The sequence below is a fragment of the Teleopsis dalmanni genome, chromosome X (genome assembly GCF_002237135.1).
Source record: "Teleopsis dalmanni isolate 2A chromosome X, ASM223713v2, whole genome shotgun sequence".
NCBI classification, from domain to species: Eukaryota; Metazoa; Arthropoda; class Insecta; order Diptera; family Diopsidae; genus Teleopsis; species Teleopsis dalmanni.
In genome coordinates, this window is record NC_051848.1 from 46725045 (window position 1) to 46785992 (window position 60948).

The 60948-nt window shown below is 29.5% G+C and overlaps 4 protein-coding genes across 5 annotated transcripts; 3 read left to right on the forward strand and 1 right to left on the reverse strand.

Annotated features, from left to right (window-relative positions):
* The first annotated feature begins 466 nt into the window (after nt 1-466).
* Nucleotides 467-1537, forward strand: LOC119662148 (elongin-B-like). The gene is made up of 4 exons (XM_038071706.1): nt 467-633; nt 694-787; nt 846-990; nt 1389-1537. Exons 1-4 carry the CDS (start codon nt 610-612, stop codon nt 1510-1512), a joined length of 387 nt encoding a protein of 128 aa, XP_037927634.1. The 5' UTR covers nt 467-609; the 3' UTR covers nt 1513-1537.
* A 2555-nt stretch (nt 1538-4092) lies between these two features.
* LOC119689262 (ribokinase-like) lies at nt 4093-7000 on the forward strand. The gene is made up of 6 exons (XM_038104055.1): nt 4093-4315; nt 4372-4504; nt 5910-5999; nt 6056-6184; nt 6239-6435; nt 6493-7000. Exons 1-6 carry the CDS (start codon nt 4245-4247, stop codon nt 6848-6850), a joined length of 978 nt encoding a protein of 325 aa, XP_037959983.1. The 5' UTR covers nt 4093-4244; the 3' UTR covers nt 6851-7000.
* Nucleotides 7001-13638: 6638 nt separating this feature from the next.
* On the forward strand, nt 13639-16699 carry LOC119687319. The gene is made up of 3 exons (XM_038101597.1): nt 13639-13804; nt 14074-14196; nt 16502-16699. Exons 1-3 carry the CDS (start codon nt 13671-13673, stop codon nt 16641-16643), a joined length of 399 nt encoding a protein of 132 aa, XP_037957525.1. The 5' UTR covers nt 13639-13670; the 3' UTR covers nt 16644-16699.
* Nucleotides 16700-22425: 5726 nt separating this feature from the next.
* Nucleotides 22426-56706, reverse strand: LOC119688967 (dnaJ protein homolog 1). 2 transcript variants are annotated; one of them, XM_038103670.1, is made up of 7 exons: nt 56505-56706; nt 55307-55506; nt 30947-31034; nt 28212-28523; nt 27904-28132; nt 27473-27830; nt 22426-22799 (listed from the first exon to the last, which is right to left on the reverse strand). In XM_038103670.1, the coding sequence occupies exons 4-7, from the start codon at nt 28435-28437 to the stop codon at nt 22572-22574; spliced, it is 1041 nt and encodes a 346-aa protein (XP_037959598.1). In that variant the 5' UTR covers nt 28438-28523; nt 30947-31034; nt 55307-55506; nt 56505-56706; the 3' UTR covers nt 22426-22571. The 2 variants fall into 2 exon arrangements, with proteins under 2 accessions (XP_037959598.1, XP_037959597.1); XM_038103669.1 differs by having other exon boundaries at nt 22427-22799; nt 27473-27842.
* Between the last annotated feature and the right edge of the window lie 4242 nt (nt 56707-60948).

Consider the following 60948-nt stretch of genomic DNA (forward strand, 5'->3'; position numbering starts at 1 on the left):
TACTCCTCTCTGAGGGTTACCTCTGATCGCTCTTCTGTTAATGTAGTGTATTCATAAATTGTCGAGAGTACTTCCATATAACCGCTGCACTTTTGCCAAAGTTAACAAGCCTGGACACAATCGCTTTATGCCTTGTATCAAATGCGTTTTCATCACATGCCAAAATAAGACCCAAAGTCGATAAAGTAGTATCTCTAAAAAAAATGGCATTGAATTTTGAATTTACTTGATTGACAAACTGTTCTTATAACAGATGTCAAATAAAAATTTGACAGTTTTTTACAACAATTGCAAAAACAAAATAAAGAAATATTTAGTGAAGTTAATTCATCAAATTGTAGGGTAAGTTTACTTAAATTAAATTTAAAGATAGATAGTATATAAACCGACTGTATGAAAAAAAAATTAACTGAGTTTACATAAAAAAAAATTTTATAAACATTTTTAATGTAAGAAAAAAATTTATTCAACAACTTTTTCTATAAAATTAGTTTCTTCAAACAACTACTGGATAAGTTCCGCATCGTATTTACCGATATTTGCGATTACAACGAGTTCCAGTGTTGTTATTGAGTTGTTACAAAAATATCGCCAGCAGTAACTTCAATCATGCAGGCAACGGAGGGTTTAAAGGCAGGTTTAGTCGCAACTCATAAAACGATTTAAATTTAAAAAAAAAACTTTTATTCGTAGAATATTTTTCTGATTATTCGATGGAGGAAGACCAGCCTTTTCATTCAAGTTCCGGAAAGGGCACCAGTTAACGAAGTCAAGCTAATGATCGAAGGTACTTTTTAACTACCCTATTAGACATATTACAAAATTATAAAATTGTTTTCTTTCAGGTATAACTAAAGTTAGACCTGACGATCAGAAGTTATTCAATGAGGAGCTTGAGGAAATCGAAAGTGGTGGTACCTTGGACCAGTTCAATATTACTAAGCTAAATGCAAAAGCTGAAAAACCGTTTGAATTGGGCATGTCAACAAGGTAAGAAACCAAAATATGTTAACAAATTAGGAACCACCAAAAATATGTCAGGCATTGGTTAAAATTTAAACCTTCAAAGAAGTTTTCATAGTTTCTGGCATGAATTGTGCAATCATTTTGTGCTATGAATGCCAGAAGCGTGTACAAGGGGAGCTGGTTTTATGTTTAAGTTCCACTACCATTATATACTAGATCATTTAGGACCGTCTTACTTTAAATATAATTGATTCTTTACAATTAAATATTTTTGTCTTGACCTTAAACTATCAATCTCCAATTAAACTTACCTATTTATATAAATTTACTAAAAAAAACTTCACATTGCTTTTTAAAACGCATTCCACAAATGTACTTCATACTGATATCTATTTAATTTGTTATTTTATTTATCATTTTAGGAACTGGAATGGTGAATTTGATCCACTTGCAATTATTCCGTACTCCAAACCACAAAAGTTGTGTGAAATAGTTAACCCAAAGAATTTCAATGACACTGGTGGACCAAGCACCTCCAAGCGTTAATAATAAAATTCCTCGCGTATAAAATATTTAACACAAAAATGTTTTAAAATTTTTTTTTATAACTTTAGTTATTTATTTTCAAATAAAGTTTAAATTTTTAATGATATAACATATAATATTTTTCTTAATCAAGTTAAAGGGAGTACTGTCTAAAATCACAATTGAACTTTGAGATCATGAAACTTATATTACAAAAACAGTTTACTACACTTTACAGTAAAAATCAGGTCTACATTTTAATTATCTGTGGATCTACATTATTATTTAAACAAATGTGTTAAATATTTACCAAAGACGACGTCAAAGAACAAATTTAGTCGAAAAAACATTCAGTCAAAAAATCGCAAAATCTCAAAAACGACATATTCCAGCAGCTTATGATATAGTGTAGTACCCTTCAGTCCATTAAATATCCTTTAATTATTATGTTGAGACTAGTTGAGTAATTGCACTTGAACACTTTTACTCTCTATTAACTGCGAGGTTTCGTCATAACCCCCCATAACCGCCTTGACTGGATAATTGTTAATCACTACATCAACTTAAGCAATAACTGACCTCAGATCTGCATACCTCCCCGAGGAAATTGAAACCATTCTGAGATTCGATAACGCGGTGTTAGTAAGCCTGTCAGTTTTCGAGTCCTTATTTCAGGGCTCTATCCTTCATATATTTTTTGATCGGATCAATCTTGAGGTCTCTGAGGATGTCATTCGTCCTAATGTACCATGGTACCTTGAAAAGTCTTCTTAGAACCTGGCTTTGTGCAATTTCTAGCTGGCGAGTTTTCTGAACGGAACATATCCATATAGAAGTGATGGTCGAATTATTTGGTTATATATCAGCTTCCTGTTCTTAGCATTGAATAGCTTATTCTTTTCAGTTGAACATGTTTAAACCATGTGAATCATTTGTCCACCTTGATGCCTAGATATTTAATGCTAGTTTCTTATCGTATCTCCCACTCTCACTCTCTCCCACAATATTATATTACATTCAAAATTATGTTTTTTTTTTTTGTTTTATGATCTAAAGCTATTAAAATTGTTCCGTTTTCGATTGACAAATCTGCGGCAACTTTTTCATCTCAGATTTATTTTTAGTACAATTTTCGATTGGGTAATTTCAAGACTAATTTATAGTACTCTATATATTCTGCAAGATTAATAAAATTACCATCAAATTAACAGCTCTTTTAAATCATCTGATAATTAAAATTAATTCACATATTAGAATTACCACAAACATATTCAATTGAGACGCAAAATTCGACCAAAAAATAACAGATCAAGGGAAAATTTAGATTTACCAATCGAATTAACACATTAGATGAGAATCCCATTTCACTAGAAGTGATAAATTCAAAGAGAGCAATAAAGAAAACTAATGCTTTATTATTTAATTGCATAACTACTTATGGAATGTAATTTGCTTGATAGTACTGAACTCCGTATCTCTATTCAATGCTAAATACAATTTTGACTTCTGAGGTTATGTATTGTAAAAAGTTTTGTAAAGTTATTGCCGTTTTAAACACTTTTTGATAATAACCATGAAGGCATGGTACGCAAAGAGTCAAATCAAAATCTTCGATTTTGTACTGTTTTGATATATTCTGGTTGTATCTTAATTTGATTATTAATTATTTTTGTATGGATATGTAAGTATATCCTCATCACACATGTTTTTCTCACACACTTCTTATATTCATCTATATTCGCCACAGAAGTGATTCATAAGTATATTCATTAGCCAATGCCTTGAGTTAATGAATCACCTTCGCAAGAATGCGTAAACATTTCTAAGTAGAGTAACATACATAAATTGCAAATGATTCATGAATCATAACATACACTCAGGTGAGTATGAATACAAGTGTACTCATCGAAAATGAATGACTCGAATGACTTGTAGCATTCGTAAAAATTTTGTGAGTGCTGTTGTTTGCTAAGCAAAAAATTTGCGTATTTACTTTTATTCTTTTGTTGTGTGTGTTGTTGTTAGCATTTGTGATGCATTTATTTTATTTGTGTTCTTAAATATCATGCGTGCATTAAATTAGGGATTGTTTTAGTAGGAAATTATATGCACAGTAAACAACAACAAGTAAATTTTTGCTGACTGTAACATAATGCTCATGATTGATTCATAAATCATTTGCATCATTTTTGTGTCCAGCAACGGTGTTTATGAGTGTCATAAGAGGAGATTACAAATCATTATAAGTGCTGTCAGGTGTATGTATGAATCGGTTGGAGTCGAATATACGAAAAAGAGAGTGAGAATAAGAAACACAGTCAATGATTCAAGTATGATTCGAGTGTTGTATACTCATTGCAGTTCTCTGATTCACACAAAGATGTGAATCATGAAAACAATTTTACACTTGATGTGACCATGACTATCTGCATAACATATATAAATAGTATATTTTATATATTAATATATATGCATTATATTATATATTTTATAATATATTGACATGTTTAAAATTATAGTAAATTAAAATGAACTCAGCAATATTTAAGATACGTTTCAACTTTAAATATTTTTTTTAAAATTTTTTTTTCATTCTGATTGTGTCATTTCAAAATTTGTTTATTTGTGCTTGAAGTAAAACTAAAAGTGACTTATTAGTAATTGAGTATTTAAATCTGTTTTTACAAGGTTGTTGCAATAACTTGCAACATAATTGTTATGTAAAATAATTATATCTTAATGTATGGGAAGTAATGGCCAATGATGGAGTGGAAAACAATGTTGAAATCATTATTATTGGTAATCTCTCTATTGATTGCATTAGGTAAGAACAAATTTATAGCTGATAAACTTTCGGAAATAAAAGATGTTTTCTCAAAGTTTTGTGCCAGGGCTACCCAAACTGGGAGAGTCAGTACGAAGCTATAAGTTCCGAGCTGATTTTGGTGGAAAGGCAGGGAGTCAGTGCATTGTTGCAGCTAAACTCGGCGGCTGTTGTGGTTTTGTTGGGAATGTATGAACATTTGCATTTATAATGTTTATGTTCAGTTTTTTCTAAGATTCATTACTGTATATTATATTATGTATATTATGTCATGCGCAAATGATATGCAGAGTGTTTACTACATACCTAACGTGAATTTGCGATCTAATTATTAGATCTAACAAACAAAGTGAACGTATGAGAAGAAGTTGGATTTCATTTTCAAAATCAATCAATTTATAGATCGTCACAGAAAAGTCTATCCGGAAAAAACATGCGTGTCACAATAAGTTTATTATATCGAAATGATCTTATATCAGTTTTTAGTTCCTTAAATGTATTTTAATTTAAGGCAAGAACGTATTGTGTATAACTAATTGAGTTCAGAAGTTCTTAAGTTTAGGAGGTATATAGAAAATACTCTGCATAATTGTAATATGAATGAGTTATTTATAATTATAAAATTGAATCATTTTAATAGTTAAATTCTAACACATTTTCGATTTAAACTTTAAACTTAAACTTTGCGACAAACAAATAGTGAATGGACCCTTGCCGCCTCAACAGCTACATGGCCAAACTATTCCAAATGTAGAACCTCTAACTTAATACATACAAGCAAATGTATAATCAGAGGTATCTAGTTAAATATCTGTCTTTACAGCGCACTGGACCATAGGACGGCATGGAGCTAAACTTGGCGTACCCTGTAATATCTCCTGTAATGCGTGTGTACCAGCTCTCGAAGAAAGGACACCAGAACATCTGATGTGTCTATATCCAGGTTTGACCAGAACTAGGTTTAAGTTTCTGGCGGCTCCCTTTTTCAACACAATCAGCGATATCTCTAGCATTAGCATTGGCCAGATTCTTGCCTTTATAAATGCGTCTGGCTGGTTCTAGCTTGACCTTCTCTCTATTACCCATAATTACGAAGTTTTGTGGATTCAAAACGGCTTTTTTTAGCTAAATGAGGAAAACTCATTCCTCCCTGCATTACAACTAATTAACTAGCAATCTGTCCTAAATAATAAGTGAAGTTATATTATTATTTTTAGAACCACTTTGAATTTCCTTAGCTTTTCTGAAGACGTACACAGAAATACAATTAACACGACATTTGCTACTTCTAGATTTATCTTTTATTTTTTTAATGTTATATTATTAAATAAATTTAATTCGTGGTTTATGCGTTTTATATATATGTGGTACATTACCATAAAATCGAACAGTTATTATATGATCTAGGAGTGTTACGTGTGACAAGAGTTACTGTACCTTTTCTCTATTCAATCACTATATGTTAAGCCACATAAATGTATTTATTTGTATCATGACTATTTTTAACCTTTGTATGTTGTATATTATATTAAAGATATTTACAAGGAGTTATATGTGAGTACTTACCATACATACATAATAACATCTCTTACAGTTAGGTACTGGCATTTGGGGAGACAAGTATTTTAAGTCCCTGGAAGCTTTAAATGTTGATGCAACATTTTTGAGAATAAACAACAAACGGGTATGTTTCAAATATTTATTTTAAATTAAAAATATTACGTATATTCTTAATTATAGCCCACTGGAATGACGCAGACCCTTATCTCTGACGATGAGGACCGTGTAGCTTTACATGTGAATGGTGCTAATGATTTGCTTCATATAAATACCATTGAAGACGCCTTTGCAAAATTTAATGATGCCAAAGTATTTTTCATATACTCATTTTAGCACTTTTAAATATTTATTTTACATATACAGATCCTGCTTTGTCCACTTGACATGCCAAAAAAAATGATGCTAGACACCTTAACCTCATTCAAAGCAATATCCATAGTGAGTTCAGCTTCCGGATTACATACCGAATCTTCAGATATTATTAAATTAGCGTCAATATTTATTTGCAATGCAGACCAAGCTGGTCGTCTAATTGCAAAATTTGATATTTTTACATTGAAGTATGTTTGTAAATTAATCCATGATTTTCATATAATTATTAACTATTGATTCTTTAGCGATTGCAAGGTAGCCATTAGTAAACTTTTTGAAATGGGCGCCAAAATCGCTATAATAACAATGGGTGTACTTGGTTCCGTATATGCCAAAAATGAAACTCCGCTGGAGTATGTTGAGGTGCCTATACGCAGAGGAGTTATGTGTAGAACATCTTACGGTGCATTTGATGGGTTTGTTGGTGCATTGGCTTTTTTTATGGTTCGTTATCCAGATCATGAAATGCACCAACATGTTGGAGCTGCAAATGATGTCGCATCTTATACAATCAAATGTGCCCTTAACGAAGGAAAGTTCTACAGAGCAAAGGAAATTGATCTTAATAAAACCATTTATCCATATCAAAAATATCCTCACTAAAGAGGTTTGTTTAATTCAAAAACTAACCTTTGTGTTTTGAAGAAATACTTCATTTCAAATATATTTAAAAATTAAAAAAATGTTAAAAAATTTGGACTAAAAGAGGAAAAAAACAATGCGAAACTATTAAGCCTTCAGATCATTTAATTTATTTACATGTAGAACTTATGTATAACAAAATATTACTGAATTAAATAAAGGTAAAAAGAAATAATATAACGAAAGACTATATCTTTTCTTAATATTTACTGTTAAGTATAGTACATTTCACTATATATACATGCGTTAAAATTTCAGTATAACAAAGTTTTGTATATACTTATACTGTCATCATTACGCTTTACGGAATACGATTTATCATGTAGCTTTTATTTAACGATAGAAACTCTTCAAACGGCATATTTTTTCAATATAATGTCTTTACTACACAACCAGAAATACCAAAAATACGTTTACTATAGGGCATTTAAAAAGGTGATAGAGCAACACCTTATGAACGTTTTTATATTATGAAATATTATGAAGAGCCCATCATCCTATAAGCCCTCCATTAGTTACGCCCATGCGTTAAAATAGACGAAAGTAGAAAACATTGATGTCAATATAACCGAAAGTGATATGTTTACTTCCATAAACGCACAAACAAACATCAAGTTCAATGCGAACTTGATAGGCCAATCAGTCCAGGCAAGCACACTTAAAAACAAAAATAATAATAAAAGTAATGAATAAAAATAAAAAATTATTATTATTAAATAATAGGCTACGAATACATCACGACCTAAAAGATCTATTGTGCGCCTAAAGTCCCAACTAAAACAGTTCTAGAATATTTAAAAATCTAGTAATTGCTGTGGGCTTAATTTTATCTATTTGATTTGAAACTAAGATCCCGCTTCCAAGATAATCAAGTCTACATTTTGTCCCCGTTGGGCAGTTGCATAGAATATGGTCTGATGTTTCCTACTCCCCATGACAGAGTCAACAAGAATCACTTTCTACCGCACCTAAATACTTCATGTGGTTATTGAGTCTACAGTGTCGTGTAAGTAGTTCAGTGCAGAGTATGATATCGTTTCTGCTAAGGTTGAAGATAGCGTCAACTAGGATGTGTTCAGGATTAATGAATCTTTTTGATTGCCACATGCTTGTTTGGGCTCTCCAGTATTCAAGTAGATTTTGTTTCTCCCGTTCTCATAATAAGTTATTTGTAAAGTTATTTGTTACCCTGCAGAATGGCTGTGGATCAATGAAAGGAGTACATGCACCCTTCTTTGTTAGGGAGTTTGCTATTTCATTGCCCTCATACCCTTCATGTCCCGGTACTCACATAGGAGTAACATAGTTCCTCGATGCTAGTGTATTGAGAATTTAAAAACATTCCCAGACCAACTATAATTGGAATGAGGGGTTTGCTAAAGATTTTAGAGCTGCATGGCTGTCCGAAAGAATGCATATTTTGGTACCTTGGATACCCCAGGGATTACATTTAGACATCAATAAAGTTATGCAAATCAAGATTGTCAAGACAGTCAGATCCTTCCCAGTACTTTTGAGCATTCCACAGTTCAACAATTTACCTCATATCATTCAATAGAATCACAGAAGATAGCTAAATCTATTGACAACAATCACGTCATAACAACCGATAGATGTGGCGCCGCTATCGTTGTTCCCTCTCTAGATACTAATTGGAAACCATGTAATTGTCAACGACCGAAATTTTTGCGACCTAGTCTCTAAAGAAACTTCCAAAATAATTTCCCGATAATAACATTGATTTTAACACCAGGCTTGATGAAAACGATTGGAGACCGTCAATCGGCTGTCACAGCTGCCCAAACCATTACTTGAGACGGCAAATTATTTCGAGTGGTCATTCATAGTCTCAAATTTTCGGCAGTGCGATCAGTTAAATAAACATGATCATTTTAAAAGTTTATTAAATGCTCAATGTGTTCTCATCAGAGAACAATTCGCCTTGTTCATGCAAGCGTAACAACTCCTTTGTTAATTCGAGTCTAACTATTTGTTGCTTTGGTGTAAGATCTTGTGCATTTTGGAACTGCTAAGGTACAAGCTTGTTACTTTGAGCTCATTTAAGAACGTGCGGCCATTCAATTCTTTGGCCATTTGATTACGACTACGACATAGATTTCTTCAAGTTGAACCTTCCCTTTTCGTACCATTTCAGGTGATGTTGCTGTTTTTTTTCGTCCACCACCATAACGTTTGGGGTTCTGACTTTCCAACCAAATATAACATAATCACACTATTACGTTTGAATTCCATTTCGAATAAATTTTCTTCTATAAAACTTAGACGCAAATGCTCACTTAGTTGACAATATCAGTTTGACAGATATACCTGTATGTAGTTTGATTGAACTCTTTCTAGGGCTTGTATGTATCTTGAACCATAAACTTACGCCGAATATTGAAGTGTAGGTTTTGCCGTGATATCAAATAGTATAATTTTTCCATACTATTGGAATTACTAAATATTCTAAAAAAATATATATGACATATCAGCTTCATATATGTCTATATGCATTGCCATATCAATGCCACGATATGAATAACCCTTTACAGTAAGTGTTTAATTTTGATTCCATAGCTGAGCATTATAATAGGTTTAATAAAAATAATTGTACGATTATTTTTAAGCTTCCAACTTCCTTTAACCGAAAGTGCAAATTTCATTATTCGCCCATTTCTTAACATTGCTTTCAGATTTAGTGGATTAAAATGCTGTAGAAATGAGGTTAATTGGACTTGCATTATCGAAATCAAACTTGACGGAGACTATGGTTTTTTAAATGCTACACTAAAAGGGGCACAAGTGCTTCCTAATAGTTTTACTTATGACTTGTTGATACTCAAATTTGCATTCAAATTCTACTTAAATCACTATATCTCTATCTTAGTAGCTACCAATCTCCTTCTACTTCACGTGCAACATAAGCACCCAGTCCGTATAAGAAAAAATTAATAGTTAACAATGCTATCAATTTACAGAATTTAAAAAGCGCAAAAATTTTAACTGAAATAAGGAATTATGAAAGCGTAACGAGCAGTGATAGAGCACTTTGTATAGCATAAATAAAAGGAGCAAACATCTTACCATCCTGCACTGAGTTCAAAAGTGTCTTATTGCTATTATTACCATTTTACAATATTAACATATCCTTGCGGATAGCTTTTCCTTAAGAAGAGCAGCAAGGTTGTAACAAAATCATTCGAAGCATCTATACCATCAGCAGTCAAAGCATATACAGTAGCAACAGCTCTGCCGTTAAGATGATAACAACTCCTTCCCAACAAGAAGAAGAATGTTGGATACCATTTTTCACAGACATTGTATTTCTAGCATCTATTGTTTACAATATGTTTTCGTAAGTTGTCTTTACACTCTTTACTTTTTATCTGTTTTGAAAATTTTTTCGTCTTCAGTTTTTGAACTCCATTCTTATTTTATGGCCACATCATGCAAATTTTACTTAATTCACCTTACATTACCGGCCCAACGAGAAGTGCAAAATCGCACCCCAATTTCACTCACTCCTACGGGCCTCCATTACACTTGCATGCTTTGTATGCTTTCGTTGCTCCTGATGTTACTCCTCTTAAAAAATAACGAACATGGATTGTTCATACAAAATGTATCTAAAAGTATTCATTTTTTACAACAAGTGCGTTAAATATTCTTTTTATATTATTTTATACCACATTTATTGCATTCTTGATACGTTTCCCTCGTTTCTTCATTATTCAAATTTTGAAATTACGGCAATAAATTCACGAAAGGGAGGTCAGTACACATATAAGTCTGGAAGTTTCGTAAATACGAAGAAATAAAATAAAATTTTTTAAATTTCTTCAATATTAAAAATGTTTTCTATTTTTTGTTTTGTTTTTTTTTTTTTTATTAAAACTATTAAGTTTATCATTATTATTTTTATTAACAAAATTATATGTAAAGTTCTATAACAGCTATATGTTAACATAGTTATTAATTATTCTTATAATAATATCAAATACATAAGAAATTAAAAAATAAATAAAATTAAACAACAAAATAAAGACAAATTGTTATATTTGTACCCAGAAAATATTCGCACAGAATAAATAACTACAAAGACCGGATGTCTGAAGTTATCAGGTAAAAATGCACGACGGATGATGGATGGTTTTAAGTATATGATTGCGACAATGATTATGTTATGAAACAAATTAACAAACTACTATATAAAACCAACATAAAACCCCATATTAACGTAAATCTATATGAACGACAAGGATTTGAAAGACATATAGGATTCAACTGTGGGATTTAACTATTAAATCATACAAACTCATCATTCTAATCAAAAGTTCTAAGACTCATAACCAACTTGTCCTGGTATTTCACTAATGATGTACTCTACGGAATTTTATCATCAGTTTTTATATATGGAGATAAAAAAATAGGCTACTACGGTCTCACTCCTGTTCTTGAAGCACATACCAAAGCTTTAGCAAAAAAGTTACACCAATTAAAAGCCTATTCCGCTTAAAAGTATTTTACGCAAATAAATAAGTTATGTTAAGCTAAGTAGACATAGGTTAAATTTATTCACGAAAAGTCTATCCAAAAGTAAAACATAAAAGATATTAGTCGTTGAGATTTCGATCACATTTATATTTCCTTGCCTTTAGAATACACACCTAACACTCCCATAAAATGATTCAAATATTCTCATATGTTACAGTACTCCATTCTTTGACCTCATTTTCGATAAGTTCTCGATACGTAACTGGGAATTACGTGGCCATAATTTGACAATGCTTCTTCTCAAAGCGTTACGAATTTCAGATAATTGTTCACATATGTGAACTCTTTTGCAGAACCGCAAAAAAAGGTCAATAGTTACAAATTGCTTAATTTTAGTGGCCAATTTACAGCACCATAACGTAAGATTATACGTACTGAACTTGATATGCTGTTTGTGTCACGATCCTCTTGGAACTATGTATATCCCACGTTCATATTTTTCACTTAACGTCAATAAAATTGATAATTGTGGCTTCTGCAATTAAAATTAACGGTTTCTATCATGCTTTTGACATTTTCAAGAAACTACGAGTCTATCGTACCTTATCTTTATATCTAAAACCTGTCATACACTACAATAATTTTTTATAGTTATAATTGCGTCTCCTGTAGATTTTGCCATCAGGTACGACATGTGTTTGTTAACTATCCACTAAGCAAAAAATGAGTCTCATCACTGAAGAAAAATAGATAGAAAAAATCGCCATTTTTCTAATAGATTTTTGGAAATTAATACATTTAGCACTTGTTAAATGGTTCATATTGTAAAATGAAAAATTCTCGTATATGATATGGATGACAGTCACTGAAACAGTACTACTAAATCAAGACCATGAAATTGATAATCCTATACAAATAAATTTTAAATAACTCCTATTTACGATTTTACAAAATATTATCTTATTTTCCTAACCTATTCATTATTACTTAGACACTCCAAAAAACTTGTACATATTTGGTAAAAAAATAATACCTAGTACATCAGTATGCAAAGACTTATAGAATGAAAGCGATCTGAAGCTATTGTAGTATTTTTATATGTTTTCTGCAAATAATAGTCTTCAAATTAAGGAAAAAAAACAGCGGTTTGTAATAGTTAAGCAAAATTATATAGCTGCTGTTTATTACGTTAACTTTAAAAATATCACAGCAAATGGAATTGTTGTTTACGAATAAAAAAAATTCATGTATAAAATAAATAAGTAAAACAAAAAAAAATTAATAAAAAGGAAAATTAAAAAGGAAAAAAATAATGAAATAAAATAAAAATAAAATAAAAACAAATAAAAAAAAATTATTCCTCAAATATTTTTAAAAATTTCTTTCACATTTTCGAAATAAACAAAAATTGACAAAACCCGAAATTAATATAACCCAAATTAATTGTACGCTTATTTTTTATGTTAACGGTTCAAATAAAACAGGGTTCAATTACTGACACTTTCATTAAGATCATTATATACAGACAATTAAACCAATAGATATTTTTGAAGACCACTTAACATGAGTATTTGCCAGTACGCGAAATCAGCTTTGTACTTAGAAATAACACCTATATAAATTTCGATTACCTGCTAACGCAGATTATGCCTCTAAGATAAAGAAACAAGTATGCATATTCTTTGTGATTGTCCAACTTTAATAACGCTCAGAAGAAACTTATTCCATATGAAATTTCTAACACCAGGATAGATCAAAAGCTCTTCTCCCGATTTAGTTTTGGACTTCGTTAACAAAGCTTTAAAGGACTTTGTCTAATTAAAAGCAGAATTTAGTACAATAGAACTCTTCTGGCCGCAACGTCAGCTGTTGGGTAATTTCACGATAAAAGTTTTAATAATAATGAACACTATTAGAATAAATCATTGCAGAAATATATATTATATATGCCTTTCTGACTAAAGATTTTGTTCGTAGAAACTACTTTTTGACAATGTTTATTTCGATTAATATTGCAAGTCAACTATTTATTATTTCGATTCAATCCATACCATACCATACCTATTGATATTTATCATTTCCATACCATACAATAAAACGACACACCTTGTATATAATAATTTTTACTGTATCACCTGGGTAACAGATTTGCTTATAGGTGTAACAATATGTTTGATCGATTTATTTTTAAACGATTTGATAGTATCGAGAAAATAAGTAGTTCTATCTTTGATTTCATTCACGCAGTATTCATGTAGTAAATTGAGCTAACGGAGTAAAAATAGTAATGGAGAAAAATATAAATCCTTTCAAACGACCTATGAATGCTCTACAAACTCAATGGTACCGCATTCTTCTTGCTCGTCGTGTTGGCATTCAACCAACGCCCCCAAAAAATGTGAACGAAGATAAAAAACCTTAGTGAGTAATAATAAACAAATAACATTAACGTATGAGTGCACATTTATTAATTTGGTTCCGTAATTAAGAAACTATATTCCAAAAACTAATCTTACTCACTTTCGAGAGACATGTAACCTAATCAAAAATATTTGAGTTTCAATCATCCTTTAACGTATGTAGCGATTGTGAGTGTTCTTAATAATTAATGCTTTTATTTTTTGATAAATATCAAAATGACTTAATAAAGTAAAAAATCCATATATAAATTCTTTATTCTATCTCCACAGTCAAAATATATGCCGTAAACGTTATTTGACAGCATTCCAGCGCTATAACAAACAATTTGTTAGAGAAATCGAGCAACTGGAAGCGATGCAACCAAGTGCAATTGATGCCATGCGAATCCACAGGTACTAATTAAATACTAATTTTCAAAGCACTCAGAAAGATATCCATGATTCTAAAATCGGCTTTATTTCTATTCACTTGACTTTAAACCATTATTTCTTTGAAACAGATATTTTTATCTGACATATGGGTGTCTGTGTTTTTTGCTCACTAGTTGTAGATAGTTATTAAAAGAAGTTAAATCTTTTCATGTTGCAAAAAAATTAAATATTTAAATGAAATTATATATGTTCGTAAATCTATAATTTTCAATTGTCCTGTTAAGAAACACGATTTTTCCAAGACCGCTATGAAGTTTATAAGTGAGATCTATATAATTACCGTGGATTGTTTTTCTTATAAATATAACTTGTAATATTGAACAAGACAAGTAGAAGAAAACATTCTTTACAGAAGCCGCGGTAAATCTAGTTACCAAAAACAGTTTAATGCTCCTCGTGGTATTTCTGAAAGTAAATAATTCTAGACCCAACTTACAACTGGTTCCAAATGGTTAGTGTAAAACACTTATGTTTACTAAACTATAGTTCGACCATTCCTCGCAATATCATGTGACACGTTATACTTCCTCTATTAGATTGTAATTTTTCAACCACATCCCTTCAAAGATATTCTGAAATAGAGTAATATGATTTCATCATGATCTTTATAAATCTGAAAATAAAATAAATGAGAAGGTCGTGAATATTTAAATAATAACTTTTGTGTATTCATCGGTTGATCTGAAGTAAATTCCAGGTTATAAAAAGATTTCTAACAACTGTAAGGCTAAAAAACGGGTCAGAAATAACACACTTTCTTTTAGGGAAAATTACTGCTTACATATAATTACTGATTTATACTGTAACTGATTCATACTGTTTTTATTGATTTAATTGCCAATACAAATATTTGAAACTATCAAAACACATGTGCGATAAAACGTGTCTATAATCAGAAAAGTGAAGTCTCACGTTGCACTGAAGAAACACAATTTTAAAGGAGCTCTATTAAATGACTGATGTCGTAGTTATGGGTCTGAGGACGATGAGGAAAGTGTTATTTATAACCGTCAAGCCCTCACCAAAGGGCCTTCATCCGCTTTCAGGTTTTCTTGTCTGAAATAGGTTCCTTTAGAACAACTAGCATGGCCTACAAATTTGTGGTGTCATAATGGGCTCACGTCAAGGACTAACTTAGTGCCTCTTTTTATGGAACTTGCTTCCATTAGTATCCATTTGTATCTTATTGTTTGCGTCATGTATTATTAAAGTTTATTTGGAATTTGTTCAGATAAGAATTGTTTTGAAAACATATTTTAGAAATATCAAAACTTGTACTTACATAGATAGTACTCTCTTTCTCTTGATATCGTATTCATTTAATCGAAAACTTTAGAACTTTTGTTGTTTTCATTTCGTAAAGAATGAATATCAAGTCTTTTCTTTTGTTAGATATTATCTTAATTATTACATTGAAGTTTATTACGATCTATAAAAAAGTTGATTATATCTACTACTGACCCTCGACTATTGTAGCCATGATCCTTAGGATAATTTACTATTTAAAAAGGATAACACTGTTTTTATGCATAAAATGTTAAATGGCTTGAAACGGATTTTAATTTTGAAAAATTACTATAACTTTCTGACGTTGAACTATGTCTGTTTTATTATCATTTAATTTATCATTATCATTATCTTTGTTTAAACTTAAAAATGATATCTTAAATGACTTTTAATTCATAATCCAAGCACAGGGTTCCATTTGACTTTTGCTTTAAAGATATTCAATGAGAATAACTAACAGACCCATTTTCATACCTAAATAATTTATATATCCAGTCAAGTTAGCAATAACAATATTATACATTTTCTGAATACTAAAATTATTTGAAATTATTTTAATACATCAATATATGCTTAAACGCACTGTTAGTCCTACTATATGATTGATAAAGCGAACCCTGTGACATTGCTGAGCACCAAAAAGGGATTCACAACCGGTAGAGAGAGAGGGAGAGAGATGTGACTGTTAAAATTTTCGCCTTCAGTTCAAAGAGTATTAATTAAAGATATTTAGGTACTTTTATAGCTCAATGCTCTAGGTAGGAAAAAAAATATGTCTTCATCAACATCATAGTTCAATATAAGTGTATTGTCTATTATTAATTCATGTAAGTCCTATCAGAAAAATTTAAAAATATAATATTTTACTGTTATAAATAACGTCAAAAAAAAAATATACATATAGAAAAAAAAACGAGTTTTTAGTGCTTCTATATACTTTGAATTAATTTTTTATTTATTTATATTTCTCATTTTTCAGGAGCTTTTCCATCACCACTTTCTGGCCACCATTGCATTCAAAACATGAAATAAATTTGACTCTAGAGCACCTGGAGAAAGTATTAAGTCTTAGAGAAAGAAGACGTCTAGAAGCTGTACTACAAAAACAAACATTGAAGTAACTTCACTACTTATTATTGCCAAGTGAATTTAAGTAGCTGTAAAAATTTTAGGAATGAAGAATCTGAATTAAATTTTCTTTCTCATTAAGATTATTAATTAAGATCTTATACGCTAATAAAAATAAGAAGCAAAATATTGCTCCAAATGTATATAAAAAAAACGATACTTTCGAATTTGTTTGTTTGAAACGTAATCATACCAAGGCTGACTAACCTGATTTTAGTTTACTTGCCATAGATATAGAGAACTCTAGTTTTTTTACTATTATTATTTCTTTCGACTTGTATGGAAAAATAATCGCAGTTGATATTGTTAATTGAAGTAAATCAAAGTTATTAATACTAAAAATTATTGTGATATATACTACATATTATGAGAAACGATTTCTATGTGTGTATCGATTTGTGACATGAGATTGGATAAATACTCTCCATTTTTTTAACTTCTTTATTGTATTTAATTGGAGTTAACTTCAGTCAATTTCACTTAATATATTACTAAGTATAACTTTGTTTTCGAGTAATTGCGCAAGGATTATCCTAGACGATGCACCAAGACCATCGTCTAGGTCTGACGATGCATGGTCCACCAAGACCATGCAATTTGAAATCACTAAACAATTTTTCTGTAGGATTTTGCAAAAATCATATCATATTTGTGTGAACAATTCCAAAACTCTTAATGCTTTGAAATATATTGTCTTAAATCCGTTGAATAATAAACAAGCTATTGATAGCTAAGAATAAGAGCTCTAATCTGGAGCTGCTACGAAACTATTAGATCTATGTTTGGTTTCACTTAGCCAAATTATCTACTTACCTATTTCCGATTTTCTACCGATAAGTCATCGAAAAGTACCCCAAAAGGATATAGTACTTTTAAATGTTCCGAAAAGAATTATGTTATGTTTCATTAACAATGACTGGGTCCAAAGAAATAACTGAAATAATAATTGAATCAAAATGCTTATCACTAATGTAGTTTATTCACGTTTAATGGAAATTAACTCTATAGATATTAACTTTCTCCATTCAATGAGAAACTTAATTTATTGTCAATCTTTATAAATTTTTCAAAAATTAGTTGAGGGATTAATATAATATGTATAATACATAATTTTTAAGTCATATTACGATATATGAATAATAGACAAAATACAAATGCTTGGCAATATAAATATTTCTAGAATTTAATATTTTTATGGTCATAACTAATGTTATGTTTCTTGGTGGATCAACAAAAAGTAATTCAAGGCAACGTATTTTAACTAATTGTTCTATCATAATCAACAGATAGAATAACTACAAGTTAATACTTTACCATACATATTATGTGAGGTAAAAACTATTCGTCGCTTTTTGTCAATAAAAATGTCGAGGAAATTTTGGAGTTGGTGGATTAAGATCGACATGTAAGCTGTCGGAAGATAACAGGGGCACTCAACATAGTGCAGACTACGCAAAGACACTCGATGTGTGAATGCTGCAATTTGGAAATTTCATTACCGAATTACCATCAATGAAATGCTACCAAGAACAACAAAATCATATGATTTTGAAACAAATCGTTATGGGCGATAGAAAATGTATTGAATATGATAGTATCTAAAACAAGCGATTATAGTCAATCTCTAGATTGACTAGACTCTTCACAAACCACTTCTATGTCTGGATTGACGGCAAATAGGGATATATTAAGTGTTTACTGAGATGGAAAGAACATTTTTATTATGAACTGCTCGTCTACTGCTCACAACGGAACAATCAAAGACGAAACTTAGTTGTTTAGTTTTGATGCATCCACTGTATAGCCCGGACCTTACACCGCCCGACTACCATTTGCTTGGGTTCTTGCATATTTATTTTTTTTTCTTTTTTTTAATGATAAGAAATTGGCCGACCATAGAGCCATTGGAAATCACTAACACTAGTTGTTGACCAATAAATTGCAGTAGTTCTACATCGATAGAATTATGAAGCTATCCAAAAGTGGCAAAATGTCATAAAAGATACTGAAATATTGACCAATATAAACTTCATTACCCAAGAAATAATGTTATCATATAGCATTGCCATACTGCTAAATCCTTGATGGTATCGATATTAAAAGGCGTTCAAATCTTTCAGTAATTTTTAAGTCATATTACCATATTACAAAAAGTTAAAAAAAATAATAGAGCCGGGGTGATTAAGCAAATTTACTAAGTGCACAAAAATATACGCTTCGTTGCAAATCACAATGGTATCATCGACAACTGAGAAATGTGTGGATTGAATTTTGAAATGATTTTCCGGTATGATACGATGCGCCATTCCGTAACGTAGTAAAAAAGTATGAAGTAGTTTATATTTTTTATTTTCTGCTTTGTAAAAACGTGCCCCAATAGACATACGGAACAAAACAACAGTAATGACTAAGAAAGTCAAGAACGAAAAAAGGGGGGAAATGTACCCAAAATCGGTAGATAATGTTGAAAGTTTGATTATACCTAGTACTAGAATTTCGTCGACTGCCACCACTGCCACCACGCAACAGTCAATTCCAAAGCCTCCACTGCCACAATGAACACAATCACGTATATCAACGGAGCCAACATTTCTACTTCAAACATCAATTGCACATTCCTGTTTGCTTTATGGAATTGTGCCGTGATGCGCCTCGGTCTTTATTTGGTTTCATTTTATTTGATTTGCGTTGGTTAAATTCAGTTTGCTTTGGTTTGGTTTCCTTTGGAATAATGTATGTATGTAGTTTGATTTGGTGAGGCAATATTGAGCCAAAGTACTTTGGTTTATTTTAGATTCGAAATTCCACTCACGTAGCGGATGTTTATGCCATTAGCGATAAGTTTGGCATCGCACGCGTAAATAACAATTGCAGTTTCATCCTTATTGAATCGCAATGAGAAACAAATGTTAACAATTTAGGCGGCATATATTTGGTTGGAAGACGAGCTGCTGATCAAAATCTCAGTATTGTAAACAACTCACTTTAAACATTCGCATAATATTAAAAATTTGTTACACAATTTAAATGGCAAGAAACCGTTCCTTATTAAAAGGAAGTACGACTCAGAAATATATATAGTTAGGAGGGACATATATCGTAAATAAATATAGTATTTAACTAATACATTAACGCTCAATCAGAAATGTATACAATTATTACTATATAAAAGATACCAATTAACTGCAATAGTTACCAACACGAATTCCAAATAGCAGAAACTTATTCCTTATTAAAAGGATGTCTAATGTTGAGCCTTTTCCGAGTTAGTGCAACTGGGCAATTTTACTCTTTGATAGCTGGGGGGGGTTGCTGCAGAGTCCCACTCATCTCTCTAACTAATTTGTATATTTCTCATAAGCTTCGTGTTTATTCAATGACTGATCTAAAATCTGCAAAAGATCTAAGATCTCTCTGACCAATTTGTGTATTTCTCATAAGCTTCGTGTTTATTCAATGACTGATCTAAGATCTGCGTACCGTCCCGTGCGGTTAGTGATTTTTCTGAGATTAGATAGTGCTAAATAGGGAAGCCTGTCGGTTTTCGCTTATAGCTTCAGTGCTTTGCCCTTTATGTATTTTTTGACCGAATCTATTCTAAGGTCTCTTAGCATACCATTCATGCGGACGTACAATGGCACTTCGAAGAGTCAAATAAAAAAATATATAAAATTATTACTATATAAAGGATGCCCATTAAATGCAATCGATTCCAACATGAATTCAAAATAGCAGGAAATCGTTCTTTCCAAATCGGAAGTACAACGCAAAAAATGTATAATGAAAAAGGGTATATATCGTTAATAATTATGGTATTTAACTAATGCATAGTCCCGCAATCAAAGCTCAGTTAATATAACGTATAACATTATTATCGTTTATAAAAAATCGAAAAAAAATATTTAATTATAAAAATCGTACTCAAAATTCCAAACGAGCAACAATTCCAAGACGAATTCCAAAAAGTGACAAATCGTTCTATATAAAAAAGAAGTACAGCTTAATAAACTGTATAATGAGAAAAGATATATATCATAAATAAATATAGCTTTCCCAATGGGATTGAATTCAAATTTTGATCAAATTTCTTTTCGTTTATATTTTACTTTTAAAGATATTACCGGATTTATTATATTAATTATATATATATAATATAATATTAAATAATACAATATTAAATAATATAATATTAAATAATATAATATTAAAAAAATAATAAAATATTAAATTTTTTTGACTGAGTTAACTAATCTAATCATATTAAATTGATCTTTGATGTCCGTTTTGACGAAAGAAACTAATGGCGTTTTCGATTGGTAAATCTCGATTCAATCTAGATTTACTTTCGATCTATTAAATTTTGTAGCCCAATCGAACATTTTAAGAGTAATCTACCTTCTGTGTATAAGTGTTATTAGACATTTATATTTTTCATAAACACATATCGAATCAAATCACAATCTATCTGTTAAATTATACAAAACAGTTGTTAATTTTGGGGTAAATTTACTACTCTGGCAAAATATCTAAAGTGTTATAAATTAATCTCAAGTCTTATACATTTTGCCCCAGATTCACCAATCGAGAATGAAAATGCACTTAAAATGCGTTAAAAGAGCATCTTAATTTAAAAAATCAACCCAGATTTACTAATTACCATAAGACTTCTAGACTGGTTCCAAGAACAGCTGGGTCTATGTCCCGGAGCCACTCGTCGAAGACGACCAAGCGCTGTTCAACCACCTCCAAAGGCACTTCATAAGCAGATCCCGGCGGAATACAATAACAACATTACAGACTACTGTTTTCAATAGAGAGGTTTCTTATCGAATGAAGTGAATTGTAATAACAAAATTTTATTATTTTTAATTAATTGAATTTATGAATGAACATACAACTGTTTCAAGTGTTACCCATAATCAGTGATTTTTGCACTTTTTTTTATATTTAATTATAAGTAAATAATTTTTGAGATTGCAAGTACAAAGAGTTTAACTCGTACCCTGCCAACTTTGAAGCTCAGAGTCAGTGTTCATTAACCAAGTGAACACTAAAGCCATACTTAAATTGTGTGTACCAACAATCATAAACCAGCTATAGAATAATTGAATTAATAAAATATGGGGTTAGAAATTCGACGAGGTCGGCAGGTTAAGAAAAGCGTTGTCATTACGAGGGGTATCGATTGATCTTTATAGTACTCTTGGTTGTTCATTCAAAAATATTTTGTACTGTAGCAGTATCACAATAGATTCGACATGTCAACGCCAGAGATTTAAACGAAAAAATTCTAGAAATTGTATAATTATTTGTAATAAACGAATGAAATTAAATAATAAATGTGAATTAAATAATAAAAACAACTGATTTTTCTTTAGTAATCAAATTTGTTATTTATTTTTAGAAAAATAAATATTAATTTTTATGTTATGCGTTTTTCTCTTTTTTATTTGCTTTTTGAGTTTTTAATTATTTTATATTGATGGCTGAATTTATAATTTATTAAATTTCAAAATTTCATTTGTTAAAACAATTTTAATTTAAGTTTACGTTTTGTTCTTTGATTAAGAAACGCCAGGCGTACACCTAAACAAACTTCAGATCTTTTAAAAACGAACTTAAAATATTTTTAATACAAAAAATATATATAAAAAAATAAAATAATTTAAATAAATCCTAGCAACAAAATATTTAATAATAATATTTATAATAAGTAGTTAAAAGTAAATGAGTCTATAAAGAAAACATTAAGAAGTACAATTTTTTTTTAAAAAAATGTTAAATACTTGTATTAATTTTTAATAAAGCCAAAAAAAAATAAAATAAAACTGACAATCGCATCGAGAAAAAATCAACTACCGATGGTGATCATATTGACAGAACTGAATTTTATTAACAAACAGTTAAAGTTAGACATCTCATCATAACATATCCCTAAGAACTTCCTTTTGCGCGGCTGTTAATTTCTCCGGAAATTGTATATCAAATGCCACAAGTAAATCACCTTTGCGCGTTGTATCCTTAGGGAAGGGAAGACCGTACCCTTGAATACGTTTAACTGTATTCGGTTTAATTATTTCCTGCATAGTACTTATCCGCAGTTTATCGCCGGACATTGTAGGAACTTGGAAAACCACTCCACAAAGAGCCTACAACAATTAAAGAAAATTAATTTAAATACTAAACAATAAAAGAATAATATAATTTTATATATATTGATTATTAAAAAATATTGTTTGATAATAAAATTTTTATGAAACGATCAATCACAACATCATTTAATAAAAGCACAAAAATTTATGGAGGTAGCCAAGCAGCCATGTCGTTATGGTAAACCGCTGGGACCTAAAAGCAGATAACATAAAACGTTTTATAAGACGAATACCTGAGTTAAGATGTAGATGGGTGTTGGTTTACGGTGGGAGAGGGGTAAGGGGAATGGGGAGGGTCCAAGCAACCATCATGTACTTCGCTGGTTTCGGTACGAATTGTCGGTATATTAATCGGTTGACCCAATATGGGTACCGCATCAATATTACTTAGCTTCATTATTCATTTTAATTTCTCTCTTGAATTGTGGAGTTCTTTTTCTTAAACCAAAATTTACGAGATGGGAACGGGTTTGTTATTTACTGTCATTTCTTTTCATTTTGCCATTTACTTTACTTTGGATCACACCAGATAAAACAATGTGAAAACAAATATAGAGAAACAAAGCCTCTTCGAAATAAATATCGAATCTTTCATATTTATTGATACAATGAAACATTATTAGATATATGTTATGTATATATCCTAGATATATCTTGGATAAGTGATATATGATAACACATGCATTATATATTAGTAAACAAATCTTTTAGTCAAAAAGCTACGAAAAAAGTAAGCTCTAAACTTATCTTGAAAAAATCTGGAGTAGTGAACACTAAGTTAGCAGAAAGTTCGCTTACCTAAGAGAGAGGGAACATATTGCGACAAAAGCTTATTCCCTGAAAAAAATCTCTTGGATCACCATAATCCGAAGCAAGCTTTTATAGCAAAATTGACATCAATAGCTAGAAGGAACTCTATCAATTATACCCTATGCAATTTAAGTAAAGTGGAAGGTCTTCACACAACATTTTATGAGATGATGTCCAGTAATATAAAACTGTCGATGTAGATATTTTCAAAAATTTAGGATATGTAAATTTAAACTCATTGATGTGTTAAATGGTTCAAATGATGTGAAATAAAAAAAGATATAGCTAGAAGGAACTCTATCAATTATACCCTATGCAATTTAAGTAAAGTGGAAGGTCTTCACACAACATTTTATGAGAAGATGTCCAGTAATATAAAACTGTCGATGTAGATATTTTCAAAAATTTAGGATATGTAAATTTAAACTCATTGATGTGTTAAATGGTTCAAATGATGTGAAATAAAAAAAGATATTTAATTTATAGAAAAACGAATTATGTGCCAGAACTTTCTTTTTAAGGAATTATACTTAACATCTGACAGACGGTTGTTGCAATGATGACATATTATGTTGTTTTCTTTCATTTTGTTTAACTTTGACAAATAATTAAAAATGTAAATAAATGCCATCAAATCGAAAAAAAATCTATGCTGTACTAATAGGAGAGACGGAGAGACCTCAAGAATGGTAGGCCCAGAACCATTCTGTGGTCTAAGCAAAGTAACTCTATCCATTCTTATGAATGACGCATAGGAAAAAGAAAGAGAACCCTATTGGGAAATGCTACTAAGACTCTCACAATCTAAAATGCTTTTATGGACTTACAACTTAAAACGCTTCAAAGATTGCATAGCACAATCAAAAAATAACCTAAGAATTATTACGGGATTATTTACCGATCACTGTACATTGAATAATCATCTATCGAAGTTAGGAATTCAATCCAACTCAGACTGCAGATACTGTAGAGAAGAGAGAGAAACGCATACCATGTGCTTAGGGAGTGCCCGGCATTGATACACAAGCGGAAGAAACACTTAAGATGATATTTCATGGATCATAAGAATTCAAGACTAGGAAAAATAGGCTCTATACTGTCTTTCATTAAAGATATTAAACCTGGAGAAACACTCTAACCCGACTAAGAGGCACAATAGATCTTTAAGGTCGCAGTGCAGGATCCCTTCTTTTAATAATACAAAAATAATTTCAGTTGATATATTTTTAATAACTATAAAATCTCCCAATCGCACCTTTTGATAGTTCAAAACTTGATAAATAATTTGATGTCGATTTTCACATTACAGTTCACAAAAGCAGCATTAAGGTGTACAATTAATAATAATGCGAATAGCATTGTACAATAGTGGAATTTTAATCTCGTTCACTGGGTTAAATAAAATATTATTTCTGTTTTTATACATTATTTCTCATTAGTTATTATAGTCGCATCTGTTGATCATCAACACATCAAAGTACCACAAACGGCAACGCAAACATGCCAATTTTGAAACTAAGCCAGCCTAGCAAGCAATGTATGTTTTTACCAAATTTTTTTAAATATTCAAAATTAATTCAATTTAATTTGATAAAAATAAAAAAAACAACTAATTAATTATTAAAACTTTTTAGAGGTGGAAGCCTACTAATTGCAAGATACAGCAAAGTCATGAGCACATAATACGATCAATAAAAAATCACACAAAGTTTAAATTTCCTTATTCGGGCACAATTTATTTCTGCTTTTCAGATAAACTCCAAACAGTTTTACTAAAACTGACACAATAACAAGCAATAAATTAACAATGTTACTATAAGCGTTTGAGTGTTGAGATTGCTTCCATAATTAAGAAAAACTATATATGTACTATATTTTAATAAATGTTAAAAATATGTCCCATACTAAACTTCACACTTGAACGATCAAAACCACAGCAAAACATAATTTTTTACAAAATTTTATGCACCTGTCAACTTTTTTTCATACAACCAAAAAATTTGACAACAAACAATGACAACCATATAACGTAATTTTTATAGTTCTTATAGTTGATTGACTAATAGATATGAGTTAGATATTATATGCACTTCACTATAATATAGCTTAAGCGTTTAGTACATATATTAAGAGTATAAAACAGTATCCATTTTGAAGTTTCATAAAATTAATGTAATTGAAACTCCAATCAAATTTTTATTTCAAATATTTTCTTGAACTATCTGTTTATGGATGTTAAACAAAACATTATTGAAACATCTTCCATGGAACATATTTCCATGGTACGTAAGAGGAGCGGATATCTACAGAGATCTGAGAGTCGATTCAGTCGAAAAATACATTAAAGATCGTGCTCTGAAACTGTTCAATATAATTGACAGTCACAATAATCCAACTCGCAGCATCCTAAAAATACAGCGAATTTTGATAAACACAGGCAGATACAAAGACATCAGATCCATCATATTATAAAGCCCCGTATTCAGTTATTCTTAGTGTGACTTAAAACTGTCCACAGATAAAATAGAGTAAAGGTGCTGATTCACCAACTCAGACATCTGAATATCAATATTAGCCATTTATTTATATTCACGCAAAAAAGTAGCAATCTTCTGGTTTGAACGATCAGAATTAACACACCATAACCATTTTCAAAAAAAATATAGGGTTATCATACGTCCAGTGTAATGTCAAGCCATATTTTTGTGTATGCACTGATGTTTTAACACTTACTTAAGGATTTTCACTACCTTAAATTCGACAATTTTCCTTTTTAACAAATTTATTGAGCGAAAACTAAGTCCCATTACTGAAGAAAATTTTTGTCTGAAAAACCATCATCCATTTTTGTAATAAATTATTACAATTTAAACACGCGGGGCTACTATAATATGACACATAACATATTATAAAATAGTAAAGTGAACATATTGTTTTGTTTGGCATATATTATATTATTTAAACACGGCTGAAAAATTTGGAAGACTATAAAAGCTATTTGGGTGCAGAATATTAAAATTTTGTACAGAACATGTTTTTTGGTTATACGACGACTCTTTGACACAGACCAAGGCATCATCTCCCGTTAGCTATTTCGATGTGAAATATAAAAGTTTTGGACAAAGGATATTTTTTCGTTGCACGATCCCTTACTATACTTTATAACAGCAAATACGGAATATGGTGCCCCGCATATATACGATTTCTTTCATTAGACTTTCATTAGACTATTCATTTGACTAGACTATGCAATCACCTACAGTTGGTTATTTGGGTTTGAGATATTGAGATTTTGGACAAAATAATTTTTTTAGTTTTAATTTTTGGTACAATGCAGTAAGATTGGATATGGAGTTAAAGTACTTTGGTACAGCCCATATGCGTGAAGTACTTGTCAGTTTTTGGACGTAATGTTAACATAATACGTGCAATTATAAATGGAATAAATTAATAAAAAATTAATTAAAAACAAGACAAAAAAGTATATTAATTGATTTTTTAAGTTTTGATTAAAAATACGTACTGATAGTTAACGTAACAAAAAAACATAATTGGTCATTACAAAATTGACATGTTTTTAATTAATTTGAGAAAAATGGCTTAATATATTTTTTGGTGTCAGATTGCATTAAAATCGATTTCGATTCTTACAACTAGTTTTACATAATAGGCATTTAACTGTTTGTGGAAATGCATGGTTAGAATTTCAAAACATATAATTGCTTTATAATGTGGGAACATTTTCAGCTACAGATACAAATTTCATTTAATCAGTATTTCAAAATGGTCATAACTTATTTAACGAGTTTTGGCATTTTAATTCATTAAAAGGCGTTAGCAAAAATTTTGAACTTTCTCACCTGTTTCAGTGTTAAACGCGCTGTGTATCGCAAATCGCTGCCTTCACGTTTGAACATTGCATGGGGTTTATCTCTTATTATGAATACAATATCTGCAGGTATTTTGCCATGCGTTTGATCGCCTTCTTTTTGAAATGTGACTTTTGTACCAGATTTCCAGCCAGGCTTGATCGAAATGCTAACATATTTATCTTCCTTCTTTGAAGAACCATCAGTTTGAACTACGCGCCGCGATATTTTCATTTTCTTAACGCACCCGTGATATATTTCCTCTAGGGTAACATAAAGATCATGCTCCACTGGAGGATCCTGCTGTTTTTCCTTCTTAAATGGTGTGTGCACATTAAATGAATGCGATCTGAATGAGGGCCTTTACATGATTATTTAATCATGAATTATAGTTATATATTTCATATTCTACACGTAATTACCTGAATGCACTGCCTAGCCCGTGCCTGGAACCTAAGCCGCCAAATGGTGAAGAAAAGAAATCGTTCTCAGTGTCAAGATCGAACACTTTTGTGTCAAACAAGTTATCGCCCATATTAAAAAATGAACTAAATGGATCACTTGAACCGAAAAACTGTTCGAAAGTAGCCCGTGGGTCGCCATGAAATTGATATGTAAATGAACTATTATTACCAGTGCCATTACGCGTACCTTAACATATCCAAGGAAAATAAAATTATTGTATATTTTTTGATTTTCAAATCTAGAAATATGATAAATTATTCAATACCTCCGCGTTTTAAGCCATCCTCTCCATATTTGTCATATATTTCACGTTTTTGTTTATCTGAAAGCACTTCATAGGCCTCAGCGACTTCTTTAAACTTTTCTTCTGCATTAGCTGCTTTATTTTTATCTGGGTGATAACGCAAGGCCAGCTTTCTGTAAGCCTTTTTTATTTCTTCATCAGAGGCAGTTTTAGGCAAACCTAAAGTTTTGTAATAGTCCTTTCCCATATTTGCTAATCTAAGTAGTTAAATATATATGGATCTTATACACTGGTGAATTAAGGTGGTTTTATTGGAAGTCTAACAAATTGATGCTGAAAAGATAAAAAAAAGGTTAGACGTAAGATAAATATTTTGCATAATAAATATTATGTGTAAATTGAATGATTCTATCATACACAAAAAACTCTTAAAGACTGTCTAAAAGCATAGCGTTTAAAAGCGTTTACACATAATATTAGGTTTATCAATGTATTATGTTGACATCGTGAACAGTGATACACAATACCAAAAAGGCAAAAACACATTGACGCCTAGCGTCATGGGTCATAAATTGCTTTACTCATAAATAAATAAAATTACGCTCAGCATTTTTGAAACGTCTATAAACCTTATGGGGGAATACTTTTGCACAGACGCCAACACTAGCGTTATGGCTGAGTATTGTAACATTGCTTGGTATTTTTGGTGGGAACGTATATGAGAAATCATTCTCTCATTAGCTTTACAAGCATTTCAAAAAATGGTGAGCGTAATTTAAGCAATTTATGAGTGTAACACGTCACAACGTTGAGTGTCAATATGATTTAACTCTAAAACTAAACTTGCCAACAAATTTAAGGTAGAAAAGCGTTCACACTAGGCGTCGCGGGTCTTTTACTCTTAAATTGCTGAAATTACGCGCCAAATTTCTGACCGTGTGAATGTGAAGATTATAGAGGACTTCATATTAAGAAGTCCTTCTCTGATATATTCTACATACCAAACAATTTCAGTTAAGTATCGAATTCAGTAAGCACTCGAAATGTACAAATACTTTTGGATACGTCGGTGACAAATAAAAATAGTCGTGTTTTAGCTTATTTTTATTTTTTAAACTCTACGCAGTTATTGCTATGATATTATTATTATTGTTAGAGGATGTGACCGTTGGGTCTATTGTGCCCTCTTCTGAGCTTAGAGCAGGTCTTTAAGCCCTGTTGCATCAATAAAAAGTAGTATAGAACCTACTTTACAGAGTTTTATTGCCTCTTCCGTAAGAATATACATTCCTAGGTACCTATTTCCTATGTGCATTAGCGCAGGGCATTCTAACAGCACATGTGTGGCCGACTCTTCATTCTCTTGACAGAATTTACAGTTTGTATTTTAGTCTACAGTGCCTTGTTAGAATTCCTGTGATGATTCTAAGTTTTTCTTTTGAGAGGTTCATACAATTCTGGTATCTCTTATTGTTACAAGAGATACCAGATAGTTGCTATGGTAACAACTATGGCTATGACTATGCTATTATGCTATGGTTTTTTTCATCTTAAAAAAAGGATTCTTCTGTTTAAAGTATTTATTAGTTACGTCCACAGCACACCAATTTTTCACACTTCGAAACATATTATACGAAAATCATATGGCATTAAATTTACTAGGGTAAGTGTGATAGCACTTTATAACGTAATTTGACCAATTTTACTGTTTAAAATTTAATTAGTTTAAATAGTTTAAAAACGATCTAATATGTTGTCTTAGTAAAACAAAATTTTTTACTTTTTCAAATGAGGTATTTTTTCCTAAATATAATATCAAAAAGGTCTCGAAGTATTTAACAATATTGACCTGTTATTATTTAGCTAGTCAAATATAATTATGCTTCAAATTATCAACTCTATTAGTTGTAAATTAAATATAATAATATAATAAACATAAATAAAATAAAAAACTGTGTTTTCATTAGGTTTCATAATTAAAAAATTTATGTAAGAAACCCCTGTTCCAATAGGTAATACCTTGGCTAAAGGGTTTGTTGCAATTTGAAAATTACAGCACCTGGAATATTACTGATAGCATATCTCATACTGTCGTGGAGTAGAATACAGGCAGTCATATGAACGCAAAATACAACCTCGAAGATAAAAATATCAGAAAGTTACAGACTTAAATCTAAATAGAGAAACCTGTAAAGGTCTTAACACATAGAAGAAATTACTAAAAATTAACCGAATTTAATTCGGTTATATAAAGTGGAGTTCAAAGTATAAAGAATTTTTAAAAACCAGTTTTTATAGTGAGCTTATTTATTGTCAAATATATAAGTCGGTAAGAGTATAGCAAAACACATTAGCACTCGGAAACAAGGGTTATACCTCTGAACTTCGGTTCATAGCTAATAATACTGTCTGTGGTAAACGATTTTATCATATTACTTTAGTTTATAGCTAACTACGTTCCCTGTCAAAAAAAAAAATATTTTTAATTTAAAAAAAAATAAATTTTAGCATTTATTGTACCTCAATTGTAATTCTTTAGGATGTCTGTACAGGGATCCAGTAATTCCTCTTCTATTCGTATAATAAGATTTATAAATACATACATCAATATGTTAAATGCTCTATTTACTGGATTTACTGAAAATTTACTGGGACAAAAAAGTTCTATTTACTTCGAAGTTCGCTTTGGATGTACTTGAGAACAAATGATTATAATAAAAAAAATAAAAATATATAAAAAAAAAATTTGTACTTACCAAAAAAATAAATAGTTCGAATATGTTAATAGATTTTCCCAATTTTTTAAAAACGAAGTGACGATAATTTGTAATAGATCATTTTTAACTGCAAAAAACGTGAAAAATATTTTATTAAATGTCATTGTTTTTTATTAAAAATAAAATGTATATATATTTCCGAAATTAAATAAATATGTTAATTATGACCAAATTGGCAGATTGTTTGATAACAAAATTTTAAATTAATATAAAATTGAATAAAATTATTTGACTTTTGCTAAAGGATGGGAGAAAATTATTCACTGCTTTTTTAAATAAATAAACATATTTCTTTTTTATTAAAAAAAACAATTTTATTGATTTATATATTTATTAATTTATAAGTTTTATTAATTAATATATACTGCATAATACGCATTTATTCTAGATTTCCAGGATATTATCTTTGAAAGACTAACTCAGTTATCAATTACAATAGATATAGCAAGAGTATGTTTTGGAGATCAGAAGATATAATAATCTGACAATGTCAAAACATCAAACCTCGCATTAATTGCTAACAGTTCTAAGATAGGTAGTTCTTAATGAATGGTACGTTTACAAACCCATTAAATCCATATCATTATTTTCCTTAATCACGAAATTTGATCGGGTTTTGATCAATATCATTTTCACAAAATATTGTATGAAAATATTGTATGCATAGTATCTATTCATCACTTGATAGATACTATGCATGGAGTTACCGGTGACCGTCATAAATCCAATTTTAAAGCTTCTTTAACTTTTTCTTTAATCACTTCTTTAATTACAGATATTAGATAATCAAATAAATTAGTTAGCTAGTTAGTTCATGGTGAATGTTGCGCTTATTTTCCCATCAAACACATATGATGTCTTTGTGTTTATGAAGCGTCATTAGCTTTTGACCAATACCATTATTTACACACATTATCGTATATTAAATATTTTGATCACTTGTTACGTGCTATGCATGGAATAACCGGTGACCATTACGAATTAAATTTTATGCTCTTACTCTCGCATTCAAGATTTGAATTTACATTTAAAGCAACAACAAATGGATGATCGATGATTATCTGATCTTCTACGTAATATGGCCATTACCGTACGCTTCGTTTTCATTCCGTTTCAATAGCAATTCACAGATACAAATTGAATTAATAAATCTTTTTTCAAAGAGTTCACTGAGATACTTCTTATAGGCATCGCTATAGCACTGGTTTAAAATTATTTTGTGTGTGATCTTCAGTGGCTTTCATCAAAAATAACACAATTCTTTTCACCTAACAATATCACTTTCTTCTCTTTATAAGAGTAATATTATTAGATATAACAAATTTTATTCATATTTACTCTTGCAGTAATTTTAAGCGATGAATACCAATATCAATCTCTATACAATACACACAAATTTTGATCTAATCATCAATCAAACGAATAAAGAATTGCCAAATGGAAGTAACCATTTTAAACTTTGATGTACTTCAAAATAAGAAGCACAGAAAAACGCCGAATACTTTTTATCCAAAGTTGTATATATGAATATATCATAATTAGAAAATAGTTTTTATTCCATAAAAATCGTTTCATTTCGTAATAATATAATTCGTATCCATAAATATTTCCGTGAGTATGTTTGAACTCGTATATACAAGAAATTTTAATTTCTGTACACATTCTTCAGTAAACGTCATTTGTCTTCAAGGTTCTGTACTACAAAAGCAACAACAACAGGCTTATGTTGCCATGATCATCAAAGCCCACTTGATCCCACGCGTTCTACAAATTTAGAAATTTTTTAGAAATGTTTGCGTATTATGTTTAATTTTTGACTTATAATAAAATGAAATGTTGCAAATTTTTATTATTTTAATATAAAAGTGCAAATAACGAAGCAACAATAATGAGCAAAATGCGCAAAATATTTTATCCATTCGAAAAGAAAACTATCATAAATATTTATTTTCCATAAAATTCTGAAGTGACTTTACAATCCATTTTTAAAGAAACTTGACTTTGAAATATTTTCAAACTATTTATACCACAAAGTTTTTTCACATATTTAAAATACGAACTGGTTTAAGTCAGTCTCTAGATTGCTCTGTAAGAATAAATTATAGTGGGTCAATTTTTGCTTAAAACCACACTAGATAAATTGCACAGTTCAAAAAATCGCATACCAGAACTGTGTAAGAGTGAGAAAATACTAACGTATATAAGTATCTTTAGACCCATGTAAGTATGTTCGCTTACATCCACTTGAAACTCACACCTCTCTACATTAATATCCAGTCGCCAACAAACTAAGCCATTTCAAGAAAAACCAAAGATAATATCGGCTAGGCGAGTTGTCTTTATAGTGAGTACGATTTAAAAACGATTTAAAACAAGACTAGTTAATAAAAAAAATTGAGATGGTACATCTCAACAAGAACATAACGGCGATGTATCCGAAATTTATCCAGTTTAAGTAATAAACTGAATGATACATCTTAACATAAGCAAATCAACATGGTTTATCATCGATTCTCTCATTAAAGAAAAAGCTGAATCGGACATTAACGAACTAGAATTGATAAAGTTGAAACCCCAAAGCATAAACAGAACTATCTTCCGAACAAAGATTCAAGCGATAAATACACGCGTTCGTTTTAATCTTATCCAGAATAGATATCCAGACTGATAGCCAAGCATTAATAAAAACACTGTATCAGTATCAAATGGCATTAATAATGGTAATAGAGTCCTTAAAAAAAATATCTTTGACTATAGCAAACAGGTATAGTTCATATGGACTGCAAGTCACGTTACAATTTCCGGCAGGAGCAAACTGATACTTAAAAACCGAAACCACGCTGTAACTTTAGAATAGGTAAACTTTTCTAATATGTACAATATAAAGAGAATATACCGAGAAGGTTATACTGGTTATACTGGAAGAATAGTTTCTTTCTGAAATTTTGACAAGATACTATAAAGTAAATTACCATTTTGTAATGCTGAATTTTGTTGAGATTAGAAATAGACCGTAAAATACTTTATTAACGGTTGAAAAATAATAACTGGTAATGTTAGTTCGATACTTTAAGTACGAGTTGATGAAATTAGACTTAGATTAATACTATGAATCGATGGCACAATATACATTTAGCTCGCGGTCCGAAATATTCCAAATTAATTAAGATTAATAAAAAGAACGACTCAGCGCTATGTTAATACCAGAACTGAAAAGGTAAATTAACAGGTAACATTTTAATTATTTACATAATTCTTTTCTTTCTTCTTTAACTTTTGACATTTTTTTATTTATTCTTCTACTTTTAGTATCAGATTTACAATCCACTTTTAAAAGATTCTTAAGTTAAGCGTTTTTTATAAGTTTTTTTCAATCCATAAGTGTAGATGGTTTTTACAATATTAAGACTTAAGAACAGATTATAAGTATGAAAAGTATGGCAACACTGAAAAAATTATAAAGACTGTTATGAGAATTTGGAATATTAAACTGAGGATTCAAAGTGGAAGTTCATGCTTACCGAGTCAAAGAAAGAAAGTATAGAAATATGTCTATATCAGTATACCTATTATAAAAAATTACTCAAATAATGCTCAATGAACGGTTTATGTGTAAATATAATTGATTGTTTAACTATAGTTATCCATTACATTATTGGGTACAGCACGGTGATTGGATATAGTCCATTCCTTATCATCAAAAAAAAAAAACACATCTGAATTATCCCAAGACAGCAAATGTTTTAATTATTTTTATTAATTTTTAAATAATCAAGCTCGCAAAAAATGAAATTTGATTTTGCAAATAAATAATTTTTGTAATTGTCTTACGTCAACTGATAAGAAAGTAATCCCTTAGTACTCTTTATTGCGCACTTAAATATCACTTTAAATTTAATGGTAGAATTGTCAATTTTGTTTGCAATGGTTTATAAAATCAGAAGACAACGACCGCTGATAGGTAGCGACTGGGTGACTGATAATGTAAAATATTTGACCCGATTATTCACAAATCAAAAGACAACTGCCGCTAGAACGACTAGCGAGAACGCAAGCGTCAGAGCATGGAAAGGGTGACTCATGGATATATTAAAGATGTCGGATGTGTTCCAGATAGACTAAAGTTCAATTTCTGCTTGTCTTGATAACCTTCTAAGGAGCATGGGTCTTTTAATACGTTTCTATGTGGAAGACCTATTGCTGGGGTCTCAAATAGTGTTTGCGAATGTCCCCTGTGCTAAGAATAGGTTATACATAAGATGTCAGTGATATGCTTCACATACAACACCGACTTGCCTGATCATTAAGAATATGCTTGTGCCATGTTTGAAAGTGCGAATGTAAGTTTATGTATGTGAATGAAGAAGTCAAACAGTTGTAGTGCGACAGGTTGGTCCATTAATGCGTGTATTTCATTATTATATTCTGTTCTTTTGTGGGCACCATTCCGAGTAACACTTGAATTGGTTTCCATTCAACATCTGACCATAAGTGTAGTTCTGGTAATACGGGTATTAGTTTACGAGAATCAAGACTCACCGCTTAAGTTGTTCTGACAATTGAGGTTGGTTCGTGAACTTTAATGGACTAAAATGATTGGATTTATTTTTTTTATTTAGATAGAGCTACACTCAAAGAGCGGCAAAGCGAAAGTTATACCGAAAGATATAGCTTCAATTGGTACTAGCAAAACTTTATCGATTCATTATCTTAAGAACATCTGTGTGTCGGAAACACCGCGTTGTTAAGCATTCATGGCAGGGAACCATGTAGAAATATCTCTGAAATAACACAATCTGATAACACAACCTATGGCTATAAACTTTTTAAGTGCATAAGTTTCATATAATTCATTATAATAAACTAAATGTGTTCAAGTTTTTTTAGAATAAATTCTACATAATTGCAGTTTTAAAATAATTTTAATATAATTATTAAGGTATAATCAATAAATATAGTATTATTAATCAAGCATTTTTATAAATAGTTGATAACTTTCTGAAGATAATTAGACATTCGTTTAATATAAATCTGAAATCATTGTCTCATTTTGAAACTAAACCTAACTGTGATAAAAAATAATACTACACCTTGAATATCAATAGTTTACATTCGCTTTATTAGGAACAGGATGTTATGGTTAGAGAAAATATCAGAACTCAATATACGGAACTCGTTACAATTATTGAACATTTACTACATATTACACTACGAAATAAACGTAACCTGTGAGATCATATATGTGAATGATATCTTTGTTACCCTAAAGAATCCAGCAAATGCATAAATTACTACAATTAAGTAATAAACATTACATAAAATTATATTTTTTATAAATTTCATGTGCTAAATAAAATTCTATTTTGAGTTTACAAAGATATGTCTCATATTATCTGTATATGCAAGGCAACATCAAATATACATACGTATATATATGTATAATAGTTAGCAATATATTAAGTCGTTTGCAATCAAAATATATTTTAATATTATTTTTTTTTACATTTTAAGTAGTTTTTATGCCTTTTGTGTCTTGACAGAATGTTAATGCCATTCAATGTCACGTCTAATTTTTTTATTGTAGAAATATAAAATTAAATTATTATTGTACAATTTTTAATGTTTTAATATATTATGAAAAATTGAGCTATTTTTTTTAGTAAAGTTGAATTTTATATTTTTTAATTAATGAAGGCACCAGTTCAAAATAAAATTATATATATAAATATATATAAATATATATATAAATTTATATACAATTATATACTATATAATCTTATGGAATAATAATCATAATAATAATCATAATAATAATCATAATAATAATCATAATAATAATTAAACTCTTTGATATAACTTTAAAATTATCGTGTTCAAAAAAATTTCAAAAAGTCTAATATTTGCTTAAATATAGATAATATTCTATAATATTCTTTTGAAAGAATAACGACAAGGTAAAAACAAGATATTTTTACAAACAATTAGTCTAAACCAAAAATAGTTTTTTTGAATCATTACCACAAGAGTTAATGCTCTTGATTATATTGACCAAATTTTTCAAATAATTACTTTAGAACTGATGACGCATACAAATATGTTTGGATCGACAAATTTGATGATGTTGTCATGCCCTTCTAAACATCTTGTATCACATACCTAAACGAAAAAGCATTTACTTTTTAAATATAGAAGCTTCTTGGGAAATTTTGTGTAAATTGCAATGAATTTGTTACCTGACTGACGACCCCAGTCCAACGTATTCCAAATTGACCATCGTTAGACGGAACAAAATTCAAATGGTGGCTGCCATAATGAATATATCTTGTATTTGGCTATTAAGTCCAAAGCAATTGAACTGAAATCAACTTTAGGTCGCTTAATTGATCAAACCATTCATGACAGCACGCTAAGGTTGTGCCCCATGACAACTGATTTTATTGTTTACAATCGTGCCAAGCGATTTGTATAACAGTTATTTGGAACAAATTTTATCCGGAATTGGAATCTTAACATGATAATGTAATTACACTATATTTCTATAGTTCTATGGTTAAGTTATTATTTGTTATAGTTTATATATTTTCTTTTAACAAAAATAAAATAAAACGAATTTTTACACTATCACTTCATGCAATAAGTGATACCAAGGTACCAAGCTTGCCTCACCATATTATGGAGAAACTGTTGTTACAAGGTCTTTGGGATAGTTTCTGTTCCTGATATACAGCGATCCCCTACAATTGCTTTTAGTAGTTTTCACTAAAAACAAAAATCAAACTATCTATAAAATCGACGTACACTACATAAAAATTGATATGAAATATAAATATATAAATATAATATTATATATATTATTATTAAATATATTATATCAACGAAATAATATACTTAAATGAATGTAAATATATATAGATATATTTGCTTTGGAGCTATTTTGTGTTATGTCTGTTTTATTTTTATGTATGAATGTCTGTTCTTCGATTCCTGTTTGTACTAGAAATAGAAATGTTTTAGTTGAGCAGATATATATTGTATTATATTAGAGTTATTATTTATATTGTTTCAGTTGCTACTATCTTTTGTTTATTGTAGTCTATTATAATTAGTTTTAAATACTTATTAGTCACAGGTGATCTGTAGGCATATATGATATTGTTATTATTGATATTTTTAAGTTTAATATTATCTGTAATATTTGATATATAAGTTATTGCATATATTCTTTAGTCTAATCCGATTTTCTTGTGTTGTTATTGCTAGCTTTGTTCCCACCGACTTAATTTAGGTAATTTTTTTGATTTAGGTTTTTAATGAACTTAATTTACTATATAAAGTACTTTCGTGTAAATTAATGTCATTATGAATAAATCAACTGATATAAACTGACAAGTGCCCATCGCAACAATTACCTAAAAAGATATATATTGAAATTTGACATATGGTTAATACAAAATAAAAAAGAACAAATATAAACAAAAATGTAGCTAAGCAAAAGTAACTCTTAAGTAGATTTAAGACCATTCGAGATCAAGTTATCACTCGTTATAATACCAGCAATAAAGGTTGTTAATATAGAACACCGGCGTAGTCAGTGAATAAACAATGTTATAAAGACATAACTCTTTCATTCAAGAAAAAAAAAAAAATCAACCGGTTAAGTCTATAAACTTGGTTCTGTTTCTTATTTTAAAGATTGACTTTTCTTTAAGGTCGATACAAAAAGCCTCTCTAAAAACTTAAAATATTTTAATAAGCAAAAATAGGCACTGATACATAAGGTGGAGCACAGAAGATATTGAGCTCATTAAGCTCAAATCGGAAAAGTAGTGAAAGCAGTACTTGAAAATCCTTATAAATTTGAGAAATTGTGTGTTTCCGTCATAGATTGTCGATGTTGCTACATGAATAACATACCTATATCTTCGCTTTATAGAGACTAACTGTAGTAAATAGCATTTATTGTTACAGCTAAAGAGAATAAAAAATAAATAACTAAATTACAAAAACAACATATTTGCATAAAAAGTGATATCCCTCAAAAACAAAGATTTTAAGATTAATATATAATACGATTTTAGACAACTGAAATTTAATAACTAACTTTAATAACCATTAGTGTCACTATATAAGAGCACATAATAGTATAATTAATCATTCGTTTGTTAATGTACAAGACACTTAGATATACGAAGATCCTACTTAAAACCATGTACAAAATATATAAAATGTGAATATATATATACAATACTAGCTGACCCGGCGAACGTTGATTCGCCTTTCAATTAATTTTCCTGGCTCAGCCTAGTTATAATATTTGTTGTTATTCAACTTAACCTTTAGCATTTTAATGCGAAAATTATTTTGAATTGATTTTTTCTTTTGATCTACAAAAAGTCCACATGCATTACTTATGTTACAAATATTTTCATGTTACTTCAAATCCTTATAAGCACAACATTTTAAATGAAAAAAGGTTATTGTTTATCACTTCATCAGACTAAGCAATTATTGACCTCAGATCTGCATACCTCCCCGAGGAGCCTGGAACCATTCAGAGATTTGATAACGCGGTGTTGGTAAGTCTGTCAGATTTCGCAAATAATTTCACCGCAGCATGATTATAGGTGAGCCAATTTTTAATCTTAAGTTATATGGTAGCATTCCTGGTTTGTATAGTTGTCGTTTAGCAGTCTGTTTGAAACGGTATTGAACAACTGGACCAACTGGTTGTGATTTTTTAAAAACGGTTCTAAAATACTCACAATTTCTTGCTGCTCCATCTGCTCGATATGGTTGTACTGGCAACGTGCGTTTATTTGCTGCTTCTCATCACCCATGAAGTAGATTTGCAGAAATTTGGGATCGTTATTGGACATCGGCATTAAAGAACCAATTTGGTGATACACTTGGCTCTGAATCTTAAACGTTGATTGAAAATTGCGACCATTCTCATTCTGAACGATTTTTGTTGTTCCAAATGATGTCACTTGAAAGCACGAATTGAATTTGCGAATTTTACGAAAAAACAATTTAGATTGAGATGTAGGTTCAGCCAATAGTGCTTTCAATGGTTCTAGCGGCGAATTCAATGGTGGCAATACAAATTTTCCAGATGCGCCGCAGAAATCAGCCAATTCACCTTTGTATTTGTGTGCATGACAGTGTTGGCACTGTTTGTTCATAGCACCGATTACAATTCGTGAATGTGATGAATAGTCGGTATCCGATTCATATTTAAACGCAATGCGATGAAATGATACACGTGTCAATTCCCGATACACTTGCAAACGCCGTTGTTCACGTGTTCTGAATGTGTCGGTGACTCGTTGACGGGCCAGTCTTTGTCTCAATGCATTACCTCGAAGGCGTTCGTTGCTCTTGCTCTTGACTTTCATTAGCACGTGTGATTGTATCCTGGTTTCTTACATTTTCATTGTTTTCTGCCGATCTATTCAACCGACGGTTCTGGAGTAATTGTGAATTCCGAATCCGTCGTCCATTATTTCTTTCTCGTCCACGAAGACGTGGCATTGTTTTTTGTACGTTATTTATATCTTTATATATATAATTCTTCTTTTTTGTGTGTGTTCATGTGAATTCAAGGATTCACAATTTGGTCCACTGGATAACGTTTTTTTAATTATTATACAGTTTTTTGGTATCCATATACATTTGTTTAAAAAGTTTAAACTCTAAAATGAATCGTTCAACTATCCTGTTGAATTTTTGAATTCGCTGGAGTTTCCAGGAATGCCACCACATAACTTAAGATTAAAAATTGGCTCACCTTTAATTATACTGCGGAATTTAAATGCATTTAAGCTATGCAACGGCAGTTTTACGATTCATTTTAGTGATTTTAAACTTTTTAAACAAATCAAAGTAAGCGTGAATAAATTTTAAATTTCTAATATAAATGTATATGGATACCAAAAAATAAAAAATTAATTAAAAAGACATTATCCAGTGCGCCAAATTGTGAATCTAAACCTTCCTTCAATGCACTTGAACACACACAAAAAATTTCATCAAAATCGGTTCAGTCGTTTAGGAGGAGTTCACTGTCAACACACGTACAGAAGAAATATATATATAAGATATATATATAATGTTAATATAAATATATATATATATATATATATATATATAAAATATATAAAAATAAACTCAGATTAGGGTTTTTCAACCGCCGATTCACGTCAGTAGAGTCACGTGATATTGTATTATATTTTCGCAATTTACGATATTTTTTAGGGAAATAATTGATACTTGGTCCTTGCCAAACATATTAATATTACAGTCGTCCTTGTAAACCATTTCAATTTTTTCTCAACCGCCGTTCAATGCCACTAGAGTCACTGCTATCTTAAATATTGTATTATATTTTCGAACTTTACAATATTTTTTAGGAAAATTATTGGTACTAGGGCCTTACAAAAAAAATTTTATAGTCGTCCTTGTAAAACACTTCTGATTTTCTTCCATTTCACAGTACATTGAGAAAATATTATTATTATATTATTAATATTATAAAATATTATCTATTATGTGTCAATACTCTCAATTGATTAAATCGTGTAAATATCTCTGTTTATACAGTTTTTCATCACATGGTTCCAGAAGATATCGGGAATGTTCACCGACTTTCGATTTATACTCAAATGATTATATTTGCTAGCATGATAAGATAATATCATTTAAGATTTTTCTAAGTATATGACTGAACCTGTGGTATTTACATTTTGGTATTTTTCTATCTTTGCTATACTGACTCTTCAAATGCCATAAGCGCTTATTGAAGATTCTCTTTGATCACCAGATATTTAGCTTAGACTAATAGATCTATTAATTTGCTTATAATTATGAACTATATGCTTTTCAAATTTATTAAATAGTAAAAACATTTATTTATATAACAATATATATTTTCAAATATACCAGTCTTTATTTTTTTTAGTTTATTTTTGTTTATTGCATCGCAACAAGGTTGTTGAAAATTTTTATTAAAATTTTCAATGTGTTTCTTTTTGTTTAGAAAAACAAAAATAAAATAAAAATTGAATTTTGAGTATCCGAAATAAAAACAACAAATGCTATTCTGAGATTGTGGAGGTGGATGACATTGTATTTCAATCAAATCCAATATATGTATATTAAATTCAAAATCAAGATAAAAGTACATAGATAAATGGACGACTATACAATTTAAGTTAAAATTTGAGCAAATACAAAATTTGTATCTACAAGTCAAAGTAGGAAAAACTATTCATCTCTATTCTATAATAATTCTCTTTATTTTATTTATTGTTATTCCTTTCAATGTTATTATTTTCTTCTCAAACAAGAACAATAGTATGCATTTATTTAAAAATGAGTTATGAAATATTTATATAGAAATGTAAAAACAAAAAAAAAATTATTAATCAAATTAAATTTGAGCATCTACAACATCCCAGAGAATAATCTACATCAAACGCTAATCAACTTGGTCAGTATGAAATACAAATAAACTGGCTGCATGGAAAAACTAACACAAAAACACGCCCTCAACAGCGAAAATGTCTATTGAATCTGCATCAAACCGCTTGTTTTATGAAAATACGCACTGATCTATATATCATCCAAATAGTCAATTTATTCGGACTCGCACTACACAAACTACACAAAATCAAATCAAGTACGATTACGTGCGCCAATCTGTGGAGCATGCAATGCTGAAAAATCGAATGATGGTATTCGCATCTTCTAAATACGAATATTTTATGAAATTTATTTGTAAATACGAAGCTATTATATCGCTTCAGGCATCATAAAGGTTTCAAGAGGATATATTACAGAGAGCATTATTAACAATTGTTCGCTAATAACGATTTTGACCAAATCCCAAAACATACCAAAATAATTGACATCCAACAACGTTAAGTCCAAAATCAAAACTAATTAGTAACATCTACGTTAAAGATATATAGTAATATCTGCAGTCATTCACCTTAACTACTAAGAAGCGTTTCAAATGTGCAGTGTCTGCTTAAGTAAATACATCCAACACATCCAAAAACCCTTCTTCTTAATTAAAATACTAATTATATTTAATTACTTACCATATCTTCGGCAATAAGAATATCGATTCTCTACTATAAGAATATCGATGAATGGTCATCAATACATGAGAGCAATTAGTTATCACTTAACTTTGAGCCTGTTCGGAAAATTTGATATCAGAGTAACCACCACAGATGTAGCAAAATCAATTCTAAATGCAAAATTCTAAAAGACTATAGTCTGGATATCGATATCATGCGTAATCAGTTTATCACAGTAATCTTTTCTTACTGTTCATGCAGCCCATATCTATTCAGTACTTCTTACAAATGGTTTCTAAAATATTGATTTTTAAAATCGTTCATCAAACATCAATTCAACAAACTGCTCTCACAATATACAACCCTAACAAGTAAGACTAAGACATCTTATGGTGAACTCATCGAAGCGAGAAATGAAAAACAGCATCATCTTATCTCTACTAATCTACCTGTTAACTCAGGTTCATAATACTTAAGTCTTGAACTTAAAAACAAGCTGGCATCGGTGGTGGTATTACTACTTTTCTTAGTTGGCCATTACAGACGTGGGTTGCCCAGCCCGATTAGTTGCATACTGTCGCCAGTTTACAGTACCGAGCACCCTCAGATCGTTGGTCACATGGTCCTTCCACCGAGTATGCGGACATTCTTTCTTTCTTTCTTCCATTCAAACAACCAAGCCAGCGAAGATACTGAATTTTTATGCTCTTAACTATGTCATTGTCGCAGTATAGCTCATAGAGGTTATCGTTCCATCTAATTCGATACTTGTCGCTAGGGCTTAAGGGACCATAGATTTTCCGAAGAATTTTATTCTACAATGATCCTAACGCCTTCTCATCACTATTGGTAATTGTCCAAGGTATAGGTGGTGATCCTCTATACACATCCACTTCATTTTTCTGTGACCCTTCTTAGCTTTTAAACCACTTGAAGGGAAAGTCATATGACTATTATACTACACTTACGAAAATAGTAGTAGATTACAAAAAGTACACTAAGCAACAACTAATGAACAAGTTAGCCGCTTTTTCACAAGCTGAGTATCTGCATTATTAATTATAATTATCTGTAATATGAAATATGGCTACATCGGCCATCCATGCAATCTCTTCATTACCCGGGTATTTTATTTAGCTACAGAAAAGGGCAGAGAACTGACTAAATATGCACCAAGCTTTATATCTTTAATGCCGGAATAGTAGATCTCAGATGCAAGTCTATTTCTTTTTCAACATTTTTTTAAAGAAACGTTCAAAACTTTTTTTTTTTTGATTTACTTAAGAACAAATCAATTGGGTTTTCCAGTTTTCAATATAAAAGTCACTTTGAATTGTGGATTGTTTTTTTAATTTAATCTTATAGCGTTAAAAATAACAGGACACCACTTTGTAGTCAGTCATATTATCTTTTGCAGTTGGATATCAGCAATCACAGAAAACTTCTCTTTCAATGCTTGCAATGTTACTACCCTATTTGTAATCCGTGGACCGTCTTTATAATGAGATTTATAATGAGTTTTTACGAGTAAACGACGTAAGGAAATCGCTTTAGACACTTTTTCTCCACATAGCATGATCTCCACGGGTTTTTTGCCTTAAACGGATTGTCTTCTTGTGTATGTTTGAACTTAAAAAGTCCAAAAGACTTCTTAGCATGTCTATAAGATTGTATTTATCTTAATTGAAAAGTGTTATACTTTCTTTCCGAGGTTTTTCCAAATTATTATACCACTAAGTGTGTTTCTTCATACCTTGGTATATGTTCAAAGCAGAATTATTTCAAAAATTTTTCATAAAAGGATATTAATTTTGAAAGTAACAATCTCAGAACTCCTTATAAATATGAGTTAATATAAGTTGAAAAATTTTAATTACTAGGCTACTAAGCTAACATTCCATTTAAAAAAGGATAAATTTAATATTCCAGTGTAATATATTGCAGCCCTATGCTCCTCCTAAGAGTTAAAGGATTCAATATATAATTGAATATATGCTAGTGATTTAATAAATTGGAATTATTTCTTCCTTGATTATTTACAATAAGATATAAGGCATTTATTTTTAAATTGAACTTGATGCTATTTAATATGTAGTACATGTCTGTCTGTCCAGTATGCTGGAATGCTTACTAGAGCTCGTTTTAAATTCGTATACAAGGATAAACATTCAGGTATACTGTCCAAACACATAACAGCGATGACATGAGGTCTAAACACCCCTTGTTTTATTATTTGCATCAAAGTAACTTTTGCTATTCACACAGCATGAAATAATGTTAATTAACGGCTCAATTCTCTCAGTTATTGCTGTTGTTTATGCGTTTGTTGTTTTCAAACTCTCCAAGTTAACACAGTCACAATCGATTTGTTATAATTTTTCTAAGAAAAGTGATAATATATACGTAAGTATATATATTCGTTATCACAATAACGATAAAAAATGATAGCTACCGCATCTCTATCTAGCTTATAATATACTTAACTGTGGGTATCGAGTTTACAGTCGTTTCTTTTAAGGAAAATTAAAAATGCACTGCATATCCTTTTTGTCATAGTTTCTTCTAATACCAATGATGCCAAATAGCTTCATATCATTTCTTAATAACACACTGGGATTATAATTATCAGCAACTTTTAGATATTTTGTTTTTGTTTTTGATATCTTGAACACTATTTCTGACGAGCGTGTTTTTTAAACAGATCCAAAAATCCTTGCGTATTCAATTATAAATACTTAAAAATAATTATAGAAAAATATAAAGTAATTGCAAAAATCATTTTTATTATTTTTTTTACAATATATAAAATTGTTTATTTAATTAATTGTTTACATTTAAATACGAACTACAATCAAATTTGATTAACATTAAATATCATGTCTAGAGAATGGATGAAGATATTCCAGCGAAAAAGATGTTTAAAGCAGTAGTTGAAGGAAAAAGGCGTCGAGGTAGTCTGTGTTTCCGGTGAAGTGATCACGGTAAGGGAACACTAACCAGACTTGATGTAAGAGATTGGAGAAGGCGCGCACGCAGCAGAGGCGATTGGAGAGACATACTGCGCCGAGCCAAAACCTGGTAACGGGTTGTTTTTGCCAAATAAATAAGTAAATAAGTAAAATAAAATATTTTCATTAAGTGCCCTTACAATACTTCTGCAATAGCATCTTTCAAAGCCCTATTTAGTACCGGAGATTTCAAAATATTTATAAAAAGCACATTTTTTCACATATAACAAATGGTATTGTAAAATTAAAGACGGCATTGCCTAAAGGCATGTCCAAACAGATGAGTTTTAGTACGTCAGAATACAGCTCTATACAATTTGTGATAACGTTATAAGCAAGGTAACACAATCAAATACGGTACTGCATTGTCAATTCATTTAAATAAATACAATATATTTCTTCTTATTTATGTGTAATAAAAATATATATATTTTTTTTTTATGTAAAATAAATACGTACATATGTATTAGAACTGCTGATAATGGTATATTAGGTAGAACAACTATAAGTCAATTGTTTTGAATGCATCATCGATGTAATACAATTTGAACTCATAAACTACCTCAGTACCTTACAGAACCGCATATGTTTATCTTATCCCATGGTGCAATATTGAATCATGGTCTCATCCTACATACCGTAATGGTTATACATGCCGCATATGGTATCATGTCGCATCTGGTTAGACATACTTTAATGCAGATAATTCATATCTTATATTCCATTTTTCTCTTAAAACAACTAGTGCTTTAATATTAATTACTAATTTTCCGCCTAACTTTTAATGAATAATATTCCACAGCAAAGAAACAAACATCTTATGTTTTGAAGTTTTTTTTCCGTAAAGAAATAAATGTTGCGTTTTGATTAATAGGACCAAATACCTATAAAACACATAACCTTAATTAATTGTGATTATTAAGTAATAAAATAAAGCTAGTCATAGAAGAACTCTCTAGAACAGTGTTTCAATACATAAATGTGGGCTGGAAAAATATTCAATGTGCTTTTCAAGGTAACGATACCAGTATCTTCCTATCAAATTATATCACTATAGGCCACAACACAATACTTTACAGATCAGTGCTATTCACAGCACTCACCCACAGCAGTCCGCAAATCGGCGATTGAAAGACCCTGCTCTGTAATATATAACGTGTTTTATTTTTTTAACTCCATATTCAAGACTCTAAGAGCTATTAAAGGTGAGACTAATAAGAGACCAATAAGGACCTAGGCAAACTAAAACAAAAAACAATCACGTGATAATTAAAAGAACGAAAAAATCAAGTACAAATTTAAAAAAATTATTTAAAATTTTTGTGTATTTGAAAAAATTTACTATTTTTTCAATTTAGTAACATTACTTCATTTATATTCTATAAAAAATTTGTTCCAGCACTACAAAATCCATGTCTTATTATTCTGTTACCAGGATAAAATCTTAAATCATCGCTAGACGCCTTTATTGTTTGCAACTAGACATTGAACTATTCTTTAATGTTTAAAACAACATTAAATAATAATGAAAGATCAGATTCTTAATAGTTTATCCACCTGTGGTGTGTATAATAAAATAGTTTCACATAATTATTTTCATTAATACCACATTGTAAAATAATTATAACAAATCATTTGTTAATTATAAATTAAAAATTTTATCCCACTCTAATAACAGATGATATGAAATATTTCGTATCAAAAGTCTATATATTTTACATCGCCTTTAGATATATTTACTTTAACACCAACAATCAATGGATTGCTTCCAAAATTTATCCAAATTCTATATATATGCAAGAGTTAGGTTGTATTTGACCGAACTGAACCATTTATATTAAAATTATATCTCGTTTCTGATTATTCCATCACTATACTAAATGTAGAGAAACAAACCAGATAAGAGTTATTAATAATATTGGGTCCCACATTAATATCATTTGTGTTCTTTGTGATAGCTGATATAAAATCACACCTACATTTCAACATATCAAATATTAAGTCAACATAATTTGCATTGCCCCTATATACATATATATATACTTTAGCACCAATATTCAACTTCCACAATTACGCCAAAATATGGTATATGTAGACGGAAATTTATTATATTTCATCGAACTGAACCATTTACATTAAAATTATTTTACATGTTACTGATTACTAAACCATTATGCTATATGCAAAAAAATTCTAACAAACCATATGAGAATTATAAATAAAATTGTGTCCCATATTGATATCATTAGTGTTGTTTGTGATAGCTGATATTAAATAATTCTTACATTTATATCAAATATTAAGTTTTGTGTTAACCCTTAATTTGCTTATATATTTGTGACTTCCTTCACATTTTGTGTTATTCAATTCAATAACATAATATGCCTGGTCGTAGAATGATAGATTTATCACTTATTGTCTTCAGCTTCATATAAAAAATTGGTTCAAAGTTTGTATGATACATTTTTTGGGCAACGCTTAAACTGTTATACCAATGGTAAATTTATAGAGCCAACTTCTTTTTTTCTGCAACCAGTTTAGCATTCTAGTATAGTATTAATTTTGTCGGTTCATATTGCAAATTGCTCCCAACCTTTAACTAATATCAAATTTGACCTATTATTTTTTTTTATTTTGTTAAACAAAATAAAACTTATGTCGTTCAATATTCACACAATTTTTTTACCGAAATGTGGATTATAGCCACCATGTGTAATGTATGGAACATAGGAGTATATAATGAATAGTTTCATTGAGAATGCTTTATGCAACTCTAAGGCGAGGATTAAGTCATTAGATAAATTCATATAAGCAAATACTGCGATAAATGTAAATTTATTTAGTATAATTAATATATTTATCAGACATTATGTCAAATTCGGATTAAAATAAATTCCTTCGATTTTTTGTTTTTTCTTTATTAATCAAAATAAATAATAAAGTTTATTAAGTTTAATTTTAAAGTTTATTACATTTGCTTTTATTTTAATTAAATACCAAAAAAAAAAAAAGATTTCTATAGTAATAATAAAGTAAGCGTACCACTACTTGATTGACTCTGCTTCTGCTTTATATACCAACAGGTTGAAGGCTCGCCAGGATTCTGTTGCTATTTCGGATCATATTTCTAGAGCCGTTTCTTGTTAATAGTTGGAGAGATAGTAAAAGATTCAGAAGATTGTTCTAATGTAATGTGAATTGGATATTTACAATTTCAAAATAGAGCATATAGAGTAAACATAATCTTCACACTTTCCAAAACAGTGATTAGATTCCGAAAGCCGCGACTTGCTGATGTGTGAGTTTTAAATTAATGATTTATTTAGAGATTATTTATCATATTAAGTGGATCTATGCTTATCAAGGTGGTTGTTACGCACTTCTTCATCCTTACAGTTTATAAGCTTGTAATTATAACCTAGATTATGATAATATTGAGGAATACCGATATAAATACCGATAAACCGATAAATATCTCGCATATTTTCGACTCAATTTTTAATTTTTTCAATTCAAGAATTTTTGATATAGTATCAGTTTCGAATGTAGAGTTTTGTAATATATTATTGTCAAGTTTTAGTTTGTAGACTTTAAGTAAATAAATATTATAATTATTTAAAGTTTAATTCTGTTTTCTGAGTAAAGCAACGATTTCATTTCTATGATGCTGAAAAGGTGTTTGTTCTGAAACGAATACAAACAGAATAGCTAGGGATAATTTCATACAAATCACTTGTTTTTAATCAGTGATGGTGTTTAATATTTTGTCTTTCCAGATCATTTTCATATCAGTGATTCTAATATTTATCGGGTTCACCCTTTCACAAATCGCACCCTTAACGTTTGCTATGATTGACGAAGCGAATAATGGGAATGATTTTAGTTTTTAAAGTCATCCACAGTCGCTTACATCGTAATAATATAAATCTCACGAGACAACTTAGCAATCGAAATGTGTTGTTCTTTACATCAATTCACAGAAGAATACTACAATAATGCATATTTTGACGAAAGTACTCATCAGTACTCATTTAATTTGCTTTACCCACATTAAAAGCTTTCGATAACAAATTATTTCAAAGAGAAGAGAAGATCAGTGACCACTGAATCTTTAAGTTTGGAAGGTTTTATAAACGTCTTGAATTATTATTTTGCTATTTAATTAATTTTAATTCACGTGTTTACTCGTACTTCTTATATTTCTTAATTATTACTATGAGCTTTTATTTTTATCATCATAAAATTGTGCCAATTAAGTGCTTAAATAGATAACAGCATTAAATGCATATAATTTTTTTTTTTTATTTCTTATTGGCTTGTGTCATCCATTTGTATCAAAACAGTTACTTACAGTGGATTTTAGTAGTGAAGGGCAACGAACCAACAGTAATGTGATTTGTTATTGTTCTGTGCTCTTTGTTAATGAAACAGATTATAAAACTCCACTGTTTCAATCTTCTCAACATCTTAGCGATGAGGAATTCTGTGACTGTGCTATGGATACCGGAACATGAGGGGCACGAAGGTAATGAAAGGGCGAATGTTCTGAGCAAAAAGACAGCAAAACTCCTTTCGTAGACCCGCAACTCTTCTGCGGTATTAACAACAGCGTCAAAACCAGCCTAGTACGCGAAGGGAAAAAACAAAACCAAACTAACTTGTGAAGAGCCCAAAAAGTCATCCAGCAGTCAAAAAGGCTTATTGTCCCTGAATATATAAACTGTATACTGAACTTTAACAGACCACTGTAGATTACGATACCACCTGAAAAATATTTTCTGCTAGAGAACAATTCTCACCGACTCTGTCAAGAGCAATAGGAAACAGCTTAACACACTCTATGTGTCTGCTAAGCCGTGGTAAGACGCAAACGCAGACTTTTTAGGCAGTGAAATTTTGAAGCATAAATACCTAGTTAAAATATGGCCCACAGTTGTCACGAAATTCTTTAAAAATTTAGACTTGAACTAGTTAGATGAAAGGCTGCACAGATCGCAGTGCATGCACAACCTATCCATAATAATGATAATAAAACTCCATCTTGCATAGAATCATTGGATTTAAGTATTTTTTTTGGTGTGCCAATATGTGTCTTTTTTTTTTTGGTTTTGCAGTGTATCAATATTTTCTTCACTTGATACATATCTTAAACATATTTTATTTTTGATATGTAATCTGATTTTCTTATATCTCATCCGACTCCTTATTTTAAGAAGGCGTGACCTCATTAACGCTATTATATGTCAAGGCAATAAAACGGAAAGAGCTTTTCAAACGCTGCGAAAATACCACAACAACAATGTTAATTCAATCTATAACCACGTCCAAGCTATACCAAGTAATGGGGTCTAACTCAGCATATTAAAGATATTCAATGGAAAAGATGGTTTAAAAAAATATTTACCACAGTCATTGCAGCGGTAAAAATAAAATGAAAGCTTTTCAAACACTGCGAAAATATCAGAACGTTTATTACCACTACAACACTGTTAATTTAATCGAAAGTCAAGTCACCACAAAAGTAATGGGGTCTAGTTAAGTATATTAGAGATCTTCAATAAAAAATATGGTTAAAAAATATTTATAACAGTTATTGCCGAATTCGAAATAAAGAATTGAAATTCAACTATAAGAGCCAGACGTAGTCGTTACAATTTGTAATGCAAACCAGAAACCAAGATAATGGAAAAAGCAAAGGATCGCCACAGTCTTTCAAACTAGAGACGATCAGGCGCGAATAAATTAAATTCTCATTACTTAAGGTCGTTTTTGTCAACGGTATAAATTCGTTTAATGTATTTACTGGGGTTTGAATGTTGAGGACAGCAGATAATCAATTTAATTATTTATTCATTGAAATTTTTATTTTTTATGAAATTTATAAAATAATTTAGATTAATTAATTTATATACTTGTGATATATGCGTTTGTTCCAAAAGTGAGATAACATTATTATTACCCAAAATAATTTAGAACAATTAATTTATGTAGCTGTGATATATGCGTTTGTACTAAAAATGGGACAACAATGCAATTATTGTTTACGAATAAACAACAAAAATGTTCAAAACTCTAACATTGGATAACACAAAGTAATGGTTGGTTGTTAATTAGTCAGTCTACGGTTCAAATTTGGCAGAATTGAATAACTCACCCTTGTTTCCAGATTATTATAAAGAACGCCGATGATGTACATTTTGGAGTATTCGACACAGCTATTTGGTCAACACAAGAATTCACTTGATTAAATATTGAAGGTTTTTATATATGATGATTTCCTTAAGTTTAATCATACAATATTTAAAATAACAACCTTGTGCCTCAACTGCGTTTGACATATCAATAATAAATTATTGTATAATACAACAATAGAAGTAAGAGATAAGGAAGTGCAAATCAACGATAAAAGTGTAACCATACACATATGTTTTTTTTATATCAAACGCTTTGTATCTCCACTAAAGAAAATAATCTCTTGTCAACAAATTTATAAACAGACCAAATGAAAAAATAATTAAAAAAAAAATAATTAAAAAAAAAATAATTTAAAAAAAAATAATTAAAAGAAAAATAATTAAAAAAACAATATTAACAAAAATAAACATTAAAAAACAGCAAGTTTTACTTACTTTACTTTTTAATTATACTATTTTTTCTTGCCATTTTCTTGTTTTTATTTAAAATAAAAAAAGCAAAAAAAAAAATCTGATCACTTTACCAATCATCGAGTTACGGCACTGCTTGTAGAGGAAATCAGACCTGAAACTGTTTTGAGTTTGCAGAAACTATAAACATATTTAAAAAAAAAATCCATTGAATATGTAATGCGAGACTACCGAGAACATAATGACAGTCACCCATTTAAAACCATATAGCGTAGTCAACATTATTAAATAATTAAATTTTTTATTTATTTTTAACACTCGATTTGCTCGGTAAGTGTCTTTGAACTTGAAACTATATGACTTGTTGATTATATGTTTTAGAAGTAAAGGATAGGATTAACTAATATTTGGTTCCAACATCGAAAGTATCAACGATTTCTTATCGACTTAGTTTGATGGATTAGTTCCAACTGCATACAGAATTTCTCAAAACAACTTAACACAGAAACTAGTTTGTATCTGCATTTGTTTTTAATAGCATTTCTAAATAATCTGTCAACGAACGACTTCTGGTTATTAATCATTATATCAAAAACAATATAGGTAAACTATTCAACTCGAAAAACAAATTTCAGCAAAAATTACATCTTAGTAGGAGAGGAAGGCAAATAACGTGTGCTACCACTAACTGCAATGTAACATGGAGGATAAGTTTCTTACAAGTAAGTTTAGACACATCAACCATAAACCATAAACTTCACTTTAATCATAAATTTTAAAATCGATTATGATTTTCATAGCTGACATAGCCTAGGAAAGACATAGCCCAGTCTTTCCAATTGTTAACCTCACCTACTCGTGGTGCATTCTGTTTTTGTAGACGAGGCTCTGGTGATTAAGTATAGGCGGTATAATCTGAGCACCTGTTGGTGAGTAAACACTTCAATTCTTGAGCACTAACACTAAGGCAGGTTTAGAAGCTCAGCTGGCAATTGTAACACCAAACTTGGGTGCAGTGGACCAATCACCAGCTCAGCTGAAACAAGTGTAGACCTTTACTCCTCATAGGATCTACTGAAACTAATACAGCCTTAGTAACATATATTGTAATATTAATGTAACTAAAAAAGCTTTTAGAAAATAAGTTTCTTAAATGTCAAATATATGATCTAAATTCTTAAACTAAGCAACATGTTTAATCACTGTATTAATCAAGAGATAATATGGAAAGCTGCAGTTTAAGCTTTTGTTAATATGAAAGGATAAATAAATATTCATGACTAACGATATATATTATGGATTATCTATCCGCTTCTTTTTCGGCGATTTTTTTTTATTTTTGTCTAACAATATAATTTACTCATTTTTGTTATTTGAAAATTATATATATATATATATTGTCTCTTTTCCTTTCTATAGCGACTTTTGCTCCTTTTTTATTATTTAAATATTTATACAATTATATTAGATATATATGTATAATAATCAAAATATATTAGAGAGAATTTGCAAGGACAACATGGAGGTGGCCAGTACTCACCGAAACATCCAAATCGTTTAACGAACTTAGACACATGGCAAGGAATAGAGACAACTGGAAACTTTTTGTAGAAAGACTAAGGTTTTAGATATACAATCAATTTTTAATTGTTTGAACTTTTGGAACATATTATAAATAAAATAAAATAATAATTCATTTTATTATTTAAATATTTAGAATTTTTATATCGATAATATAAAAATTATTGTAAAATAGATATTGATTTTTTTTTCTTAATTTTTATTTTTTAACAACAATAAAAATATTTTACGAATTAGGTTGAAAAAATATTTTTATTAAAATAGTTTGTTCACAAAATATAATAATATTTATATATAAAAGTTGAAAAATTGCTTTATAACATTTCTTTGAAATTTTTAATAAATTGCCACTAGGTAGTTATCTTTTAGTACAAATTTAATATAGTACAAATTTAAATATTTTGCTTAAATGTGTTAGTTTCGCGCCCTCATAAGTAATATTTGTGGAGATCACAGAATTGGATACTTCGGGGGGGAAACAAATTAAAATATATTAGATTTAGATTATACAGACAAAGGTTTTGATAAAGAAAAATAAATTTATTTAGCATGGGAATAAGTGTATTCATTCAAAAATCGAAAAACCCTAGTAGCCTTTATTAATAAACTGAAAATAGGCCAATTATATCATCGATAATTGTATAAAATTATTATTATACAATTAACAATATGCATATACATATTTTACATATCTATAAGTTTTGCCAAATCAAATGTTCTATACAATAAATAAATTTATAGAAAATATATAGAGAGCGCCGCAACCAAGAAGCATAAAGTTCTCAAAAATAGCTAAATAGGCTAAAAATAAAAATTATTTTAAGAAATGAAACCATGAAAAAATTAAAGATAATTTTTTTTTTTTTTTTTTTTTTTTTTTGTCTTCTTCATTTTTGTGTTTATACTGGAAGTGTAAATCAATACAAATTTCCCCTCAAGTTGAAAAATTGTAAAATAGAACTACTAAAACTAACAATGCCTTATATATGTGCAATATTATTATTATGAAACTGACACTAATTCGAGAAATGTTCAAGAAATTATATATAACACTATATTTACCTTATTTGAATACGATGGATGGCGCTTTGATAATTGAAACAATAAAAAAAATTTGGTAAATAAATTTCCAAAATGTGGTGAGTTGTTGTGCGTTCCAAATCTGTGCGGATCAATTTGTTAATATTGGCACCTCTTGATTTTTTTTGTTTTTTTTTTTTTGCCGATATGCAAGGTTCCGAGGGAGTTGATAAAACGTGCCTCTGATGATAAAATTTGAAATTAATTAAATACATACATTTATAATTATAAATGCATAAAAAATTTTAGTTAAATTAAACTGCTTCTGCTTTTTTAAACAAATGATTTTTATTCTTTTATTTTTATTTTTTTTTTTTTGTGTAATTAAAGCTTTAAGGCAGAAGTAAATGATAATAACTAAATTTACAAACACACGACACACACAAAAATATTCATTCAAATTCAACACTGTTATTGCTATTGCTGTTGTTTTTGTTTTTGTTGTTTTTGCTTTTACTTTTGTTGTTGTTTTTATTGTTATTTTCAATTCTGAAGAACAGTGAAATGGAAACTTACACAATCACAAATTAACAAAATGAGTATTTAGTTATGATTTTGTTAGGTTATTTATATTAATAATTATATGTATATAGTGCTTATGCATTTTTCAGCTTTCGATTTACATATTTTATAACCCCATATGGTAAAAATGATGACTCGTTCAAGCAAAACTCAAAATCAACTTTATTTGACACTGATCTTTCAATATTCGAAGGTAAAATATTATATTATTTCTTTCAAAAAAAAAAAAAATATATATATATATATATGTACGCAAAACCACTTGAACAAAAAAAAAAGCATTTAAAGAAAACATGCTTAAATATTTTATAAATATATTTATCCATATATATATTTATATATACCTATATAATATATAAATATATATATATATATGAATGTATATATATTTATAAAATAAAATAAAAACGTAAAGAATTAAAAAAGAGCCAACAGCAAATGTAGTAGGAACAGAAAATGTTCAGTACGTAAATTAAAAACTTCACAATCTTTTCATAACAAAAAAACAAAATAGATAATTATTTGCATTAAATCAAATTTGTATAATATTTTTAAAATAAAATTCCATGAATATTTATTATTCATATTTTAATAGAAATATATTGACGGTTTCTTTAAAGAAACGGCAAAGAACATTTTTCGACCAACAATTACGCACCGAACACTCGCCCACCGCCGTCGTCGTCGTATTACAACCGCAACTGATTTCAAACTAAACAAAAATATTCTCTGCTTGCTCTTTGATCAACAAAGTATGAAATCTCTCTCGCTTTTTTGGTTGTCATCGACATTATTCATTGCTGCTGTCAAACACTTTATTCACAACTGCTCACTCACATCCATACTTGCCGAAAGCTCAACGAAACACTAAACAAGTTTTATTTATATTTGGTGTTGTCGACCCAAGAAACCAAAACATCTAACACTTTTCTATATGTATAGTTACCACTTTTGGTTTTTTTTTTTTTTGTTTTTTTTTTGGCATTTTCCCATGGTCATATATAGTAAAGATCACTCAACAAAAAAACATATCCCAACATACCCAACATACTTTATCAAAGTTGTTGACTGTCACCTCTGACAGTCTACAGATTCTTGGTAGTATTATTTTTTATATATCCACATATGTACATATATATACAAATATATATGTTCACATTTGTTTATATAAAATATCCCAACCACTTCAAAAAATTAATTGTTTATTAACAAATTTTCTCATATACAATCAAATCAAAGCTTCCCTTAAGCAAAATTAATAGATCTAATTTTTTTTCTTTCATATACTCAGTGTACTGTATTAAAGTGACCTAATAACATATAAGACACAGTCCGTCTATCAGTGCTAAATTAAACGATAAGCAGACGACCGTCAAAGAAAAGAACATTTAAGAAAAAACTTTCAGTTTGAAAGACCCTTGATAACACAAAACTGATTTAACTCAATATCTTATGTCTTATACCCATTTTAAGTTTATAAAATATTATTAGACCATTAAATTCCTCTAATTGCGGAGTTTTTTCTTGTTTGGAAAAACTACTGGAAATACGTTTTAAAGTAAATAAGCAATACATATATTCAAGAAAAAAATTTGTAAATAAAGATCATTCAATTCTTCGCAAAATACTATTACTGATACAAATATATATATGTACATAAATGTTATTATATAATTATAAAATATATAATATACTATATAATAAATATGTAATATCATATATATGTATAATATACACATATATATATATAAATATAACATATATAATATTATATATATATATAAAATATTTTTTTTAATATATATTAAAAATTTGAAAAAAAGTAGTAAGTATTTGTTATTAACAATTTGAGTGTTAAATAAACGACCTTAAGCCTTAAGCCCGGTTAAATCAAATTTTAATTATTATTTACACCAGGGCTGTTCAAAGTACAGCTTCGAGCCTCATGCGGCCCGCGGTTAATATTTGTGTTTCTAATCTTAATAACATCACATTATTTTATTTTTATTGTATCATAAATAAATAAATTAAAATGTTTTAAATATTTTATTTCACTTGACGTTAATTTACTTAGACCGTGTGAGAGTTCGACTAAATGGATGGAAAATTGATGGAAATAGTAAATAATGACGGTATGACAGCGAATGTTGGTATTTACCAGAATTTCGAGTAGGGTAAATTAGATAAAAATTAAAATTTTATAAGATGTTTAATAAATAAATAAATTTGAAAACTTTTAACCAAAAATAATAAATCAGTACAATAAATAAATAGTTACATAAATGCAATTCCCTAGGAAATTTCAATTTCATTTACCTCAATTTACTCGAACTCACACACGGCCTTAATTGACAAAGACTTTATTATATATATCTTTGTACAACTGGTTCAAAAAACTTATGTCCAGTGCCATAAATTATTACATTAAAAATAATAATATTTTTCGAATGGGAACTATTATTAATATTGTCGACATTGATAAAATTTTAAAAGATAAATTAATGAAGAACTAAAATAAAACTAAATTTATCATTATCGATGTATTTTTATTTTTCACCGGAAAAATTATGAACATATGTATTTATTTCTGCGGTCCACCAACCTATTCTTATCTAATCTGTATAGTCCTGATTGACACTATAACAACAGTTTCTGTGGAGGTTTCCTTAAAACATTATCGGAAACTAAAGATTTAAATTCTAATCTATTATTATATAAATTAAAATTATTCAAATACGAATACAATTTTGAAATACAAGGATTTATGTATAGAAAGGTTTTCTTTAAATTAATTTTAATTAAAAAATTTTTTTCCTACTTCTGGTTCCAAAGAATTATGTATATCTCACATGTATGTCACCTAAATTTGAGACATTAAGGTATTTGTTTCTTTTTATTGTATTATTTATTAGTTATATTAACGAATTATTTTACGAATTAAATATATAAACAATACATTTCTGAATTTAATCCCGCCTTATTTTCATTTATTATTTATTTTTTTCTTTTCGAAGAAACATCTTTCCAGTCAACCAAAATATATATGCTTAGAAAAAAGAATTTCAAGGAATGTAAAGAATATTTCTCATTTTATATTTCGTTCTATAAAAAGTTTATTGGACGCACATATGTCTGCAGATTTATGAAGCATTGCTTTTCAATAGATCAAATCAGTGCATATAAAGTTTGCAATTGATACAATTTATTGCATTCCTCCAAATATTTTGGAGTATATAATATCAGATTCATATTTATGTACATATCTTTACGGATTATATTTATTTTTAGCTTTAAAAAAACTCTGATGTGAAATACCTTTAAAACGAAACCAATGAATTCGATTTGACATTAATTCGAAATAATATTTAATTATATTTAATTTCGGACTGATGATTATGAATATATATTTTCGGATAATATTTATTTGGACCCTAAAAAGAGCTTATATATGAAGTATCTTCAAAACGGAATCAAATTATTTAAACCAAGATTAATTACAAATTAACTAAAAATGATTCAGAATTCATTAGATTTACCATCTTTTCAGATTCATATTTACTATATATATAAACTCTAAAAAGAGCTCATATATAAAGTACATGTAACTACATTAAAAGTTTTACAAAATAAAGGGGGTTATACATTACTTACAATTTTTAGTAAATGATATTCAAATTGGAGTTCCAAATAGAATGTAGAATAATGAACATTATTTTGAATAAAAGTTCAATATAATATGTTATTGTTGTAATCTAAATGGACTTAGAAAGTATGTTCATAAAGATATAGTAGAGTATTGTGTAGGAAAGGATAGAATAGGCATTGATAGGATACAAGAATACAGAAAGATTTGATTGAAAATATTGATTGTCATCCAGTGTCCAACTGCTATCAGAGGCTATCCTTTCCACCTCGATGGGGTGAGGTCAAAAATCAATACGGCTTAAATTGGTATATCTCCTCAACACACCATTTTGATATTGTTAACATAAAGGGAACTATTCTTTTATGATTAAACTTAAAAAATCTAACCCTATCCCCTTCAATATCACCCATTCTCCATAATTCACACCCATGCTATCTGGCTTAGATATACCTGGTCCCCTAGGTTTTAAGTCTATCTGCTCTTATCTCTTTCCCCTAATTACTGAAATGAAGTTTCACACTGCCGTGGACATCTTCTCTATTCATTGCTAAAAGGTGGTTTTAGTGAGTTCAAGTGTCAAAATGTGACTATGGATGCTTTCCACCTACTGCAAAAAAAAAATTTCAAACTTAAATTAAATTTATCTAAATAAAGTAAAGTTAATGTGTGAGATGTGACCTCAGCTTTAACTTTAAATTGACTTTACCTAAATAAAATTAGGTTGATGTGACAGATAACCTCATTTCAACACTACGGCTCAAACTGTGACACCATTACTTATCACGCGATTTTTACTTTTTAAAATAACTTTACCTGAATATGACAACTGGCATCGGTGACGAACTGATTTCAAAATTGTGGGTGAACTGTAATACCATTGCTAAACACAAGACCTCAACAGTTTTACGGATGAAGCTATTTTGACAACTCTTACAAAGCGATAATGTTTGTACTCTTAAGGCTGAACGCCTTTGTGAGGGAGTTAAAGATATGTTTGTCTAAGAAGTTCACTGTGGATCTCTCTAGAGCTGACCAAACGCAAAACAATGCCACTATTTTTTTTTTTGTCATCAACTCTAGAACTATTTAAATATTCACAGCAGTAAACTTCCAGCCTAAGAGCGTGACTATCAAATACTGATCGGTTAAACAAGCCATGACCTTAGAGATGTCATCTGTTAATAGTAATATGAGTAAGTTATATACTATAATACTATAAAACTTAGATCGTTTAAAATTTACTCTTAATATAGTTATAGAAAAGCATGTTCATTTCAATAATACAAAGGAACTTGTCTTAATTCTAAAACATTCAATTTTACAAAAGGCGATTAAATTCACTAATGCAATTTTAAAAATGACTGAAATATCCATTGAATTATTGGCTTGGTAAGAGAAATTTCTATATAAAAGTGGACTATATGCCACTTCTATTTAGGAAGTAAAGCACCTGAAA

Coding starts and splice junctions, on each gene's coding strand:
- LOC119662148 (XM_038071706.1), top strand. CDS start 610: ATGCAGGCAACGGAGGGTTTAAAG. Junction 634..693: donor AGGCAACGGAGGGTTTAAAG/GCAGGTTTAGTC, acceptor TTTTATTCGTAG/AATATTTTTCTGATTATTCG. Junction 991..1,388: donor GAATTGGGCATGTCAACAAG/GTAAGAAACCAA, acceptor TTATCATTTTAG/GAACTGGAATGGTGAATTTG.
- LOC119689262 (XM_038104055.1), top strand. CDS start 4,245: ATGGCCAATGATGGAGTGGAAAACAATGTTGAAATCATTATTATTGGT. Junction 4,316..4,371: donor CTCTCTATTGATTGCATTAG/GTAAGAACAAAT, acceptor GTTTTCTCAAAG/TTTTGTGCCAGGGCTACCCA. Junction 6,436..6,492: donor TTTGATATTTTTACATTGAA/GTATGTTTGTAA, acceptor TTGATTCTTTAG/CGATTGCAAGGTAGCCATTA.
- LOC119687319 (XM_038101597.1), top strand. CDS start 13,671: ATGGAGAAAAATATAAATCCTTTCAAACGACCTATGAATGCTCTACAA. Junction 13,805..14,073: donor AACGAAGATAAAAAACCTTA/GTGAGTAATAAT, acceptor CTATCTCCACAG/TCAAAATATATGCCGTAAAC. Junction 14,197..16,501: donor GATGCCATGCGAATCCACAG/GTACTAATTAAA, acceptor CTCATTTTTCAG/GAGCTTTTCCATCACCACTT.
- LOC119688967 (XM_038103669.1), bottom strand. CDS start 28,437: ATGGGAAAGGACTATTACAAAACTTTAGGTTTGCCTAAAACTGCCTCT. Junction 28,133..28,211: donor GGATGGCTTAAAACGCGGAG/GTATTGAATAAT, acceptor GGATATGTTAAG/GTACGCGTAATGGCACTGGT. Junction 22,800..27,472: donor CGCGTTTAACACTGAAACAG/GTGAGAAAGTTC, acceptor TAATTGTTGTAG/GCTCTTTGTGGAGTGGTTTT.